Below are 72,089 nucleotides of genomic sequence, written 5' to 3' on the forward strand. Positions count from 1 at the left end.
TACCTACGTCAGAACTTAAAAAGAACATGCTAATGAAGCCATGTAAACTAAAACCTGCTGAGGCTATTTAAAGCATGCTAGTTGAGCTAATTAAACAGTGCCAATTAACGTGACGTTATTCACAAAAACTCTCAATAAAATCATTTTAAGTGACCCAACTGAAACGACGTCAGTTAGTATCCTGCTAATTGGGATTACGTTTAGTAGCTTCATACAGATCGTGGCCTCCCTAATAGCACCCGAGATAACTGTCTTTGAATTGAAGCCTTATCAATGAAGACAAGACAGCTCAGTGAATGGTAGTTAGGGCTCAGTCAATCAGTACAATGAAATGAAGACTGAGATCATGCAGTCCTCAATTCGAAGCCGACCATGCACATAAGTTGACAACCAACTTAAAAAGCTGCTAGAAGCTAGGTTACCACACGCTCCTCTATGGCTCCAACCTTGAACATGTAGTATAAGCTCACCCAATTATTTTATAGAAAAAAAGCTGCGCTTAGCGTTCACCGCATAAAACGCTTCACACTCACATCGGCACCACCATAGCCACGAGTTGAACTCGGGCCTTTTCAGGATCACCGAGTTTGTATCAGAGTCCACGCGTCAATAAGTTTAGCTGACAGACGACCGCGGTGAAGAACGTTTACGCCCACCACATTCGCTCTTTTCGAGGAGCAGTACTCATACAAGCGGCACGATTACCTATCACTTTTATCGCGGAGACTATGCACTCATGCACGCAAAAGTAAAAGTGGTATCACCGCGCGGCTAGCATGTGTGTCACACTCAATTTCACCGTGCTCACGACATATTCAATCACAGCCGCAATGGCACCATGATGCCAACGCTCCTGTGCTAGCCTGTAGTTTTATTTTTTTTATTCGTGAAATGTCCCGCAGAACTAGAAGGCGTTATAGCGGGGGGATATTTATCTGCAATATTTCGTAGAAGCGAAAGGAGCAGCACGAAAGAGCTGCTTGTGCACCCTTGCTGCCTTATTGAGTGGAAATTTCCATGCTGCGGGTGCAACAAAGGAACCTGTTCGAGAGAGTAGATGCGCTCACGAACACGCCTGAGAGTGGCGCGCGTTGAGTTGGCAAAAAGATGGCGTGACAGTCACGCTGACGTCGCTGGACTTGAAAAATGTTGACGGAGCGGGGCGCTGACGTGTTCGCACGTGATGTTTCTTTCATAACCGCCGCAATTGTCACACATGTGTTTGCAATGAAACGCGAATCCTTGTACGTAGCCTTTTTTATCAAGGCTGCTATCACGCGCTCCGCACTGTCTCTATGTTATGACCGCCGCAGAGCTAGCTTGAAGAAACTCGTCTGCCCGAGCAGCTCGGCCCATCCTGCATAGCACCCCTGGTTTAGGCTTATGTGCGCGAATTAACAGATAAAATCACGCACTCACTTGCAGATGATCACGTCAAATGCATTTTTACCTTGACTAAAATGTCAAATTGAAAAGTTCTGTTGACAACCTGTTGCGGCAATCGGCCCGCAACCAATGCCAGTGTTTTTGCAAACAGGATGCATCGTTATTCACAGTGAACACACCACGCACAATATTCTCACTTTCACAGTCGGTAAAGTTGAATCAATATTGTCGATGCCTTTGAACGCACACTACACGCCACAATCAACACTGCATATTTTCGAAGATGTCACTGTTTCTCGCGCAGGCCACCACGTGTGTGCACTTCTAAGATAAACAGCCAGTCAGCGTGGCATATATTTTATCACACAGCTTGCCACACCTAGATGTTCTTTGACAAATACCGAAGATAATGTTTTGCAAGGTTATATAGTTTGACCTTTCAAAGCAAAAAAAAACTACAAACTTGCCCCAAGCACCGCAAGACTGTACCCCATTATGCCACCAGCGGGAGTGTTTTGCGAACCACCGCCTCGCACGCGCACCGGTGAAGTCACTTTGAGATGTACCCCGCTAGAGGTTCATTGCAGATGTCTGTGCGAACAAAAGATTTTGTGTACGCTTTGGCGCTGATGCCATCGATAAATATCCCTTACATCTTTCGCCAATGTGGTGACGAGCAAATTCTTTCGGCCCTCCGAAGGAGACTTCGCACCGGAGAAAGTTTGTGGGAGGTGGGGTAATTCGAGCAGGATCAGAGTAGGGAGACTTCATGTGCCCGCGTTTTCACCTGGGACGCGCGCACATGAGGGCTCCCTAAAGTAGAGCTAGCGTTCGGTGTTGGTAGGTTTTGGGACCTCACACAACTTGAGAAAACGCTTGTGTAAAGTATACGGCCGCTCCATGGACACTTCTTTCACACTCTTTTGAATTCGAGAGCGCACAACTTTGAAAAGTATACGACCTCCCCATTTATGGCAGGCGAGATAGCGTGCGCACCCTTCAAGTAAGTGTCACAGTTGCGGCTTGACTTGTCTTTGTGAACACCTTGCTATTTTCACCCAGGGCATTTCCTCTCTCTTAGAACATTCGACAGCTGGCCTAAATGGTGCGATATCTTATCGCATGCACCTCAAAGAGGCGGAGATGGGCTGGCTTCTTCGACCTGCGCTTCAGTCGTATTTGACGCACCCGATAGCGTGCTATTACCCAAGGGACAAACGCATCCTGCATCAAGGCGTTCTATGAAGTTCGTCTCTGTACACAACATGACGGCGACAGCAAGACACCATCTAGATTTCCGTGTAATTGCTATTATATAAATCAATGCTATCAAATAAAACGTATAAAAACTGAAATTATGTTCCATTCGTCGCGAAACTACAATCAGCAAAAAAAAACTATAGACCATTTCCCCGAAGGGAACCCTGATGGGATGTGAAGCAGCAGCGGTGTGCATTGCTTTGACCTGGTTAAAGCGGGTGCCAACACAGGTGCTGGTAATATGATTCAAAGCGAAACTCAATGTAGTGCTTACTCGAGTAAACTTTTGTTTGAAACGCAGAAACACAAGAGAGGGGTTAGGTTTTGTGTAAGTTTCATCGCTTATAAACGAGCCTAAAGAGTAGACAGATCTAGTTGCGAGTCCGGAGCAGCTTTACGGACGCAGCCTGATAGCCATCTTCAATGCCTGGCCATGTCCACACGGCTGCTGCGAACGCGCAAGTAAATCTATCTAGTGTTTCCAATCGACGCGTGGTCAAGCGTTGCGGTTTACGGAGAGGATGAAGCGAAAGAGAAACTTATTGCGAGCGGGTGGAGGCGTCGGCGGCTGCTGCGGCTGAGGGAGAGAGGGATGTCATTGCGCAGCTGTGACTCGGCCTACTTTGCACCGCTCCAACACAGTCGGCGAGGTGGCTTGTGTGGCCGCGCGGAACAACGTTACACGGGATAGTGAAAGAGAACATTGCATCTAAATATCGCAGCCTCCAGCCAAATATTACCAGGATGTATCTGCATAGTGGACTGCTCTTTATTCGCTCACTGGTCAGCAGTGTATAAAAAGAATGTTAGTGACATGGGTGGCTAAACATGTATTCACTTTTGAAATATGTTTGTGTTAGGCCAGAATAAACCTTTCACAATAATAAACACATTTCTGGAACATATAAGTATGTGCAACTGCATTCAACAAAACAAACAAATTTGTTTTCAGTCTCATATGGTTTTCATACCTGTGTTTACTACACACTCAATTCTTTTTGTTTTTTTTATGTTCAGGTAGTTGACTGGACTTCATGTACAATTTCTATTTACGTTCCTCAAAAACAGCTGCTTTCGTGAGTAGGCCGAAAGCAGCTGCTTATATTCAAGAAGTGATTCTACATGTATTAAACAAGATGTTTTTAATTTTCATATACAATATATATACCCTGAGTTCATTTTCAAGCAAAGCTGCCATGTGCTGGAAAACAAGTTTCACGTTTCCAGCCTGAAATATTCTCGGTAAATCCACCAACGTGTTCTAGGCGATAGGTTGCTCGACTACTGACCTAGAGGACATAAGATGACCCGCTGTAGTGGTCTGGTAGCTAAAGTACTCGGCTGCTGACACGCAGGTCACATGATCTGATTCTGGCTGCGACGGCTGCATTTTCGATGGAGGCGAAAATGCTGTCGGCCCGTGTGCTCAGATTTGGGTGCGCGTTAAAGAACACCAGCTGGTCGAAATTTTTAGAGCCCTCCTCTACGCCATCTTTCATACTCATATGGTGGGTTTATGACGTTAAAGCCCACATATCAATCAAATCAACGAGGTCACAGGTTGGAATCCCAGCCTTGGTGGTCGATTTGTCGATGGATGCGAAAGCATGAGAAAATCGTCTACTTGGACTTCTGTGCGTGTTAAACAAGCCTGGGTGGTTTAAACTGCCGGAGTCCTTCATTACGGCGTCTCTCAAAGTCACGCGGTTGGTTTGATACATTAAACCTCAGGTGTTAATATTAAGAAATAGTCGCACCTTTGCCACAAAAACGAAGCCTTTAATGTAATAGCAACAAATTGGAAGGTCCCGTGCAAATCGGCAAGCACATCGAAAGGTGCCCTGCGTTTCTCACGCAAAAATGACGCACGAAACGTCATCATCATCATGATCAGCCTGACTACGTGTACTGCAGGACAAAGACCTCTCTCATGTTCCACCAGTTAACCCGGTAAGAAACGTACTCACAGGTATACATGAGCACGAATGGGCGTCTCAGTAGTTACTTCGCTGTGTCTGAAAAGCGTGCCCTTTTCGCAAACAGAGGCTGTCCAATGATTGCAGTGACCTTTATGCACCCCGTAACTGCAACAGAATTGTTTCAGTGCAAGACCAACACCATCCAAGACGTATGATCCTCCCAACCAGGAGAAAAGGACGCGCGGGGGATCGTCCACTACCCTACTCTCCGTAAGCCAAAGTACGTGTGAGAGATGAGAGCCGCCACGCGCTCAATGCGCCATCTTGCTGATAATGCTGAATACACGATAGCTCCCCTCCCCCCAAGATGCACACCAACAGTGGTTAGTAGTAGATATAAATAGCTTGCCGTTTAAACCTTAAAGAAGGTACCCCTCGGTAGGTCAGTCATTAACGCCTCGCTTTCACGACGCAGAAGCTCCACTTTCGATTACGCACGCCACAGTCTTTTTCTGAATTTATTTACTTTTTTGCGTTTGCATATGTATAGATATGTATACATATATGGTGCGTGCCATCGACGCCGCCGCCTACGCCGACGCCGGCGGCGAAATTCAGCCGATAATTTCATATAAATTATATCACAATAAAAACGTTTAATAAAGGAACGCAAATAACAAATAAAATAGGCCCCGTAACTGCATTTAATCTGCAACTGTCGTCGAAAGACGGTAGTCTTGTGTGTGAAGAGAGTGAACAAAACATTCATTTGATGTTGTGCTCAAGAAAATTGGTGAATGGTGTTCTGTAGGCGCTGCGTTAGAGTGCCTCGAGCGTGCAGCGGAGGTCAACGAGCGCATCAATTCACGTCACTAGTGAGATATGACCGCCATCTGGCAGTTTTTTTTCAAAAACAAAGCGCTTGACTCTGAGACGGGCGTGCGCACCTGCCTCAGAGGTGATGAAGTGTAGAACGCAAGGCGATGGGTAGGTGCCACCACCGTCCCGTTTTAGCAAAGCATTGGAAACACTAGCCTTTCCGCACAAGTGTTGAATGGTCAGCGCAGCATGTTAAGCGCTATGATCCCTAAAATTACTTGTGTATGTCTTCTCTAGTAAAAGGCGCACATGCAGAATATATACGTGTTATAATGGTGCTCCATACAGGCGCAATAATTGCTTTTTATTCGACAAATGCACAAGGATGAAAGCTGAATCTTGAGCAACATAGGTGGGCACTGCGCATGGGGTCGGCCGTTTGAAATACCCAGTGCTGTCAAGAGTGGACAGACAAATGTACAGACAGACAGACAGACAGACAGACAGACAGACAGACAGACAGACAGACAGACAGACCAAAATGTTTGCATAGAAGGTCCCCAAGAAAGGCTATCGTCTTCAAAAGTGAGCAGCATATACAGACATAGAACTGATAGGGCCCTTTAACACTTTTTGAGCATGGTGCGAAGACGCTGCCGACTAGTAATAGAGGCTCCCGAAGACGCGCGAGCCAAATATAGCGCAGCACGCGGCCTGGAATTGATTACAAATTACCGAAGTCACCTAAAATTGCCTTTTCTCCTTCCGAGAAATGAGAAAAAAACGCTCAAAATCGCACGTAACAAGCCATCCATCAGCCATTCATTCACTGATTTGAACATGGTGCACTTGGTTGTTACAGAGATTGCCATGGGAGTCCGCGACTTGTCCACGCGTACGCGAGTGATTACATAAAAAAGTAGTGCATTCGAAGAAAAGTAAGAAAAGTTCTCACGGTCACAAGGCGTGCGTGACGTATTTGCTTTACCCCTACAATCCCTGCCTGCTTAGCCTGCACTGCTTTTGCCGGAAAAAGAGAAGAGAGAAAGTGATTGCAGCGTGCGACCATTCTCTGTAACTTCGCTCGTACTAAAAGGATTCTTAAAATTTTAGCTGCGTTGACTTAGCTAGGCAATGATCCGTTTCAGTGAAGCAATTTCATGGTTACCTAAAGAAGTGTTTCAGGGCCCCTTCAAACGGTGTCGTCTATTGTTGCACTTTGCTAAGAGATTTTATGGTGCATCTGCGATGCAGAACCATTATGTTAAAATAAATCGAATATGCCAAACTTCATAAGACATGGCAGGCAGACTGTTCTGCGGCCTGTGATAAATTTTTTGTTTTATGAACACTAGCGAATCAGTGACATCAAAGGATTTTGTTTGAAAGCACTTTTGGTACTCTGGATATGGAATAGGGTCATGCCTTCGAGCATAGTGTTTCGTGTTGGCTGTGCAAACGTAGGACATGAGAAAGCTCCGTCTCATAAAAATCACGTCTTTTTTGTTTCGTAAAAGTTTGTGTATCATAATGGCGGTGAAATCGAGTGGAGTCGTCGCCTGTCGGCAGCTGGCTGAAGCGCGCCATTGTAGACATGGCCTCCGAGATGGCAGGAGCAGGCGCGTTTCTCTCCACCCGTCCTAATCGCCCAGCTCTCTAGGAAAACCAACAAGTATCGCCTTGCGCGCCTAGCTGCTACAAGAGGGTTCATTCAGTGAGGGTTCCGGTGGTGGCTGAAACATCGGAAGACAGCAGAGTGCACGGTATTTTAACGTGCGCATCAGTTTTTACCACCTACGAGAAAAAATTACCACCAGGATCTTCTAGCTCTACTGAAGGAAAGTAATTTTTTGTTACTGCTGTAATGATAAAGAGTGGCAAGGAGCTTTAGCTTTCATGCTCGACTAGCAGAGGAGGAGAAAGAGGAAGCAGAATAGAACAACCAGCCAACGATCAGGCGTGTCACAACGCCTGATCGTTTTGTTACGTTACAATGGTGAAGTCCGTCAACTTAACGATGTGGCTCAAGCCACCTGTACTGTGGGGCGTGAAACCGGCATGGCTGCAGCAGTACGCTTCACGCTGTTCCTACTGCTTATGCAGGTTAACGGCGCTTCTGCAAGACAGTGTCCCAGGAAAGCCGCAGCGTTTCTTCCACCGGAAGGAGCCACAACGCAAGGACTACGAGGAACAACCCTTAAAACCAACGTAGCACCTGATGACGACAGCGGGATGACGCCACCAGACGTTCCGGTATCCGGCGCATGTGCGATTCCTGCCAGTGAAAATCTGAGTGATTACCGGCTCGACGATAACGCTCAGCTTCATAAAGCGGGACTCTTCAGTGCGTCAGTGGGGCGTGAAACCGGCATGGCTGCAGCAGTACGCTTCACGCTGTTCCTACTGCTTATGCAGGTTAACGGCGCTTCTGCAAGACAGTGTCCCAGGAAAGCCGCAGTGTTTCTTCCACCGGAAGGAGCCACAACGCAAGGACTACGAGGAACAACCCTTAAAACCAACGTAGCACCTGATGACGACAGCGGGATGACGCCACCAGACGTTCCGGTATCCGGCGCATGTGCGATTCCTGCCAGTGAAAATCTGAGTGATTACCGGCTCGACGATAACGCTCAGCTTCATAAAGCGGGACTCTTCAGTGCGTCAGTGGGGCGTGAAACCGGCATGGCTGCAGCAGTACGCTTCACGCTGTTCCTACTGCTTATGCAGGTTAGTCATACGGAACCCCCTTTCTTGCTCCCCTTTTTCTTGCCGGTTTCACCCCAAAAGTTGTTTGACTGCATTCTGTCACATTCATGCACGCAATACCGATCGCGGAAACAGTTTCGCTTGCTGCGTCGCTTCTCTTTTTATTTTTTACTTCTGCTAATATGTGGCGACGTAGAGGTGAATCCGGGACCGTCCACCGAGGCGACACTGCAGCAGCTCTTAGCAGGTCAAAGCATAATCAAGGATAAACTAAATGCTATTGAAACCGTTCAAGCTGCAAACAAGCTCGCTATAAACAATCTAGGTGATCGTATCAAATCCCTTGAAACTAAGTTCACAAACCTTGATGAAATGAAATCGTCTTTAGCAGAGTGCGTTGTACAATGTGAGACTCAAGCACGAGTGTTGAAGTCTCTAACGTCAAAGGTTGACGACCTTGAAAACCGCAGCAGAAGGTGCAACCTCATCTTTCACGGTATACCCGACGAAGGAGCCAACGAAACAAATGCGGAGTGTGAGAAACAGATCTTGGATATCTGTTCTTCGAAGTTAGGAATACCCACTATAGGAATAGAAAGGGCACACCGGTTGGGACGTTTTCGAGCTGGGAGGAGCAGACCCATCATCGCAAAATTTTCATCTTTCAAAGAAAAACGGCATGTCCTAAGCAATGCAAGAAAGTTAAAAGGCACTACGACTAGCATTTCCGAAGATTTCTCCGAAGCAGTACGAAAGAAAAGAAAAATTTTGTGGGAATATGCAAAAGCACAAAAACAGGATGGCGCGAAAGCTATGCTTAGGTACGATTACCTTCTTTTGAACGGGCAGAAGTTTGTCTGCGATGATGCAACAATGCATGTGACCCCACAGAAGTGACCGTGCCAGTCTAGTTCTGTGAACATTAGTATTCTTCTGCTGAATTGCAGGAGCATAAAGAATAAGAGAGATGAATTTTCCGCCTTAGTAGAAACTGTTAAGCCTTCCGTGATTCTCGGTACGGAATCCTGGTTAGATCCTGACATTGGTGACCACGAGGTATTTCCAACTGGTTACACCTGCTACAGAAAAGACAGGAACGGTCATGGAGGGGGTGTGTTCATTCTCATTGATAGTAGCATTAGGTCCTCCCAGATTGACGTTGATGCTGGCGTGAGTGAAGTAGTGTTGTGCAAACTAGAACTTCCGAACCGCATCGCCTTAACAGTATGTAGCTTTTATCGTCCCCCTAATGCATCGCCGGATGTTCTCACTCGACTTCAAAGTGCGATTGATGAAGTTCACTCAGATACCGTGGTCATTGGGGGAGACTTCAATTTACCGGACTTGAAATGGGATGCATCGAACACCGCCACAGTTACTGGAATATGCAATACAGAAATGATGAACATGGTCAACCTGCATGCTCTGCATCAGCTAGTCCTCACCCCAACGCGGGGAAACAACATTTTAGACCTTCTGCTTACCAATCGACCAGAACTTGTTCAGTCAACGCTTGTGATTCCTGGCATAAGCGACCATCACGCTGTCGTGTCGACGATGTCGCTGGCCTATGTTAAAACAAAAAAACCATGCTAACAGAAAACTGTACAATTATAAAAAAGCCAATTTCGATTGTATAAATCAAGCATTACAGGCTTATTTAGTAGTGTTCGAAACGGAAGCCGAGTGTAGGAGTGTGGACGGGCTGTGGCGGTTATTTAAGCAGAAAATACTCGAATTACGTGAGCTGTTCGTCCCAACTTGGGTGTTGACGGCGAGACAGGGTAGAAGCAAGCCTTGGTTTACGAAAACCTTGCGCCAGCTCACACAAAAAAGACAACGAACTTATCGCGCTTATTGCAGAAAACCTTCAAAAGAGACAGAGAAAAAACTGAAAGAAATAACTCGTGAAGTTAAAGAAGCAACACGCATTGCCAAAGACAGTTATTCGGGAACTATTCAAACAAGACTAAAAGATAAACCGAAAGTGTTCTGGAAGCACGTGAGGCAGAATGGCAAGGATGTTGTAACTATCCCTCCACTCGTGTCTGGTGACGTCATTGTTCGCGAAGACGCTGACAAGGCAGAATGCTTTAACGCCTACTTCTGCTCCGTCTTCACTCCTGCAGTAATGCCTTCTGAAGACGTCCCACCGGTACTTGAAACGATAAGCGACATGGATGATGTTGTCATATGTACACACGGCATTGAATCGTTGCTTCGAAGGCTCGACTCTTCTAAAGCGTGTGGTCCTGACGACTTACCCAATTTCCTGCTTAAATCATGCGCTGAATCGATAGCAAAGTACTTGAAAGTTATATTTGATATGTCACTACTCGAAGCTTCTCTTCCTGATGATTGGAAAGCAGGTATTGTGGTCCCTATTCATAAGTCCGGCCCTAGAAACGACGTTTCAAACTACCGCCCGATATCGCTGACATCCGTTGCATGTAAAATAATGGAGCACATTCTATTCACGAGTATTGTAGCTCACTTGAATACTCATTCTGCGATTACGTCAGCCCAACATGGATTTCGTAAAGGTTTTTCCTGTGTTACCCAATTATTGGAATTCACAAATGATATTGCTTCTGCATTAGATAAACGGCTTGCGGTTGAATGTATTTTCCTCGATTTCAGGAAAGCTTTCGACACAGTACCCCATTCATTACTCATTGAAAAGATGCTCACATATAAAATAAATCCGGCGGTTGTCTCATGGATTAAAGAATATCTAACGTTACGCCGGCAATTCGTGGTTGTAAATGGGGTTCGGTCACGGGCACAAAGCGTTTCATCTGGTGTACCCCAGGGCTCCGTCCTGGGACCTTTGCTGTTCTTATTGTACATCAATGATATTGGCGACGGTTTGACATCGCAGTTGAGGCTGTTTGCAGATGACTGTGTGGTTTATAGGATCACTAACGGTACGGAAGACCTCAACCTGATTCAGCAAGACCTCGATCGAATCAGCACATGGTGCACTAGGTGGCGCATGCAGCTAAACCTCACGAAAACTGTCAATATGACATTCACTCGAAAGAAGAACCCTCTAAATTACTGCTACACCCTGAATAACATTGTAATTGGTAAAGTAACCGAATTTAAATACTTAGGTGTTTGGTATACCCCAGAATTATCGTGGCAGAAGCAGGTTGACTACGTAACCGGAAAGGCGGGAAAAATGCTGGGCTTCATTCGCAGGAACTCTGGTGCATTCGGTCAGTCCACACGTGAGCTACTCTACAAGACGTACGTGAGGTCCGTCCTCGAGTACGCTTGTGTAGTGTGGGACCCTACGACGGCGCGCGACGTTATTAAACTTGAAAGAGTTCAGAATCTCGGTGCGAGGTACGTGTCCCGTCAATACACAATTAATTTCAGTGCAACAAGAACTAAGGAAGAACTCAAATGGGATACCCTGGTAGAACGACGCAGAAAGCTGCGCCTGAAGCTTTTTCATTCCATTTACTATGGTACAATTAACATACAGAGAGACATATATATAATACCGCCTAACTATAGGTCCCAACGCGTGGACCATGACCGAAAAGTAAGAGAGGTTCTATGCCGCACGGAACTTTTTAAGAAATCTTTCTTTCCAAAAACAATCCACGACTGGAATAGGTTACCTGCTGACATCGTCAACGTAGTTTCGAATGAGATGTTTTTTGCCCTGCTGAAATGATTGTTTCTTTGATCTTTTTAGGACGTACTGTATGTATTACTGTTCTTATCTTTTGTTCTTCTTTCTTTTGTCCTCACACTGTATGCAGAAGGGAACTGTGGCTATACTCCGGTATCAAATCACTTATTTTTCCTGTTGAAGTGACTCAACCTTGTAGTGTTCTTGTTTCTCACATATACTGCATACTGCTGTGAATAACTTATGTTGTCGATCTGCTGTAGCTGTTGTTGTTGCTATTACCGTTTTCCACGCTTTATATATGACAAAATATTGAACTGTCCAGACTGACTGTAAACCCCTCCCCCACTGTAATGCCTCTGGCGCTGTGGGTACTAAATAAATAATAAATAATAATAAATAAATAATACTGGTCCTCGGGGATCTTCAGCAGCGCAGGTCTGTTCAACCGGGATGCCATCAACGCTTTTTCAGTTATGAGCTCCACGACCCAACTGCTTTAGCACCTACCCATCGAACCATTCGCAAGTGGTGTCAATGCCTCGTCGGTGGTTCCAGGACGCCACCTCACAGGAACATCTCTGTCGCCTGCGTCTGAGAAGGCGTACGGGCTTTATTTGTTCGAGAACTTCACGTATGCTCCCCTTCATGCGGATTTCAGCCGCAAGACTCATTCAGACAGTGAGCCTTCAACGAATGTCGTTCAGCCTGCCTTGGCGTATATCACTGCCTCTAAGACACCACGCGGCCTCTGTTGCCAGGCACCGGTTCCTACGCTTCCCACCGTGACGTCACCCCAATGCTCTATCGCCACCTCAACCGGTCAGGGGGGCTGTTCAAGCATTCTCGGCCAAGAATAGTGCCGAAGTGAGTACGCTACTGAAGGAGCACTTCATATCCTTCGACGTCACCCCTCGCTCCACTTGTGGTTTGCCTGAAAGCCCCGCCGAGCTGTCCCGAACATCACGAGACTCCGCGCTGCGATCAATGTCTTCACAGCATCGAATTTAGTGCTATTCTCTGCTACCTTGCCAGGACTGCACGTGATGGATGAGGCGTTGGCTGCAGGCACCTTGCAAGACCACAGAGGAAGTTCACCCAAGAGCCATAGAAAGATTTCATACACCCACGCAGAGCTTTTCCACCAAATCAGCTGGCTCGCGTCGACATGTTCCGCTGCTTCGTTGGCCGCAGCAACTTTGCTGGCTGCCTTCGAACTCCCACTCTTTCGCGGCTGTCAGTGTGACGCCAGCAAATGGGTTGCCACTGTCGACGTTCTCGGAGCTCGATATTCATAGACTGAAGAGCAGAAGTGGAGCATGGTCATAGATCGCCTCCAAAATGCAGCCGCAGCTGACACAGGTATGAAAGCGTGAGCCAGATGTCCTTGGCAGACTGGAACACCAAGCTCATCGCTACGTTTAGACGGATTGACTGCACCGCAAAGTCAAACCTCGCCGCAACCGAGAACAGGGCTCTAGAGAAGCACCACCTCGAGGCTGTTACTACACAATGCAGCTTATGAACGAAAACCTTTTTGCCATGCAGTCCTACAAACAATGGACTCAAGCAGTTCCCTGATGCTACGTTGGTGTCTGACAACGGACATATGAGACAAGAAGATGAGGCTTATTTTCCTCCAGAGTCGCCTGCCCCAATGTCAACTTCCCTCGCTGACATAGACTCGCCAGTTTCCCTTGTACTCTCGGCACGCTGTCTTTCCAGACGTCGGACAAAGAAAAAGCGACCACTGGTTCAGCCCACTGTCAGGAGCAATTTGTACCCCATCCACATAGCTTGTGTCATCCACCAGAGTACCTGGCATATTAACAAGACATGTGACAGCATGCTCATGACCAACCCCCACGAAACTCCCAGTGCCACCCTCCAGTGACAGTTTCAGCAGCTCTGACGCTCGCAGTCATGACCTAATGTAGCGATAGAGAGTGGCAAGGAACTATGGCCCTCGCGCTCGGCTAGAAGAGGTGCAAAAAGACAAAGCAGGTTAGAACCGGTCAATGATCTGGCGTTGTGTCTATTTGCCACGTACACTGCATTTATTTTGGTATGATTTGCGAAGAAAAACATGATAACTGCTGCATTCTTTGGCAGGTAATTGCAAAGAGGCATCAAATGGTCTGTGGCAGTATTACTCTTTTTATTACGTTCCGTATTGGCAACTTTTACGGGAGAAAGGTGGACTAATTACTGTCGTTGAATCATATTGCCTCTCCATCCTGACTCATAATTTTACTCTTTCCTTGCGTGCGAATATTTATGACGTGGTCAACCGAAGCGTAATTGCGCTCTAGATAACTAAGTGCTCTTTCTGGTCATGTCATTGAAATAAGGTATGTGTGAAGTAGTTTTGACGGAATATTGTATAAGGCTTCCATCATCCGAGTTACATCCACTCCCCTCGTCTTTCACAGTGAAAGTGCGTGAGTTTTCATCGTCTCCTTTTTCGTCATCTGGATTTTGATTGTTTTGGTAGCTCAATGGCAATAACAGTGTCCTGTGAGTTAGTTTATGGTACTCTCGAATGCATCCAAATCAAATAGTCCCACATGAAGTTGACGGCGTCTTTTTAAGGAAAGCTAAGTATTTGCAGAGATATGCTACTACAGAAACAAAAAGTGCAAATTGTCACTGCTTACGTAATACTGCAGTGCTTCATACCAGGCACATAAACTCTGAACACGTGTTGCGTACTTGTTGAACAAGCAAAACCTTTCGATGTTCATTCTTGTATTTCCCATAATATGTATCCACTGAACAACGCAAAATTCGCATTGCGAATGGGCGGCCAAATAGGCTGAAACATGCCTGTAACCTGCCCGTGGTCGTCTCAGCTAGATGTTCAGCTTAGACATAGTCTAGAGGCGTGGCGATTGCCTGCACTTCCCTCCATGTATTCTGCTTCTGCGGCTCGACGAGAGGATTTTCGAAATGGCGTTACAATGAAAAGCATTGCTAGTTCCATGAAAAGGTAGAAGAAGCAACCCCTTTATTCGAGTGGAACCCTTTAACGTAGCACGTAACGCTCTTCTGACTATGCTTGTTGATCTGGTTGTCTTTTTTTTTGCCAGTGCCCTCCATACTATACAGCCTCCTAACATTGAAGTGCAGTAGGTTTAGAGCACACGCGAGTCTCTTTCAAAGGAACCGCAAACATAACTGCTGTAATATGGGTGGCGCAAATCTACAGCAAAATAATCTCATTTGAGAGCATATACCGCCGAAAATGGGCTTTGTTTCTTTTAGCCATTGACCCGACAATCTCAAATGAGTGCAAAGGTGTATAAAAGCGCAAAACCCCTTTTTTCCCGCCCCATGCAAGCTTGGCCAACAGCGTGACAGCCTTTTCGACCCTACGAAGCAGCGCCGTGGTGCGGAGAAATGAGCGGGCCACGCTCATCTCGGAAAAGAGGTTCTTTCTGTGCGATTGAGACAGCCGGAGAGAAACCCACCACGCACCCGCCATCTCGGGGGCCATAGTATAGATTCCTACAAGCGTCGCCTGCTAGCCGTGTCATGCTTCCGTGTGCGCGTTTATCATGCACGTTCTGAAAAATTGAATTCTTCGGTTGTGTCAGCGGGAGTGTAAATTATTGTACATGTGCCCAAAACGACTTATTAAGGCACTTCGTCTTGATCGGCTGCAAAACGGATTGTAATAAAATTTACATGTGCACGAGTTCAACTTCTTTTATTTCTATTCATCGCACTCTCCATTCCCCAGAACAATTTCAAAGTGGGTGCCATTTTCTGCTTCAAGCGCATTGTATAAAGTGCACTTGACATCCTCCAAAACACGAGGACTATTACCTGAGATGTGAGTGTAGTGTTTTAGCTACTTGGTTGTAAGTAAAAACGAGGCTCTCGGCCAAGTACTTGAAGGCTTTATGTAGGTGTAAACTACGGCACTGTATTTTATTGATTATGCGATTAGCCCTAGTTGTATTTGTCTCATCAATATACCACTATATAAACTTATTACCTTTGTAAGGAGGAAGAATAACCGTACGCCGTGTTGGGCCACCTCTTTAGTCAGAAGCGCCGAGTGCGTGCTGCTGGCCCACCGCTCTGATTTTTATGTCACTTCTCACCGCCAGCCTCAAGACTCGTTACACTTTCTGTGCAAGTGCTGTCTACGCCGATAAGCACCGTTTCACTATTGCCGTGCGCAATCGCAGTTGCCGTGCGCAATCGCGTGCTTAGACATAAGAACAATTTAAACAGCCCAGACGTTCAAAATTTATTGAGGCCGCATCACCTACATTTATTGTTGTATAATTTCACTATAAAAATCTTTTTTGGGATATCTTAAGCGTTTCTGTGAAGTTTTTGTTGACCGTCGGAAGGTAGCGGTTATTTTTGTTAGAAAAAAACTAAAACATGCACATTCAATAAAAGAGCAGGCCTTTGTTGCAGCACTGTCACGCATGTGATTTGTCGATGAAAGCTTCCTGTTAAACATTTCCAAGGTTTCTGTACTTACACTGGTTCTGAAAATTGTCTATACACTTGGTAAACACAATGTAGCACAAAGCACCGTCAGCCACTAAGCTTTCTTGACTAGACCTAAATACTGGCCGACCATTAAAGGTAAACAAAAAGTGAAAATAAAACGCGTATACAGGCGAACGATGGTACTGAACTCTCGCAAAGATAAGCGGGCTTTCTAGGATTTTTTTACGATCTGATAGTTATCCTGGAAAACAGAGCGCGCGGCATGCGTGCCCGTCTCTGAGGTGATAAGGTGTAAAACGCAAAGCGACGGGTAGGTTCCACCACCGTGTAGTCTCAGCAAAGCGTCGGAAACACTTGCCTTTTCGTGCAAGCGTTGTATCGTAAGCGCAGCGTGATAACTTCTATAGTCCTTAGAATTACTTATGTATGCATTTTAAACTAAAAATACACATACATAATATGGACAGGTTGTTATGGTGCCCCAGATATGCGCGATAATTGCTTTTTAATTGACAATCGCACAAGTATGAACGCTGAATCTTGAGGAATAATGGTGGGCGCTGCGGATAGGGTGGGACGTTTGGTGAATCGTTCGGCCACTTTGGTGACGTTCAAAGTACCGTTAAGAGTGAACAGAGTACCGTTATGAGTGAACAGAAATGTACAGAGAGACCGACATACCAAAAGTTTTGCGTTGAAAGTCCCCAAGAAAGACTATCGTCTTTAAAAATTGCACCATATCTACGGAGTGAATGATGATGGGTGGAGCGAAGGTGCGGAGGGTTTTATAGATATATCGTCAATCGTCTGTCTGTCTGTCTGTCTGTCTGTCGGTCTGTCTGTTTGTCTGTGTGTCTGTGCATCCATCAATCTCTCTGATATTCCATCCATCCATCCATCCATCTGTATTTATATGTTCGTCCATCTGTCTGTCTATATATATGCCTGTCCATCCGGCAGTCCCTCAATCTCTTTTTCTGTCCGACCTTCTGCCTGTCTTTCCTGTCGTCTATCCGTCTATCTCTCTGTCCATTCGTCCGTCCGTCCGTCCGTCTCTCTGTCTTTCTGTCTGTCTGTGCATTCATCAATCTCTCGGATATTCCATCCATCCATCCATCCATCCATCCATCCATCTGTATATATATATGTTCGTCCGTCTGTCTGTCTATATATATGCCTGTCCGTCCGGCAGTTCCTCAATCTCTCTGTCCGTCCGTCCTTCTGCCTGTCTTTTCTGTCGTCTATTCGTCTATCTGTCCGTCCGTCCGTCCGTCTGTCTGTCTGTCTGTCTGTCTGTCTGTCTGTCTGTCTGTCTGTCTGTCTGTCTGTCTGTCTGTCTTTCTGTCTCTCTGTCTGTCTGTCTGTCTGTTTCTCTGGCTGTCTCTCTGTCTGTCTGTCCGTCTATCTGTCTGCCTGTTCCCTTCGGGTTTGAGTTGAAGTTTGAGTTTATTAAACCACGTGACAATTACACGAAAATACACTGTTTACGCGGTTTGGTGCGAAGGGGAGAAAGCTGCAATTCACAGCTTGACTGGCCCCTTCACCCAGAAAAAAATGTAAACAACAAATTTACAAAAAGTTACAAAAGTTACAGGCAGCGGAAAGCGACAATGCAAAAAGAAACACGCATGTGGCCCATTACAGCAAATAATAGAATCACAACTCTAAAATACACACAAAAATATTCATAACAAAGCAATGCATGAAAGAATAAAAACTGAATAACCAGTAGAGAAATCACCCAACATTCATTTACAACACAATCAGCACATCCGATTTAATATTTCAGTTTTAGACAATATACGCAGATTATCAATTGTTTGTTTCCATTTGTTCAACACACTTGGAAGGCGGTTACGTAGTGTTTCAAATCCATAGTTTGTGCGAAGACAAGGTACGTGCCAAGTCTCCGTACACCGAGTAACACGACTGGCAGGGTTTGGTTGCAAGGTGGCCAAGGTGCGTAAAAAGATACTTCCTCTGCGTATTTCTGATTTAAAAGCTGACAAAACCTGGTATTCGTAATAACAGTTAATTCCTAAAATTCTATATTTTGCAAATATTGAAGCAGTGTGTGCGTTATATGATACACCTTCAATGCACCGCAAGGACTTTTTTTGTTACACGACCAGGTTTTTTACAGATTCTTTAGAGCCTGTAGACCAGACCAGATGACAATACTGTAAATGTGAAGAAAAAAGAGCATTGTACACTAATATTTTTTTGTTTCACAGATAGTATGTTCCGGCATCAACGCAGCACACCTAGAACTTTACAAAGTTTGTGACTAATGTGTTCTGCATGGTAATTCCATGCCATGTGTTCGTGGAAATGGACGCCGAGAGTTTTAACTGTTTGACAAAGTTTAATTTCAACGTTATTAAGTATCAGTTTGTGAGACGTTCCAAATGACTTGGCTTTCGCACGGAACAGTACAGCCTTGCTTTTAGAGCAATTAATGTGTAGAGAAATTGCCACAATCCAGGCATATATTTTATTTAGTATTTCATTAGCAGAAACAATGAGGTCATTAGCCGTTTCTCCTGAAAAAATATACTCGTATCGTCCGCGTAGATTACATAATCTACAGAGCTGTCAATGCGTACAATATCGTTAATAAAAATATTAAATAATAGGGGTCCCAAAATGCTACCTTGAGGTACGCCATTCTTAACGTTCATGGATGATGATAGCTCTCGATCGATTGATACACATTGTTTCCTATTAGATATGTAGCTTCTTATTAAAGCTAAAACGGTACCGCAAAATCCATAACAGTGAAGTTTTTCTAGCAAAATATCATGGTTTATTCTATCGAAAGCTTTCGAGAAATCTAGAAATATTCCTAGGGAAAGTTTTTTTGCTTCTATATTCCTTAAAATCAATTCCTTTTGGTATAGTAAGGCACTTTCGGTTGAGAGGCCTGACTGAATACCGACCTGTGACGGCGTAATAATGTTGTGTTTATTAAAGAAATTTGATAACCGAATGAAAATAAGTTTTTCACACCCCTTAGAGAAAACTGGTGAAATCGAAATTGGTCTGTACTTTCCTCAATTGCTTTTATCCCCACCCTTATATATAACCGTTACTTTAGCGTTTTTCATTCTCTGAGGAAACAGCCCAATGGTGAACACGAGATTATAAATATGTACTAAGCAGGCGCATACAAGATCTAAAATGTATATTATAGGTTCTAATTTTAAGCCATGTATCTCCTCACTTTTACTCAATTCGAAATGCTAAAAAACGCTGATGACCTCTTGCGCGTCTGTAGGATTTGCAAACACAGAATTATTTAAAGCAGGAGGCAAATAACCTGATGAATCACAGTTATGACTACTGTCAACTAGTGAGGTAAAGTACTCGCTAATTTTGTTTGCTAGTACTGCGCCCTTGTATATTTTATTTTCAATCACCAGCTCACTAATATCATTTGACATTTGTTTGGTAGATATGATAGCATTAAGTTTGTTCCATAATTGCTTAGAATCGGTGACACCGTCAAACATCTTGAAGTGATAATCGCGTTTACCTTGTTTTTGTAGTTTAGTGTGTTTATTTCTGTATACTTTAAAAGCTTTAAATTTATCCGGGTCTCGCTTTATCGGAAACTCTTGAGACAACCTATTTTTTTTCTTTTATCATATTGAGTATTGCGGAAGAAATCGAAGATTTGCGCTCCCATTTTAGTCTCTTTAAATCTTTGTAAGTAAAATGTTTTTTTATACACTGAACATAGAGAATCAATAAAACAATCATAAGCAAGGTCAGCAGAAGAACTAGATAGAACTTTGTTCCAGTTGAGAGTTCTAATTTCCTCTCTAAAAGAAGATAGCGTTCACGAATTAATTTGTTGAAAGTGAATGGCAGGAAGGATTTGACTCCTTACACAGGTGATGTTTTTTATGACTAGATATATGGGCAATTGATCACTTATCGGGGCACGCAGGACGCCTGCTTGTAACGTATTGTTTGTAATACTTGTGATAAACAAGTCTAATAGAGTAGAAGTGGTATCAGTAATACGTGTTGGAATGGTAATTACGTTTGGGTTACGATGGGTCATTCATCCAGCCGTGTGTTTCTCTGTCTGTCGTCTGTTTTTCTGTCTATCTGTGAGTCATAGAAGTAGGTGGTCGCTCTCCGATGAAGACAAGCATGTACAGACACACGGCTTTAGGAGCTTCGCCCCTAAAAGCACGATTCAGTGCGGCAGAGCGCAGACAGTCACCCAGGGCGAGCATCCCTTCGAAAGATAGAACATGCTTTACTCGCTTTTAACGGTAACGTTTCATAGGCCCCATGCAACGATTAAGTTAAGAGGAGCATAGGTAGTATCAGTAAGCTGTAGTCAACTCATTTTATTCGCCGACAATCGGCTCATAGTGCAAGCAAGAAAGCGCCGCAAAGTGTTTTTGTAAAGGCGCCACCGACCGATTATCCACAATACTGCAGAGAGAATGCTGCCACCTATAGCCAGATTTCGCCGGGAATATCCACCAGCTTCGGCCGAAAACTCGTGGGAAATCTTTTTGCAGGGTAGTTTCTGATTAGCTGTATAAGAGCGCTGTCTGGTTCCTCTGGGGCCACGCAAGCGAACTGAGTAACATTGCGTGGTTTGTCCGGTGACTCCCCTGCTACGTTTGCAATGCACTTGGCAATTGGCTGCAATAAAGAAAATACGAGATGCTCTGTAGGACAATTCTATACACACAAGTGTAAATGGAATCAAGTCTTTTCTATTCGGATAATTTCGTATTTCAATTTTTTTCGTTTAGTTGAAAAACCTTCCAGTATAAAGAAACTTAAGGTGTTGTGCTCAGAGGATTACCGCCTCCCCAAGTAAAATTCACTGGCGTAAATTCCATTTAAAGTTACTGCAAGCAGTATTGTGTGGGAAGAAATGAAACGGTTCATAGCTGCGTCCACACAAGACAAGAACCTTTTTGCTGCCGTCGTTGCTGTTGTTGTATTTGCTCTAGCGTTGAAATCACCTTCTCATATTTCACCCGGCTAAAGAAGACCGAAAAGCATGCAATGTATTTAAAAACTTCTGTGTTTTGGCATGATAAATTACCTTTACTCCTACAATCTTCATAATTAAAATAAAACGCAAACAATTCAAGTCTTTCCTAATATTGCTTTACAGTACAGGAACACACACACTTGTGATTGAGTAACACAATCCCATATTATTTTAAACAGTTAATATTCTGGCAGAACAAAGATCTCACTGTGACTGAAAATGACGAAGGCAGGCCATTGATTGTCATTTGTTTAATTGTGGCTTGATCCGTATAACATCACTCAAACTTGACGTGCCAGTTGTCGGTTTCCTTCCGTTACGCTGTTTTTGGTAGAATACGTCATGCGCCTAACACCTAAATTCGCTTTATTGTGTATGTGTGCCAAAGGTAAAATTTGAAATATGCTGCTTTTAACAATTAACTTAATGTGGCGACGAGTAAAAAAAACTCACCAACGAATACGATAGCACCTCACGCGAAGTGTCTGTGCAGCTTGGCTTCGTGAGGTACGAAATTGCGAAAGCAGGCACATCGTTGTCAGTTGTTAAGGTATGAGGTGTTTCCTTCAACCTCATTGAGTCTCGTTGTGCAAGTTATTTTTTGTATCTGTGAAACTGCAATTTCTTCGTTAAAATATGTGATGTGCCTATTCTAAAAAAAGGCTTTATAACTGAAGTATACCAGAGACAAGATTTATAAAAAATTACTCTATGTAACGAATAAGACAGTCAAAGTTCATCTGAGGCAGTCGCAGTCAACCTTGTGCCGTGTAACAGTTCACTGTTTTGACTTTATGGACGTCAGACTCTGCCCAGGCAGCACTGCGAAAAACGCCCCAGCAGCGCACCATCGCCCAGCCAGACATAACTGGGTGGTGCAAAGAGATCTTTTCGCAAGCGGACGCGCATAGGCACTTCTCTTTTATTGGCCGTGCTGGTTTTTGAAAATCAATCACCTGACAAGCTTCTTTCTTTAATCCAACCTTGCTTCAGAAAAGTAGGAAGCTCACCAAAACGAAGTGAAGGTACAACGCAAGTTATGTTTCTGTTAATTCAGCGTGTTGTAAATGGCATTTTAAGTGCGAGCGAGCATCGCGTGACATCGAGATCGAAGCAAGCACTCCGACCTTGGTTCTGTAACATCTAATTGCGTTAAATGTAGGCAGACACGCGATGTCAAAGCGATGAAATGCATACACCAGCAATCTATTTTACGATCAGCCGTACGAAGCTCGCTTTATCCGGCACGAATGACCGGATACTTTCGCCTCTCAAGTGGCATTCCCTATCGATTTCTCACTTGCTGTACGTCGAACTGTTTTATTGCGCATGCTAGATTCTTCTGTGTGCGGCTGTCTTCTGTTTGTATATACTGCAAATGGGGACACACGCGTGTCCATTTTCTCGATGGACAACGAAAGGCGAAACCCAGGACTCCGAGATATCTCCAGCAATCGCGGCGACAAACTGCAAGAGAAGGCTCGATGTGGCCGCGATCATTTTGCGATTTACCTGTACGACGTACGTGTTCGTATTTCCTAGTAGAGCCTTCAAAGCCCCACGTACGTAATGCTGTGCGGTGGCGACAACTTCCGTATATCTGTGGTCGTGGCATGTGCAATGCTTATCGCACGCGTCACTATACTCTTGCGGGGCGTGAAACATAGTCAGAGGCTATTTCAAACTTCATAATCAAAGTTACCCTGGTTTTTCATCAAGGCTACTTAAAACAAAAGCATGAGATCTACATTGTCACATTTTACCATGCGAGCGGCTGCGGAGAACGCGAGTAATTCGCTTGCCCAACAAGATCGCAGCAGCCGGTATCTAGTGCTTTCGCTGTTCTGATTACTACGCTGAAAAGCGTTGAAGGCCCTCCTGATATTTCTGAAATTGACCCGTCTTGTCGAAAGATTGTGACATTCTAGTGGCGTGTGTTTTGGCGTCTCTCACACTCTCTGCCTCTCATTCAATTTTTCTTACTTTTCTGTTTCCGCTTTGCCAGCAGTGAAGGGTAGCAAACAAGTTACTTGCTTTCTGGTTAACCTCCCTGCCTTTCTTCACACCATATCTTTCTCTCTCGCAACGCAGCAGTAGCGCCGACCGGCGTCTTTTTTCGTAAAACGCGCAACTGATTCCTCTGCTCTTGTTTTCGCCGTCGTTCTGGTAAGTCAAACAGCAACGTGGTGGAAGGAAAAACATAGGAGAGGCAATGACGTCATATTCGTGAAGCCGCCGCATCGCAATCAGTCGCACTACCTCCTAGCAGAAAATCAGAAAAACACTTCGCTATTTCCGACAAGCAGCCGCCGCAGCAGCCTTCGATGCGGCGCCAGCTGAGTGACAGGTGTTCTCTGCCCGCAGCGAGGTAATGCACGAGTGCTGTTTCTCTTGCGTGTTTTAGGAAAGCTGTGCGATGCCCAGCTGTAGTGTATACCCGATGCGAATCGCGTGCACCGCCGGATGTACCTGGTGGCACTTTTCACGTATGTTCGCTTCACTGTTGATCAATTTGCATGTGGAGCTCTCCGCTGTACTCTACGTTGGTTCTTACTCATTGCGTCAACTGAGCCAGAACACACGCGAACATTTGTTTTTTAGTGTTGTAGGTATCATGTCGCGTTCTTAGAAGTTGTGTCTTTGATACGGAAGGACAATAAACTTGTCTTGTTATCGCACTCAATGTGTATGCATTGTACGATATGCGGTCGCTGTGTGTTAGTTTTGTGCCCGTGCCCTGGAGCCGGACACTTTACGTGCCCGATCGCATATACAATACAGCGGTGATTTCTTACCGACGTCAAGTGCGTAAACTACCAGGCTGGCTGCATGGAATAGCTGCGAAGCAAGCTCTCAAAATAGTGCGTTGCCACACTGACTATATGTCAGCAAACAACTGCTAATCGGCCAATAAAATAAGGCCTGTTGGCTAGTAGAACGCGTAAGTCACTGCCGAGTGAGTTCGAATACGACGATGCAGGGGCAGAATGATTTTGATTACTACATGTAACGGTGCTTTCTGTGCTGTTGCACAAAAACACTCCACGAAGTATTTCAGCACGCCGTGTTCGGGCCTTCCACGCATGAACAGTTTCGCAAAGGTGTGCTCGCAAAATTTTACTGCATGCAAACCATACAATACGCGTTAAGTTTATGCCGGGGCTACAAGTCGGCGCAGAAGTGAACCTGCGCTGAGAGCATGCCAGGGAGCGTCAGCTGTTTTCTTTGCCCCATACCGGTTTGTTTGCCCCATAAATCTCGCCTAACTTCCGCCACACTTCTCGCAATGCATTGGGATAGAATGGGGCCTCTCCTCAGCTTTTTCCTTCCTCCATGTCCAGCAAACACTTCATGGCGGTTCAGTGACGCACTCGACTAGCGGAGCGAAATTCGTAGCACGTCTTCAAGTGTTCAATTTGCACAAACACCTAATATTTAGCTGCATCATTGATTCGTACGCTGTAGCTGCACCTGGTGGCGCCGAAAACTATGCAAGAGAGTCAAGCTCTGCAGTATTCAATACTGCATCGACAGGTGACGCTGCGTGTCTGCAAATCTCCAGAGTTTCACATCAATGTGCGAGTGTGGTACAGTCTGCTATCCGTGCCAGCGCATTACTTTCCCTTAAGACTGAAGTGAAATTCAACATTGGTTATAATTGGAAACTGTTCTTTTACAAGCCTTGTCTTATTTTTGCTGTAATGATGAAAGCCGTCAAGCATGGAAACTTCGGCCCAGTGTTTCCGGTTTTGCCTAACTTCGCTGAAGCAAAATTCACAATTTTTTACGTAGAAATAAAGCGGTGCCGAAAACTTCACACTTATTTGCTTGGGACGAGTAGAAGTCTTCGTAGCGTAGAGTAACTGTATATGGTCCTAGTAACTGTCATCATCATCATCATCAGCCTGACTGCGTCCACTACAGGACAAAGGCCTCTCCCATGTTCCGCCAGTTAACCCGGTCCTGTGCTTGCTGCTGCCAATTTCTACCCGCAAACTTCTTAATCTCGTCTGCCCACCTAACCTTCTGTCTCCCCCTAACCCGCTTCCCTTCTCTGGGAATCCAGTTAGTTACCCTTAATGACCAGCGGTTATCCTGTCTACGCGCCACATGCCCAGCCCATGTCCATTTCATCTTGTTTATTTCAACTATGATATCCTTAACCCCCGTTTGTCCCCTAATTCACTCTGCTCTCTTCTTGTCTCTTAGGGTACACCTACCATTTTTCTTTCCATTGGTCACTGCGTTGTCCTCAATTTAAGCTGAACCCTCTTTGTAATTCTCCAGGTTTCTGCTCCGTAGCTAAGTACCGGCAAGATACAGCTGTTATATACCTTCCTCTTGAGGGATAGTGGCAATCTACCTGTCATAATTTGAGAGTGCTTGCCGAATATACTCCACCCCATTCTTATTCTTCTAGTTACTTCAATCTCGTGGTTAGGCTCTGCGGTTATTACCTGCCCTAAGTAGACATAGTATTTTACAACTTCAAGTGCACGATTACCTATCTCGAAGCGCTGCTCCTTTCCGAGGTTGTTGTACATTACTTTCGTTTTCTGCAGATTAATTTTAAGGCCCACCTTTCTGCTCTCCTTGTCTAACTCCGTAATGATGAGTTGCAATTCGTCCCCTGAGTTACTCAGCAATGCAATATCATCGGCGAAGCGCAGGTTACTAAGGTATTCTCCATTAACTCTTATTCGTAACTGTTCCCATTCTAGGCTTCTGAAAACCTCCTGTAAGCACGCGGTAAATAGCATTGGGGAGAATGTGTCCTCTGCCTTACACCCTTCTTGATTGGTATTCTGTTGCTGTAACTGTACTCTAGTTCTATCGGAACACATGCTCCCTCTAGCGTTCTGCTGGAGAAGCAAGCATTTACAGGGTACATTGCCTGTCATCCAATCGGTGGCAGCATTCGCTCGAATATATAGTTCTCTCCTGCGGCAGGAGCGCCGCCACCGCACGCCGTCTTTCCATATAGAAAGAGGTCACGTGGTGACAACGACCCCTGCATAGCTGGCTCGTGAACATGAAAAAGAAGGTATTATTCCTTTTCGCCATCTTTTTTTGAGTGATGAATATTCCAGTACGGATATTAGGGGCGAAGCTCCTAAAAGCGGCACCGTTCGCCCCTCGTCGTAGTCGTAGTGCGTAACCAGTCTTGCTTTTTAACCTGCAAGGTGGTACTGGTGGGAGCTTTCTCCTGTGGGTTGTTGGAAAATAAGAAATTCGTAGCTGCACGTGCGTTAACGAAAAGCCGCATTCTCCTGTCTCTCATTCCCAATTAGCTGCCATTGACATGTACAATGAGCACTATCTGACAAGGAATTGTTGCTAGGTTATACTCGCTTGGTGAAACCTCCTTGGTTTTAGAAAGGTTGTGTGAGCGTTAGGCCGCAGTGCCATGATTACATTGAACTAGTATATACCATGAACTCGAGGTGGTTAAAGGTGGGAAGTAGACAAGAAGCGCAAGCCGTAAGAAAGTGTACGTGTGCCACCTGTCGTTTAGTCCTTGGGATGTCCGCTAGATGGCTGTGCTTCTATATGCAGAATATATGTTCAAAAGACGCGAGATGGTGGTACTTGGAGTGTTGACTAGATGGACAAATGGACACACAGACAAATGCATGGATGGACGCAGGGGCGGATGCATAGAATAACACAGGGACGGACGCACAGATGGACGTGTGGACGCACGAACAGACGCACATATGGATTGGCGGATGAACGCATGGATGGTCCCACAGACGGACGCATACATGATGAAAAGATTCGAGATGGTGGTACTTGGAGTGTGGACTAGATGGACGAATGGACACACAGACAGATGCATGGACGGACGCGTGAATGGCTGCACGGACGGATGGACGCAGGGACGGACACAGGGACGGACGCAGGGACGGACGCAGGGATGGACGCATGGACGGGAGGAAGCAAGAATGAATGGATGGACGGAAGCTTCGCTCCACTCTCCATCATTCACCCTGTGGATATGGTGCCTTATTTTTTTATCTTCTGACTTTAACTGGAGACAGTGATGCCGTAAATGAGTAGCTCTTCCGGTGAATATTAAAACACCTCAAGTTCAAACATTTCAAGTGTCCGCCAGTGAAGACGCTTTGCGTTTTTCCGCGTATTGAAAGTTTCCACTCAGCGCCGAAGCTTCTCGAATAAAATACCCCAAGGGTGCTTTGCCTACACAAGCAAAAAATTATGTCGCATCTGTAACTGTTTTGTTTATGAGGTTCTTCAAGGACCTCGAAACACTTGAGTTTTGAGTAACCATGAAATCAATTCACTGGACAAGCGTATTACCACACAAACTGAACGCCGCAAAAATTTTAGCAATCGGTTCAGTACGAGCGGAGTTAAAGAAATTTGTCACATGCTGCAATCACATTCTCTCTTCTCTCATACCGACAAAGCACTGGAAGCTGAGCAGAGAGAGATGAAAGGGGCAAACGAGAAAAGGCACTCGTGCCTAGGGACATTGAGCATTCTTTTCTTTTTTTCGAATGCGTGGCATTCCCAGTGCGATCGCGTGCGCACGTGTGGACAAGTGACGGCCTCTCGTGGCGACCTCTGTAACAACCGAGCACGCTATGTTCAAATCAGCCAATTGCTGATAGATGGGCTTACTGGGCCTACTTTCCGTGATTTGTCGAGAGAAAAGAAAGATCTAGCTGACTCTTCAGCTGATTTCGATTATTTATTATGATTTTCAGGCTGCGTGCTGTGCTATATTATTTGGCTCGCGTGTTCTCGGGAGCCTCTACTTCCTATTTGCAGCGCTTTCCGACCATGTTCGAAAAGTGCTGCAGGGCCCCTTTATATGATAGCAGCAGGTAGCTAGTTTTCTATGTCATCATAATCATCAGCCTGACTATGTTCACTGCAGGACAAAGGCCGCTCCCATAGTCTACCAGTCAACTCGGTCCTGTGCTTGCTGCTGCCACTTATTACCCACAAACTTCTTAATCTAATCTGCCCACCTAACTTTCTGTCTCCCCCTAACCCAGTTGCCTTTTCTCGAAATCCAGTCAGTTATCCTTAATCACCAGCGGTTATCTTGCCTACGCGCTACAAGTCCGGCTCATGTCAATTTCTTCGTCTTGATTTCAACTATATTATCCCTAACCGCGGTTTGTTCTCTCATCAACTCTGCTTTCTTCTTGTCTCTTAAGGTTACACCTATCATTATCCTTTTCATCGCTCGTTGCGTCGTCCTCAATTTAAGCTAAACCCTCTTCGTAAACCTTCAGGTTTCTGCTCTGTAGGTAAGTACTGGCAACATGCAGCTGTTATATACCTTCCTCTTGAGGGATAGTGGAAATCTACTAGTCATGATTTCATAGTGCTTGCCCCATGTGAGCCACCCCATTCTTATTCAGCTAGTTACATCGAAATTGCGGGTCAGCTCCGCGGTTATTACCTGCTTTAAGATGACGTAGTTTTTTACAACTTCGAGTACCTATCTCGAAGCGCTGTTTCCTTCCGAGGTTTTTACAAATTACTTTCGTTTTCTGCCGATTGATTTGAAAACCTGCTCTTTTGCTCTCCTTGCGTAATTGAGTAATCATGACTTGCGAATCGACCCCTGAATTCTTCAGCAATGCGTCGTCATTCGCGAAGCACATGTTACTGAGGTACTCTCCATTTCTTTTATTCCTTACCCTTGCTATTCTAGGCCTCTAAAAGCCTCCTGTAAGCACGCTGTAAATAGCCTTGGGAAAATTGTACTTCTTGTCTGACACCCTTCTTGATTGGCATTCTTTTGCTTTTTTTATGCAACACAAATGTGGCAGTTGACCCTCTGTAGATTTCTTCCAGACTGTTTATATACGCTTTCATATACAGCTTTTCTGGACACATAATAGCCAGGGCCCCTAGCGGTCCCGGCTCGAAGCTAGCGCGTTTTCAATAGAATCAGTGAGTTTTTTTTTCGAATAAATAATTTCAGAGGGTGAATATGCAGAAACGCAGACAAAAGAGCGCGTCGGGGAAGCTAAACAAATGAGTAGGCTGCAGTGATCATGTTGGGTAAGCTTAAATTTTGTTCTGAGAGCAGTTAAAGATCGTACAATGGGAGTCTATGGAAACGGCAAAAAAAGTGGCCTGTTTTTCTTGACGAAAACGTTTACTGCAGAAAAACTAAGCAGGTTCTACTGAAGGTCAGTGCACAGTATGTAGTCCTGACACTCGTCATTTGGTTGAAGCCATTCTCAACGTGCTGCAATAGGTGACCGGTAAAATGGGCCATCGCAGGGAACTGTGGGATACGATGGCTTCCGGTTCGACGCTCCACACGAGTCAGCAGCGGCACGCACGCATTTTTGTACTGCTCTGTTGAAAAAAGCACCTCTACGTGCAATGTCAGTGCTTTATAGTAGTTTTTTCTTGGTAACCGTGATTATGACGATGACAAGCTGGGAAAGCCATGTACGGGTAGGAATATTTTTTATCGCACTAAAATGATCTGCAATGCTTTTAGGCTGCTCCGGAGTATTATCAGTTTGCCTAGCAGATCAGCCGATACAGAATACAGTTTTCACTGTATGATACGTTACTGCAGATAAAAAGTTGCCATTTGAAAGATCTCGGGGAATGGGGATGACTGTAGCAGTGTGCTGAGAGTTTACTTCGGGATCGCTGCTTCGGCCGACATCGTCAGTCGATCGGCATGAAGCGCAGCACGTGTTGAACGCGCTGAGATATTTTTCCTAGCCTTCAGCGCGCCATAAGATGCATTTCTTAATTGAAGCCAGCTGCTTATTTGAACGCTGATCTTGGTCAAGCTGCTCCCCACGGGGGCACATAAACAATACAGTGAGACATAAACGGTGCCGAATAATCGAAACCCTGCGCATGTTTACGCACTTCTTCTTTTAGGTGCCATCCTGGCGCACAGTTTGACTAAATTAAACCCAAATGAACTCGTCCAGCACTTCGTGTATACTTACTCAAGGGAAGCATTCGCGTTTTTTTTGTCATATATATGGGTGCAATAGCCGGCGCTAGGTAGAGTTCGCCTGGCCGTTCCCATAATATCTTTGCCAGGTGCGCCTGCACGACAATTCATTTTTCAATACAATATTCGCTGTAAATTAATGCGTAAGCTTTTTTTAGTGTAGAATACATAAGTACCTGTGATAAAATGGTTTTAACCCACTCTGGCTTCAGAGTTCCGTACTCAAAGGCTACCTGCCACTGTGGCTTTCTTCACGGCCATGGCCCCGCTCGTTTTTCTGTCTTCATTACATAGGAATCAATACCTGAGTTTGCCTCGGACGCTCGAGTGGTAGCAGCCAACGGCTGAACAACCGACCATGGTTTATCAGGACGAAGATAAATAACCAACCATGCATGCGAATCCCGAATACTCTGAGGCTTGTGGCGCATCGGTTCCCCGTCGTCTACTCTTTTCAAACCGGAAGCCGGTAGTAAAGGGTGCGTCCCGCAGTCCCTCGCTCTTTTATTGGTCACCTAGCAGCATAACATTGTTCCATAACGCGTTTTTTGCGACGTAGTCCTTCAAATGCTTGTGGCATATTGATAAACTCTTGCGTATTGCAGCTGCTGAGTGGCATTTGTGGTCGAGTACGTAATCTCATAGTTGCCGGGCGCAACGTTAGCATGCCGTCATAGGTTCGGTGCCACACATCGTAAGATTTTTTTTTCAGCCCATGAATTAGTTTTAGAGAATCCCACAAGATGTCGCCATCGAAACAAGCTTCGATTTCAGTTTCGATTTGTCCCTGTGATGTTGAGGGGTCTTGTTTTTTTTTCAATTTCATTACTTTTTAGTACATCTTTAAATACTTCACGCATATGACAGTCTCAAGATGTACATTTGTAATTCTTACTTTATTGTTTTACTCATCCTAAGGTATACAATGCTCGATAAAGTTAGGTGAACAAAGCTCCTTTTTTTTTCATACGCGTATTGTAATGTAAAAATTAGGCTAGACAAAGGTACTTCGTTTTTTCGTATGCGTATTGTAGTGTAAACTTCCTTTCCGTTTTCATGATTTCGTTATGCTGCAAAAGCGTGGCACCTTGGGCTGGTTGGTATTGCATTTTTGAAAGAAATATACTTTCTTAGTACTCCTCTCTGGTCCCTACAATTCACCGATGTAAAGAACACGAACTATGAGTAGAAAAACAAGGCACAGTATGTGTGAAAAGATACGTTTTGGCATTGTTTTTGAGTTCGAAGCGCTTCTTTGCGTAGTATCTATCTATCTATCTATCTATCTATCTATCTATCTATCTATCTATCTATCTATCTATCTATCTATCTGTCTGTCTGTCTGTCTGTCTGTCTGTCTGTCTGTCTGTCTGTCTGTCTGTCTGTCTGTCTGTCTGTCTGTCTATCTATCTATCTATCTATCTATCTATCTATCTATCAATCTATCTATCTATATATCTGTCTAACTATCTATCTATTCATCTATCTACCCAACCACGTGTGCATATATCGCCGTATACCCTATAATAATATTTGTCTGCAAGGTTAAGAGGTGATATGCGTAGTATATATCACATTTTATCGTATACTGCAATATATACTACGTGTATTGCCTCCTTATCTAAGGGCAAACCAGAATTTGTACTCAGGGGTAAGAAAGCTTGCGGAATAAGTTTTACGGGTCAAGACATAATCAACTTGCAAATCCCGTTGCGTACATAAGTCGAGAAACATTTTCTCCTCACATTTGTGGAACATACGCACATACCCCGCGTGGCGGTATGCTGGTATACGACATGGGGTATTGACAGTTTGTTGACCCTGGAGCGGTGGGAACAGACATTTGTAATTTATGTGCGATAGTGCCAAGAAAAACTGTAACGACTAGACACAATGAATCAAAATGTGAATATTAGGGTCCCAGCAGGAATTTACACCAACCATTCTGCGTGGCAATAAAGTACAGTACCATAGCGCCACATTAGGTCTCGAAACTACTTTGGAAAACTGCCATATTCCTTTGATTGATTGATTGATTGATGTGTGGGGGCTTAACGTCCCAGAACCACCATATAATTATGACAGACGCCGTAGTGGAGGGCTCCGGAAATGTTGGCCACCTCTGTGGTTTTTAACGTGCACCCAAATCTGAGCACACGGCCTTACAGCACTTTCGCCTCCATCGAAAATGCAGCCACCGAAGCCGGTATTCGATCCAGCATCCTGCGGGTCAACATCCGAGTACCTTAGCCACTAGACCACCGCGGCGGGACACGCCATATTGCTGGTGAAATGGCCATTTTGATTGCGTTGCTGGCCATTCAAATTTATAAACATCACATATGTGCTCCTATGACACAGGATTCACGTCGGCTCAGCGTCAAATATACACTTCATCGATATTCGCTGAAGTTGATCTGCGCACCACTAACCACAATTACCATCCTCGCAAGCACAAGCGCTACTTATCAGCTGACCTCTTCTTAATGGTAATGACCATGTTGCTGTTAGCATCGTTGCACAACTCTAAGCATCTGGTTATATAAAGTATACGCGCCTGTTCAACATTTATCTGAGCGACAAGATTTGTACATGTATTTAGCATAATTTCTTAATGTTTGGCTTAATTAAAAAATAAAACAAGGTCAGACTCCTTACGATTGCTTCGATTTACAATGATCCCGTTGTTACGTGGGATCTGCCAAATAAGATGACGAAAAGTTTCTCCTGTCAATGGAATCGGAACGTATGTCAATTTGTAGGGCTTCTTAGGAAAGGCTAAAAGATAACATTCCAGTAACCTATAATTTCGTGTTTTATCTCAACCGTGTGTTATTGCGATATCAACCATATGGACATTATCCACAGGTTATCGCCATCGTCGTTGCCATTTTTTTTGAAAAATTTTTTTGAAAAAGTCCCCATCGACGTGATTCCCCTGTGTACCATATGATCTACACGTGCTTAAAAGCGTGTGTACGGTGGGGTTGGAAACGGCTTATCAAACGTATCGGCCCATCTCCCTTTATCAAAGGGCACATGCGATAAGACTACCCCGCGAGTGGAGCATGACATCAAATGCTGCTGAAGCAAAGGGTAAATGCCATGCTTGCTTTGAAGGCGCATCAAAAGCACAGAGGTTAAGGTGGGAATGGAGGAGGAGCGTTCGAGCAGCGGCTTCGAACGTTGACTTTAAGGACGCGGTGGCATATGCTATATTGATAGACATCAGCGGACGACTTCTATACCCGTCTACGTTCTTTGCACTCAACGGGAAGCGACTGCGTGGATTCCCCTTTCTTACCCCAAGCGGATGTGTTCTGTTGCAGCAGCGTTTTGTAGAGTTCCGCAACACTGTATGTAAAAATATACCGTACATAGTTTGTCGCTAATTCACTGATCCCATCCCCTTTCGATGAAACTGGGATATTTTGCCATAAGTCTTCGTATCTTAAGTGCTGCGTCAATAGAAAACGACGAAGCTCTGTGCCCTCCATCGGATAAGTCTGTGTGATAAGACGCATGTAGATTAAAGCTTTCAGAAAGTTCCAGAGACTGGAGCTGTCAGAGGAAACAACAAACCGTCATCAATAGAACATATTTTACGATCACGATTCAGTCGTTTTCGTTGCTCAAATAAGCAGGGGAACCTGCGTTCATGCTCTTATTGCATTTTCATATTTTGTGAAGTTGTATGATTCTATATACATTTTTGCAAGTTTCGCTCCATTGCATCTTTTCGTTCGTGGCAATATATATATATATATATATATATATATATATATAATATGTGTGTGTGTGTGTGTGTGTGTGTATACCGCAGTCTGTGACCTCTGTGACAACGAAGAATCCGTTTCACATATCTTTTGATACTGCTGACAGAATAGTGGACAGCGACTATATCTTTGCAATGAGCTTAACAAATGAGATAATCAACGTCTGTCGAAGAAAAAATTACAATGTTAACTGAGTGAAGGCTAAACTGAAGGGAGTGGCTCCAACTCCGAGCTAACCGGAATTGAGGCACCCCCAAATTGACTGACGGCATTTCATAAACGTGAAAAGCTTTTATAAGAGCTACGAAAATATCGCTGTTCGGGGTGCACCTTTTACTAATATATGGTATTTTAGGTTGCTTATTTCTTAAAACTCACATGGTGTTTTTCTGAGGTTAATATTACTTTATTGCAGTTTATATGTCATAAATCCTTAATTGTGTGAAAAAATGTGGTCTGCTTTCTCAGTTCTCCCACATTGCTTCAAAATCGCATTCAGTGGTATGTAAAGACAAGAACACTATAACACATAGAGGATACCTTACCTGTCAGAGGGCGCGCACAAGCACAAACAAAATTAAGTTGAAATACTTCAATACAGAACTTTGTTCGTATAGCAATCCTAAAGCCTATGGTAATATACGCAAATGTGCACTTGTAACCAAATGCAAGTATATTTTACGAGGTTGTTGTCAGTGATGGAAGCGCACTCCTTTCAAGTGGTGATTCCCGGCCTCTGAAGAAGGGGTTCTATCAACATAAACCAAGTGATATTTCGTTGTGCTAAATCACTTGTCAATATATCCTGGTGGTCCTACGCCTAGGAAGCTCCTCGCTGCATATGGTTGCAAAAACTGTCTTCGCCTGTTATCCGCGAACCTTCGGTGACTCGCCGACTTTTATGGTGGGGCAGTTTTTCATAAAAGGGTCTGTCGAGCAATATCTTTCGCACCATCTTCATATAGGTACGCATGTATTGAGGAGAGGGTGCGAAGCGTAGACATGCTAGCGCTAAAAGAATTCAGTTCTGTTGTAGCTTTGAGGAAGAAAAGTCTCGACACAAGCTCTCTTTACGGATTTTCAACGCAAGCTTCCATCTAGCCCTTTCTTTGTTTTTTTTATATTTCGGATATAGTTAATAAGTACTTGGCATCGAGCGTGCCACCAAACACTTCATTCGAAAGAGTCCGAGAGATAAATCAGCCAAATTGCGTAGAGTCACAGCAAAACTATGGTGAAGGTTATATTAGCCAAATGGGTCGACCGATGCCGTAGCCATGTCGCGGCACCACACCAGGCTCGCCCTCCCCCCCTCCCCCCCCGTGTCAATGACAGCTTAGATCATGTTCATTTGATAAAAGCGGAACAAGATTATAGTGATGATTAAAAATCAGGGATCTTAAATTTTCAGTTTTAGGAGATCAACTCAATAGCGATCTTCTGTTCCTATAGTGCCTACTTCAAACATCTAATGCATGAAGCCTTTTCGAACCAGCTATGCCCCCTTTACACAGCCTTAAGAAAACAGGCGCAGTAGCGTGTGTGCGTTGCGTAGTGGGTTACCGGCTTTAACTCACGATGTCATTAGGATAATCGCATGTTCTGACGCCTAATTTCCAATGCGCACTTGTAGCACGGATTATTACTGCACTGTTTCGTGTTGCATTGTGAAGCATGCATACAGGACGCGTGTGTTTGTAAAACATGTGTCACTTTCCCTGTATTTCCAAACAGAGGAAGTCATTTTCAATAAATTCACAAGCAGACAATTGGCCGCGTAGTAGAATATCCGCTTGACACTCAAAATTTTACGCATGTTCAATTTTCACTCGGACACAAACGACCCAGGTTTGATCCCCACTTTTATCCAGGAGTTTTTGTTATTTATTCAATTTGCATTGTTATAATTACTTCGGTGTCGCATATGATGATTTCTCGCTCACAACCAACTACGCCGAAGCCGAAACCAATGCCGGAATTTCTGCAAAACGAGCTCTTTAATGCTGTTGCGTTAAAATGAGAATTGCTTGATGGATAAAGCCGAATGATGAAACATATTACACGCGTGAGTTTATTAACTTTTTAATTTATCCGAAGGCACGGAGCCCTAGTTGCAACATAGCACACATCAAAGACGAACGCTGTTGTTATCCTCGGTATTCCAGCCCCAGTGCACACCGTTAAAAAAGTCATTTTATAATCATAATTGTGTATGTCACGCTTATCCGTTGCGTGATTGGATATAGTGTCACGACAGTGTCAACATAACCAATCACACCGCGACAGAAGTGGGATAGAAAGTGGGTGCCACTGATGCATTCCCAAATATTCCTCGCCCTTGCGATCACTATGAACGAACTTACACTAATCCTTTCATCTACGCCCTTGACAGAAGTGAAAAGATTACCTGCAGGTATAAAAGCAGCATCTCTACAAAGTAGAACCTAGTTATAGACAATTCGCTGAATAATAGATGTGAAGCGGAGGTGTTTAGGTTTTGGTTTAGGCTCACTTCGCTTCCACCTTCGCTGTACTCCGCAAGGGTACCAAAGAGGCAATCGCATATGCGAACGTAGTACAGAAAACACGTAATAACATTAATGGCAAAAATCAATGACATACGGCAAATTCCCCTGTTAGAAAACGGTGGCGGTAACGATGCACATGCGCGTAGATTTGCCGCTTTGAGGTGTCAGATATGGCACGTTGCTGTGATGTACTCCTCACTTGCCAACATAGGCGTAGGCGGAGGAGGGGGTGTTTGAACTCCGTTTAAAATTTTAAAGTCTTTTAGGTGTAGACACGCACATATACAAATAAACGCACGAGCATAAATAATATAAGTACAAATTCCTCACCCTTTGCCTCTCTGACTGGCAAAAATCAACCGCGACGGCGGCGTGGGCCCGTGTGCACGGAACAGGCGGTGCAAGGGCACGCAAGCAGACGCGGAAATGCGACAAAGTGTGGCTGCACGTAGTTGCCATAGTAACGACAGCGATGTCTTCCATCGGCTTATTTGCTGCTGGCTTGCGTTTCGTTCCTTGAAGTCTGAGCGCTCACTACTTTCCTATCAAACAAGAAACGTCTCTCGGGCTTATAACATGCTTGCCATTCTTGAGGAAAAGTGGTGGAAGCGCGTCGATATTACAATCGAGAGAAATTTAAAATTTAGGACATTTTTCGTGAGGCGAAACAACACTCGTTCAGCACGCCCTTTTTTTAGTCTACTCTACTGATCTACATAATAATATCTGGGGTTTTACGTTCCAAAACCACGAGATGATTACGAAAGACGCCTCACTTGAGGGCTTCGGAAGTATTGGCCCCTGGTGTTCTTTAATGTGCACTAACATTGCACAGCTGAAGGCCCACTACGATTTCGCCTTCATCGAAATACGACCACTCCGGCTGGAATCAAACTCGCGACCTCTAGGTCAAAAGCCAACCTCCATAGACAATGCTTCAATGCGGCTGATCTCCTGATCAGCGTAATTTCATCCGGAGTATTGACCAGTGACACACTAGTTTCGTTGCCGCAATGCCACTTTAAGCCGTTCAAAGAGTAATTACTATATAAGAGGCTAAGTTTAGGCATGACCACATGCATCCCGTTATTACTTCTGGCTAAGTAGGAACAGGTACGCATGTCAGCACCATACACTAGAGTGAATGAAAAGAACTAAAACAAAAACTCAAAACAAAAAGCGGTTCTTGCTATATTGTTCTGCCTATAGATTCAATGAGTTAAGTGTATTATGCTCGCTAGACACAGTGTTCCGCACAGTACTCATGAGTCAAACCAAATAATGGTTTATCAGCTAAAAAACAGATCAAGCGCGAATTGCTTGTTTGCCTCAAGTTCGCAACTAACGTTCCGCTGGTCGCAAATCGCTTGAAAGAAAAAAAAACAAATGCGGGTGCTGCGTCGAAATCAGGGGTATCATCAGTCACAATCGCCCGTGACGGCCACTTTTTGGTCGATTTTTTTTTTCATGTCGTTGCAATTCTGCCATCGCATAACGTCCATCTTAGTCACGCAGAGCCTGTTGTAATGACCTTACTTCGTGAACAGCAATTGATGATTCCTTGAACCTATACAATTGATTGATTGACTGATATGTAGGGTTTAACGTCCCAGAACGACAATATGATTATGAGAAACGCCGTAGTGAAGGGCTCCGGAAACTTCGAACCAACACATTTGAGAACACTATAAACGCAGCGCGTTAGGCGGCAGTGATGTAATAATGTTTAGATATCGCGAAATTTAAACGAGGCTGGTGAAAATAAGCAGTGGATTTGTCTTACCGTAAAAGTAAAAATTTCATTATTTCTGTTGAAGCGCTATGACTTTCGGATTACAGATTTTTCTCTAGAGTCCGTATTACAATCTTCACGAAGGAATTTTCGTGAATTGCAAACCTTGACCGACTGAAAATATTCTGACATGCTCTATATTGCGCAGAAGCATACTTCCCTAATTGAAGGCGTGTAATGCTTTTATATACTTTTTTCCATTATATTTTCATTACTTGAAGAATGTGTAAACTATAGGGAGCACTGCACCACAATCAGACTCTATGCGCATCGAAAACAAGTTATGGGCGCGTGGTGGACACAACGGTGCAATGCGATTCACAATGGCACAAACAAATATAACCCAATGAACAAGAAACCACTCATATGTCCAATAGGATAACCGCGAGAAGCCACTTTCAACTTGTTAATAGAAATGTTTCGTGCAGTTTGTGCGTTTACTGTGAGGAGAATCCCACTTGCAATTCCATTGCCCTAAATAATTCTTCATTAATTGAATGATATGTGGGGTTTAACGCCCATGATTGATTGATTTGTGGGGTTTAACGTCCCAAAACCACCATGTGATTATGAGAGACGCCGTAGTGGAGGGCTCCGGAAATTTCGACCACCTGGGGTTCTTTAACGTGCACCCAAATCTGAGCACACGGGCCTACAACATTTCCGCCTCCATCGGAAATGCAGCTGCCGCAGCTGGGAATCGAACCCGCGACCTGCGGGTCAGTAGCCGAGTACCTTAGCCACTAGACCACCGCGGCGGGGCGGGGTTTAACGCCCCAAAACCACCATATGAATATGAGAGACACCGTAGTAGAGTGCTCCGGAAATTTCGACCACCTGGGGTTCTTTAACTTGAACCAAAATCTGAGCACACGGGCCTACAGCATTTCCGCCCCTATCGGAAATGCAGCTGCCGCTGGCGATATTTGATCCCGTGACCTGTGAGTCAGTCGCCGAGTACCTTAGCCACAAGACCACCGCGGTGGAGTTACCTTACCATATATGTAGAGGTTTCATAAAATTTTAAATGATTCTATTCTATTTTATGTTCTACTGTCTCGTATTCTTTTCCCTAAAGCAATCAATGTTGCTTTTTCTTTCCTATTTTTCATTTTTTGCTCGCGCGGGTAGGCACTACACCAGTGTGTGGAGCACACACTGATGAAAACAAAGAAACTGGTATCGCAATTATCGATTGAAGGAACTAACCTGACCAATCAGAGACATTGCCCGACATTTTAATCAGTATTTTCAATGTGTATTCAACACTTTCGATTTCAGCTGTATATCTAATGCGACAGCCTTTCTTCATGCTGATGCACTCTTTATATCTTATCTAGGTGTGGGGTCTACGCTGCTAAATTTAAAAAATAAGGCATCTTGTGGCCCTGATAACATACCGAACGTTTTCCTACGATGATATGTTCTATCTCTAGCAAAGTTTTTGGTTATTATTTTTTGTTGTTCTTTGATGTCGTTCCAGCAGCCCAGTGACTGAAGGAATGCCTGCGTTGTACCCAACTTTAAAAAAAGAGACCTCTTAGCACTAGCGAATTACCGTCCACTCTCACTAACTTCACAATATTGCAAAATTATCGAACACATCATAGCTACTAGTATGTTTGCGTTTCTCGCAGAACTCTCTATATTAACCATGTTTAACATGGTTTTCGGAATAGATTATCAACCGTAACTCCCCACGTCACCCTGTTTCACTCTCTCGCATTAAGCATCGATTGACACGGTAGAATATAAATGCTCTACTTAGATTTCTGTAAAGCCTTCAATAAAGTTCCCCATGGTAAACTCATTTCCGAACTTAGAACAATAGGTATACCAGAAATATTTCCTTGGTGGCATTCTGCATATTTAACCAGTCGAATCGTTAACACCTCCTTGTTGTACTCGGATGTAGGGACCCAATGTTCGGAATACCTTCCGGTCACATCGGGCGTAGCACAGGGCAGTGTATTAGGCACTGTGGTTTTTCTATTGTATATCATCAATATTGTTTATGTTATTTATCCTAGTTTAGCTAAAGATTATTTGCAGATGATTGTGTTTTGTTCAAAGAAATATGTTCCGCTAATGTTTACAACAATCTTAGCACTAGTCTTCGCAATATATATGAATGGTGTAACACGTGGGGAATGTGTCTCAGCGCGATCAAATGTGTTTACCTTCTAGTGACTTGCGAAAAAAGTCCACAACCATATACAGGCATATTAACGTCTTCACCACTACAACAAGTAAGTTCCTACAAATACCTTAGTGTGACACTTGACACTCACTTCCCACTTATCTTGGAATCTTCATATTGATAATGTTTCTTCATCTGCCTTTCGTAAATTATGTTTTCTTAAACGTAAATTTAGAAGTGCTCCCAAAAATATTAACTTGAGCACGTGAGCGTAGTATGGGACCCTTATACAAAAACGTCATATTACACTCTTGAGTATAATTAGAGAAAAGCTGTTAAATTTATATTCAACAAGTACTTTATGTTGGACTCACTCTCAGATTTAATGCTAGCCAACAACATTCTTTCATTGCAGACGCAAAGCCAAAAGCTTCATTAGAATTTCTTGAAAAACTTTTGAACGAAAAACTAGCTCTATACCCATCGCCGTGTTTGGCACACCTAAGTAGCCGGCCCACGTGACACCACCACTCAAAAGCCTTGATCCTATATCATACCAACCAACTAAATTTTTCCTACTTTCAAAGAACCATATGGGAATGGAACTGCCTTACATGCGATGAATGAATTGCCTTTCCAATCAACCTTCTTTGCCTTTTATTCTTTCAGTTTTGCAATTGCTATTTATTCATACTTGTATTTATTTTGCTGGTATCTGTAGGACCCGTCCTGCTTGGATCTTGCGTCTGCAGTATTGAATTATTGAATAAGTAATATTATTTTTAACATTGACTAGCTACTTTTTAGTACAACCAGAATCGAAATACGCAACAAAACATGGGCACTTTTTGACCGCGAATTTTAAGAAAAAATGAGCTGCCAAGGGGTTGGGTGGTAAGCGTGAAATGCTCCTCTTGGCGTCGGCGTCAAAGGGGCATACACGACGAGACGCAAGGGATCAAGCGACGCTTGATATTTTCGCCCAAGTCCCCACGCGTCCCAAGTCACCACGCTTTCGCCCACGTCACGGCGGTGCGGCCGCAATGACTACGAATGCCATGCCGAATAACCGCCGCTCAAAAGCCACCACCGTATACTGGGTGCAAGCACGCAAACTACTCCAAGCATTTCTAAATGCCCGCTGTGTGACCTAAAATGAGAACAACGTGGGGAACGACTCCGAATGCTATCAGCGGGACGCGGTTTCGTGTCGAGTTCGAGCGACGCCGACAAATCCAGCTAATGCCAGCCTGCTGCACGTGCATCGCGGTCTTGAGTATGATTGTCAGCCGGGCGAAAATGTCTTATGTACTACTGCAGCGTCTCGGCGTTCCTATACTTTGATCATTGGTTGTCTGTTCTAGAACGAGGGAAACATCCTTCGGAGGCTGGAAGGTTTGAACGTGAGCCTTCGCATACCGCGAAGTCAATTCAGATTGGTGTCGTCTGCATTCCGCATAGGCGTCTACCATCGAGTTTGTGTACACCAGCTCATGTGGAGAACATTATTGGAAAAAAATTTACATTAGTTCCGTCGCAACGTATACACTATGTATTACGCCCGATACATAGCGATCTATCTCATAACGTTTATTCGCTGTGCACTGATGTTTTCAACATCGGTATTCATCTCCACCAAAAACAAAACTTGCACTTGCGAACACATTTCGGTGATCTTACAACACATCTAAATAGGTGAAATGGCTGATTTCATCATGCTGAAATATTCGCTGATACCGGTGCAAAACGCCTGCGTGTGTTATTATGCTAACAACAAGCGTGCACTGGTTGGCACCACTGTGCGGTGAGTTCGTGCGGAATACCAGTGACGTTGACACATTCAGCTATCAGCGCTCTCATTTTCATTCATGTATAAAATATAAATTTGAACGTGCGCTGCTGTGGTCATCGGAAAAGAAAGTCGCAAGGTTAAGTGCTTCTCGGGTGGCCCGCTATTTGACTTCGCCAAATCCAGCACAACCTGAGCAGCACTTAAGCTTGTAACTTTCTTTTCCTATGACTTGTTCTTCACTGCTATGCTCGGTAGCACATACCTGTTTGGCAGCGCCCCATATGCAACCACAGGTACTCACGAGACCATACAGAACAATGCATGTATTACACTGTTCCTCCAGAATAATTTTGCTGAAGAAATTATTAGATAGTTTCTAACAATAAATTTTTGCATGTGTTTCCAAGGGATGTTTCATTGCTGTTCAGCTTGTACATGCGTTAACTTGCACAATGCATCCACTCAAGCATATTTCAAATATCAAGATATTTAGTTGAGCTGGGTGAAAAAAAAAACTTGGCAAAGGCTTGTATACAGTGCCATGGGACTTTTCTATAACCGACATTTGTAGCATCATAAAGTTTCAGGCATGCTCTAATATGGTATAGGGTATTTTCACTACTGACAACTTGCAAAAGTTTTTTAAGCAGTACCTGGCTGCAATCTCTAAACCAATATCTGTTGCATCAAGCAGTCTCAGATGCAAATTCTACATGCTAAAGAATAATAAAACTACCAAGAAAGTGCAAAAGTCTTTAACGCAGCACTAATATTCAATTAGAATCTAATTTTGACTCATTTTTTTGTGTTCACTCACGTGTTCAAATACAGTTTTTTTGCTCAAGTTATCGAAGACTTGAAGCATCTGCCTAGTTTTGTTCTTGAAAAAAGTGTGTCATACTTTTTGGAGGCAGTTGTATGCTACTGTTCTATTTCTCTCATTTTCATCCACCTGTAATCAGGAGGTAGTGATATTTTCTTATGTTGGCAGGCTTATTATGGTGTTACTGTCTGAATGCTTTGATTTTGTATTTATGTACAACACCCCTGCTGTAGCCCTGCATTTGGCTGCAGTATTCATAAATAAATGAAGATAATATTCCAAAGCATTGCACGCAGTGCTCGCTTTCAATCTTGTGTGAGTGATATCTCTTGCATCATGAATCGGGTGTGGTTTGCTCCATTAGCGAATGTTTTAGCTGCAGACAACGTTCAGAAGCCTTCAGCGTTTCGTTGCAATCTTATGACTGATATCTGTCTCTTTAAGAGATGTGTGGTGTGGTTTGTCACTCTAGAGAACATTTGGCCTACGGGCAACGTCCAGACGTCTTTCATTGAGGAATGAGTTGCAGTTTTATGATGAATATCTGCTACATCATGGAATTTCAGGCGCAGTTCTTCGTGTTAGAACGTAACTCGAGTGCAGACAATGCCCACGCAATAGCTGGTTCCTATCTCATAACCAATATGGGTCACGTAATGAAGAGCTAGATGTGGCTTATGGCACGAGAAGATATTTCCAACACAACTCATCCGAAAAAACTTTACAAAGGCCTCAGTTGCAGTCTTATCACATAAATCTGTCATATCATGAAGTGTCGGGCACGGTTTGTTGCATGATAGAATACTTTGGCTGCAGAAAAAGCTCAAAACTCTTTCATACAGGGTTCAGTTGCAATCTTACGACCAATAGATTTCTGACTTCATGAAGTGTTGCGTACGGTCTGTTGCTTTAGGAAACATTACAACTACAGACAACGCCCAGAGTTTTTCCACGCAGGACTCAGTTGCGGTCTTACGACCAATATTTTTCACACCATGAAGTGTCAGCCAAAGAGAGTTGTGTTAGAGCGTATCTCAATTACAGACAATGCCCAAAAAGCATTCAACACAGTACTTGTTTCCATATAGTGAACTATATCTCTTGCATCAATATGATCCAGATGAGTCTTATGGCATGAGAGGATATTTCTAACTCACAAATAACCCAAAAACCTTTCACAAAAGGCTAAATTGCAGCCTTATGACCTAATTTTCTCACATTCTGAAGTTTAGAGTGCAGTTTGTCGCTTTCGAGAATATTTTGACTACAGATGACGTCCACACTTTTTCTATGAAGTATTCAGTAGCAGTATTATGACCAATATAAGTAACATCACGAAGTGCCAAGCACAGTTAGTTGTGTTAAAACATATCTCGACTACAGACAATGCATAAACGCACTCTACACAGTGCTTCGTTCTAGTATTATGATCAATATCTGTTGCATCAAGACAAAACAAGTGTGGGTCATTGCATTAGATGACATTTCAAACACATAAATTATCAAAAAAGCCTTCTACACAGGGCTCAACTGCAGTCTTTTGACCAGAATTGGGTTACATCATGAAGTGCCGAGTGCGGTCTGTTGCGCAAAAGAATATTTTGGCTGGAAACAACATTCTAAATCTTTCATACAGCGTTCAGTTGCAATATATGACCAATATCTGCGATTTCATAAAGTGTTGGGGGGGGGGGGGTTGTTGCTTAGTGAATATTCAGATAACAGAAAGCGTCCGAAATTCCATGCAGCTAGGATTCAGTTGCAGCCTTACGACCAATATCATAAAGAGTCAGGCATGATTATTCGCGTTTGAGCGTCTTTCGAGTACTGACGATGCTCTAAAGCAGTCTACGCAGTGGTTGGTTCTAAGATTTCGGGCAATATTTCTTGCATTATTTGGAGCCAGGTGTGCTTTTCGCTATAGAGGATATTTCTAGCACAGATATGCTCTTTTTCTGGTGCATAGCACTGCAAGTGTTTTGGTCATTCCGGTATCAATTCTAAAATATTCAAAATTGTGGTAGGCAAAGCACAATCAGTAGTTTAATGAGCTCTTATACCTTCAAAAGTGTACTAACTTGCTCCAGTGAAAAACATGCTGTTATGTGCTGAAGTTGGTTAGCTTAAAGCCAATTGATCAAGCAACGCTGTGCGTCAGCCTTCGATACCGGAGGTTGCAGGGCGTTTTCCTCCATCAGCGCGAGTCGTGTTTGACGGGTAGGCGCGTGCGTACGCCTGCCATGGGCTGGCGCTTTACTCCACGGCAAGCTTTCTAGGAATATCAGGCAGTGGGGTGAAAATACTCGCCTATCTTAATATCTTTCCTTCATAAATTATTTTCGAAATAAAGAAGAAGAAATGCTTCACTTCGTTAGTTCAAGAAAAGTGGGTGGCCGATTCATTTTGTGGCACCATTTTAGCACTTTGTGGGGACAAGATAAAGGACAAAATGACAAGAGGACATTGTCTTGCCCTCCATGCAGCAGCTACAGAGCATGAACCCCTTCAGCGGTGGTGGCTACGCTTGGGACCGAATGAGAGCAAGATGCATTGATTATTCGATGTGCCGAACCCTTTGCGTTGTCATTATGACGTAATTTAACCTCAGTTTGCTGCGTACGAGTGTAGCTGATAACTTTTGCGAAGGTGCTGCGATGTGCGACGGGTAGTTTGATGCACCGCTTCGCACAACCAAAGGGTAAAGTACGACTTTTAGGATTTTCGACGTGAGTGAAACTGAATCAAAACTGCGCACGCTCTTGTAGCACAATTGCAGTGAATAGTTTGGCTACACCACTTTATATTGATTCTCACCTCCATGGTTACAGGTGTGCACCATCTTGAGTCGTATGGAACACGAGAGTTGCAATAAGTTGGGGCAATCGTGAAAATCAGCTCGAAGAACGCATCGACCTCCTCCTGGAGAAGAACACAAGCCATTAGAAGACCACATTTTGACGCAATACTGTTAAAGAGATTGTTTCACAGTAATTCTAGTGTAAGTGTCGGCGTCATTATTCGTGAGCGAAAAATCATCATCTTGTGCATGACAGAAAATTTGAGAAAGACGAAAATAAAGTAAATAAGAAAAACGCTTCATCTGACTGTGGAAAATGTGATTATCTTAACTTCATGGTTTAAAACAGCTCACCCACTACAAAAAGCACACATCTTACCGCGCCTTTTCTGATCAGGCCACGTATTGAGTGCATAGCAAGTTCAAAAAGATTTCAGGCGCACAATCACCCGTAGTTTAAAGCATGCTTCCTATTACACGATTGTAGCAGTGTGCCAAAGCTTCACAGACACAAGCCAATTTGAACAGATAGCGCACTCTGAGGACACGATATTGCTATCACGTTCAAATCCTAATGGTGAAGCTCGAGGACCTTGATTTTTTAAACGGCTTAGCCTTGAATTAACGCGTCGTGAAAAGGCGCACCCACCTAAACTCATCTATTTCTCGACGCCCACCCTCTGCGAGGGTAAGGCGGTGCCGATCGCAGCCATGGCAGTTAGTGTGGTGTCATGTTTTTGCCGGAAGGCCTCATATGTCACGCAGTTCTTGTGCGGTGTTGCAATTGACCCAAAGGTATCCCCTTATTTCAATGAAAAGGTGACTTTGGCATTTCCCGTGCACAGCATGATTGCTGATGTGAACAGGCACGCAAACACATAAAAGAACACTCTCAAAAAACTTCCTCAAAGGCGACTCTAGCCCACACTTTTCCCTCCGAAAAGAAAGTACACTGCGTACAGCGCCTGACTTTTAATTAAAACTCCCATGGTTTGTTTGATTCTACCTGGATTTAGGTTGCTTGTCAGTTGATTTACTTTTTAAACCTTTTTCTGCAAGCCAAGGGCGTGCTTGAGGTTTTAAGATTTTTTACTAAAGTGTATCTAGTGCCCGATTGTCGTTCAGGCAATTCATTCCCACGAAACATTTCCTTTCATACCCTTTCCGTTTCATCAATACGTTAGAAAAAAAAGACTTGAAATCAAAGTATTGAATCCATGGTCGGTACATCGCTGTGCACGTATGCCTTCCGTGGAGTTCTGTCTTTTTGCGCTGTTAAATAGCCGTCAGGCAGTGCAGGCAAGTAACTTTATTTTGATCCAGAGACGACGCTCACTCCGCCCTTCGGGCGCGAAATCGGCGGGCCGCACCCACGCAGGTATGGGGAGATGCATCTCCTAGGCCATGTCGTAGGATCTCTCGATAGCCCCTAAATGGTCTTCTATGTCATTGCTAGTGCGAAGAGATAGCTGGTCTTCCTCAGTTGAGGGAGACCCGAGGCTCTCACGGAGTGCCGGACATTGCCTCAGCATGAGTTCTGAAGTACAACATGAGTTACCACAGTGCGGGCAGCCTGGCTCTGCGCCATCTACGTATTTAGAACATTTAAGCGGAGAAGCGCAAACATCAGTCTGTAGTTGACCCAGTTTGATAGACCGAGCTCTGTTCAGGGCAATAATGTGCAAATTACACAGACCACAGAAATCGAACGCGGAACCGCATGAACTGAAAGCAGATAAAAACCCACTGCAATGCAGCGCCATTGCTTGAGTTGGCATGTTTGCTGCGATTTATATTAACGGAACGGTTTTGTCAATTCTCAAAAGGTCACACGTTTATCATTTTGCTTGCAACATGACAGACGACGAGTTGAGCTGAGACGATGGAGCATAATGTGCTAACGAGTTCATGATGCAGCGAAAAGTATTAACTGAATTTATGCATGCGCTGTACGCGCTGATGATGAAAGAACACAAGTTACAAGCTTCGCCACTTTTCCTAAATCATTTTGTAAACACATAACTCAAAGAAAACTTTGCGGAGCATATGGTGCATGTTTCTTTGGTGTTTGCTCGAGATGGTTGTGGTGAGTGGTTCCATTCCAGTGTTGTGTGTGATTTGCATATGAGTCTATGCATTGATGTCAGTTTTATCGTTAACCCAGCTAACATTCAACGATTTTCAGCCGTGAAACGCTGTTACAGAAAACCTTGTTATTTTTTTCGCAGCCGCTTTAGGGCCTTCTATGGACAGGATGCCTCGCCTGAGCACTGCAGGCTGTATCAACTAGACTCTTGCGAAAGCCACGTTTGGCCTATTGTGTTCCTTCCTCTGGGAACCCTCTACGGAGTCCAACATTACAGATTGCATTGAAGAGGCAGTAATTTTAAAAAAATTTCTGCCTGTGGGCATAGATTCGAATGATAATTCGGCTATACACAGTAAACATTTTCACACCTAGAAGGGTGTAAATGAGCTTGTCCCATGGACGACACCCCAAGGGTGTTAATTCAGCACCTTCCAAAAAGGGTTCTTTGTCATGCACCCTTAGAATAGGGTGTACATGTAAAGAAACTGTAGGGTGTTACAAAAACACCCTTAAAGTAGGGTGCCTTCAATGTCCTTCACTTTTTAGCACCCACTGAGGAGGGTGCGAGAAGGGTGCACGAGGGTGTTTATTGGCCATGGCAGGGGTGCCAGTATTGTTTTAGACTGCACTAATAGATATCAGCATGCACTGATTACACACTACTTGAAGAAAGTGGTGCTGATTATCAAAGGTGCACCACCTGTCGAGATCCATTCATTGCGTGTGGGCAAAAATATAAACACGTACAATCGTGTATGAACTTCTGCTGGATCTATATATACTTCACAGTATATGCATAATGCGCGTTACAGAAAACTAAGCTTTGCTGCCCTTGCATAATGCATTTATTTATTAGGCAAATAAAACTTATAAACGTTTCTCCTGCCACACAAATTTGTCACCAGGTGTGTAACATGTTCACGTATACGTACACTACACACGCAGCACCTCAAATGTTTATTGTATTTTTTAGGTTTCGCTTTATTGACAATTCTTTGAAACATACAATTACACTGGTTTCAGTTTAGTATACTGCTTCAAGTACATAGAAACTACAAATGAAATACACGCTAATATATCCCTATAATTCTTTTAAGTATCTACAATCCCAGTGGTTTCCAGTGTAATACTTCTGTATTAACACAACCGGTTAATAGGAATGAAATACAGGCAAATATATACTTATGATTCTTTCAAGTATATACAATCACCACAATTTCACTATATATACCTTCATGCACACAATCGTTCCCAAGCAGTGATGCACACGAAAATATATACCGATAATGTTTCCAAATGTATACAATCACTGTGGTTTAAGCTTTGTCTTCTTGGATGTATAACAATTGGTGAAAAGAAATGATGTACATGCAAACATATATGGGTTTCACACATATAATTTTAGCGAATACTTAAAAAACCAATACAATGATCAGAAACAGAATAAGCTAAAAACAAACACAAAACTGTATCAGGACACAAAAAACAAAAGAGGTAATGCATAATTATGGCTAATGACACAGCTGAGTCATTTTATGCCAAATGTCCCAGCCACTTTGGCAACCATCTCAATTGTATTCGAAAAACTCGTGCTGCATTGAAAATAGAGAACTTCTGGAATATTTAGGAGAAGAAAACTATTTGGTCACGTGGCTGCCTTCTGAACTTTCTGGAATACCGTCTAGGTGTTGTATGTGAAAAATGTTTTTTTTAAAGCACCGCTCTTTCTTTCTATACGAAACTCGGTCTGCGTGTTACGTAACAAGAGTTTAATTTGGGCGAGTTGGTTCATCGTGGTTCTGTGCTAGTCACAGCGCGACAACTTCAGGAAGAAACAGAAAGGACAAGAAAGAGCACCGACTGTTAACTGAATTTAATAAATGTGCTACGAGCGCTTTCATACGGAGTACAAGAACAGTGCTCATGCGCGACAACACGTGTGAGCACTACAAAATAATCTTGACTGAAAAAAAAATACTCCCTCTCGGAAAGGATAAGTGAACGTGTAGTGATGCACTGATTATTGGTCTTTCTGATAAAAAATACTTCTACAAACTTTAAATTGGCATTAAGTTAACCTATTCTCATGCCGAATGGTGGGAGATTGACTATTCCTGTTGCTGTTTAGTACACACACTTTTGCAAGCTTGCAAAGGTGGAAAACAACACGTTAATATCATAACTGCTGGCTATTTTTTTAGTTGTGAGACACGTTATGTGGTATAACATGCAAAGGTTTTGGTCATTGTTTTGTTTTGTTGGTCCTGTCTTCTTTAACTTTACTTTCTGCAGAAGGGTTTCGCAAACGGGTGTGATGATTCTGTTAGGATAATCAGCATCTTTCAGTTTTTTATTCTGGTTTTTAAGCCTGACCTCACCCTTGCGCTAACATGACTTCTGAAGGGTGGCCTGAATACATGTGGTGTCAATTCCTCTTTTTACTAATTTAGAATGCCCACTATAAAAGGCAGAACATTCTTAGCACTCCTGGGCTAATAGCACCAGCCAATACAACAACAACATCATCATCACACTCGTTTGCGAAACCCTCCTGCAGAAAGTAAAGTTAAAGAAAACAGGACCAAAAGAAAAACAAAATGACCAATGACATTTGCATGTCACATGGTAGTACGTACATAAGGTGTCTCACAAATTTAGGAAAAAAACCAGCAGATATGATATTGTTGTTTTCCACCCCTTGCAAGCTTTCAAAAGTGTATGTACTTACAGCAACAGGAATACTCAATCTTGCACCATTCGTCACTAGAATAGGTTTACTGAATGCCAATCTAATGTGTATGAGATACCGCTAACATGTGGAAAAGTAAACATAGTACAAACTGGGCAATGCTTCAATGATCGAGCGAGACAGGATGCTTTATATGTTAAGAAGGGCTTTAGTAGCCTCATGGCCGGACACCGTAAAGAATGTAGGTGCAGTCCGAGGTTTCATAAAACACGGTTTTTGAAAAAAAAAGCAAGCAGAAAAAATAAGAGATTTTAGAACTTTTTATCACGAAGGCCAAGGATCAATGCATCAGTACACCTTCACTTATGTTTTCCGAAAAAGAGTGTTCTTTTCTCGTTTAAAACTATTTTGTCATGGTTACACATGTGTTGTTGCAGATCAGCCCTGTTCTTGTGCTCAGTATAAAAACGCTCGTAGCACCTTCAATAATATTCAGTTGACAGCGATATTTCCTGGCCTTTTTGTGATGAGATTTTTTTAGATTTTTATTATAGAAAGAATTTCATTTTCTTACAATTTAGGTTTAATGATAAGTTTTTATTGTATCACAACATGGAGCAAATTGCATCTCAATACGAACAAAAATTACGATTTAGTGAAATTCGTGATATTTTCTCGTATATTTCAGCAGCTTGAGAGGCCTAAAGATATTTTTTTCTCAAAATATACTTTCTGCGGAGTAAGTACTCACCACTCAGATATTCACACAAAGTGCAATATTGCAATGAAAAATGCAAACATAAAACATTTTGCTTGATTCTTGGAAGCGAATGTGGCAGAAAATTGCACTAATATTGAGCTTCAAATACCTTACACAAGCACATTTACTTAAAATGTAGACCGGATTTGCTTTAGAAAAAACAAGCGGTAGTTGTAAATTGAAATTTTCCACAAACAGCACACAGACGGAATTACGACAGAAAGTTCAGAAGCCAGCCACATGAACAAAACTTTTTTTTCTCGCTGAAATATTCTAGCAGTACACTGTTTTCAACGCAGTAAGTCAGCACATTTTTTTTTTCAAATACATTTCAGATGGTCGCCAAAGTGGCTGGGACGTTTGGCATGAAATGGTTGAGCTATATTTAAGCAAAATAACTTACACAAATAACAATATTTGTTCATCTACTATGACCCCTCTAGAAAAAGTTGTTCAGGCATTGTGACACTAAAATTTTCAGCGTCGTACTGCCTGAACAACTTCTTTGATAAACTCCAAACTTACGCGAAGAAAAAGCCGCTCTATCACGGTGGTTGTTATAGGCCTTGCGGCCATAGACAACGTTGAAAATTAAAAAAAATCAACTCATCATTGCTGTCACTCCTTCTTCGTCATTACTGACACGAAAGATTTTTCGGTCATCCACGTGGAGGTTCAGGAACTAGGCTTGCTGTAGGCGGGGGCCGGGGTAGACTACGAAGGGCGTCAGCGGCACCCTCTCATGCTGTAATAGGAGCAAATATGACTTCTCATAAAATGATGTTCTTGCTGTTCCAGCAGCATCATATATGAAGAATGTGTAGTGTGTATCCTTTGAAATGGCGTGTAATTCACATTACACTGAATTCAAAGCATACAATCCATACATTCCAATAATTTCGTATGATAAAGATAAGATGGTTTTACAGCATACAGCAAATTCCCGAATTGAGGTGAAGTGTAAGCCTACAGCTCAAAAATGGCACTTACGAAAACCTGACCTCACCTAAGAATCAAATTACTTATGGGGTGGTGAGCCAGTGTGAAAAACAATTCTTTAAGTACAACGTTCAGAACATCTAGCATTAATCAAAACGCACAACAAACTTACCTCTTCATGTACAAACAGTGAAGGCATTTCTGCTTTCTCTTTTACATGAGAACAAAAGATCTTGGGCGTGGCACTAGCGAAAAGGCCCGCAAAAAAAGTAAAAGACTTACTTTTCTGACTGTTTCTGTAATTCTGACTGCCTCTGACTGCCTCTATAGAGGCAGTCAGAATTATAGAAATATAGTCAGTTATAGAGGCAGTCAGAATTCTGACTGCCTCTATAAGGGCTTAAAAAATGGCCAATTTTCTCGTTCTTTCTACCCTCACAACAAGCTCCGTCCATGGCATCTAATCCAAATTTGACGCTGTGCTTCCTATTTGCCTGCTTTCTAGAAGTATGGCAGCGAACATGTATTTTGTGCACCTAATCTAGCACAGAAATTCGTCATCTGTAATTCAATCATCTTAATTCATTGTAATTTGATAAGAGATGTGATACCTCGTCCAGTTTTTATAGAGTTGCGGGCCTGCACTAGGCACTGCCTAGCACGTATGAAAGTATTTCTTTTTTAAAAAATTTCTTCAAACCTTGCTTTCAGAAAAAGCGTCTGGCATATTTCGACAACCAAGCCCATCATCTGATGGCTATCAAGGGCACGCTATTAGCGATTATAGACCACGGGATTTACAAACGTAACCCGTGCCTAAATACTCTGTTAAACACAATCAAGCAAGTGGGAGCGCTCGAACGACACCAACGCTCGCGGACGCAGTCTACGTTGCAGTATCCAAGGCTTATGCTAGAGCTACCGCACATAGCTCCCGCAGTCACGTATACTCTCTCGATTCTGTTATAACGCCGAGCGTTATCGCAGATGAAAGTAAAGCACGAAAATAGCAAACAGAAACGAGGGAATACAACGCACGGCAATAGCCACAACAACGCGCCTTTTGAAGTCTACTAGATATTTCCCTGTTGCTGGTGACACGTGTAGTAAATAATTTAAAAGAGCGACGCGCACGTGCTGGGAGCATCGCGTTATATCAGCCCCTCAAACTATACCGTCTTTAAGCAAAAAAAATGGCAGCATATCCACGGAGTGAATGATGGTGAGTGGGGCGAAGAATTCGTTCGTTCATTCGTGCTTGCTTCCGTCCGTCCATACGTCCGTCAGTGTGACCGTCCATGTGTCCATCAGCCCGTCCGTGCGTGCGTCTGTTCGTACATCCCTCCCTGCGTTCATCCATGCAGCCGCCCCAGCGTCCGTTCATGCGTCCATCCATGCATCTGTCTATGTGTCCGTTCGTCCATCTATTCAACACTCCAAGTACCACCATCTCGCATTTTTCATCATATATTCCCCATATAGAAGCACCGCCATCCAGCGGACATTCCAAGGACTAAACGAGAGGTGGCACACGCACACTTTCTTACGGCTTGCGCTTCGGGTCTACTTCCCATCTTTAACCACCTCGAGTTCATGGTATATACTGGTTCACTGTATTCATGGCACTGCGGCCGAACGCTCGCTAAACCTTTCGAAAACCAAGGAGGCTACGCCCAGCGAGTATGACGTAGCAAACTTTTTCAGTCAGATAGTGCTCAATGTACATGCCAATGGCTGCTAATGGGAAATGGGAGGCGGAGAATTCGGCTTTTACTTTCTTACGGCTTGCGCTTCGTATCTACTTCTCATTTTTCACCACCTCGAGTTCATTCATGGTATATACAAGTTCATTGTATTCATGGCACTGCGGCTCAACGCTCGCTAAACCTTTCTAAACTAAGGAGGTTACACCCAGCGAGTATAACGTAGCAACCTTTTCTTGTTCGATAGTGCTCAATGTACATGCCAATGGCTGCTAATGGTAATCGCAGACTGCGCGTTAACTAAAAGCCGAATGCTCCCGTCTCTCATTCCCCATTAGCAGCCATTGACATGTACATTGAGCACTATTTTTTATTGTTCAACAACGCACAAAAGAAGTCTCTCACCAGCACCCCCCTGGAGGTCAAAATGTTATACTTGTTACATACTACTGGGGACGAACGGGTGCCACTATAAGGAGCTTCGCCCCTAAAAGCCATTTCGTACAGTGCGCCTCTGTACATAAATTTTATTTTTCTTTCTTTTTTTACGCTTACACCTACAGAAGCACGTTGCACATTTGAGTATTAATAGAAATGTTATTACGATGTAGCCTAAAGAGCATCTTGAAACAATATCAATTACTTTGAGCAGTGTAGAGATGCGATGAGCAACTAATCGCGCCCTTGTTAAGTGATCACATCACTCACTGTATGAGTGACGCAGGCACTTACACAACATCGAGCATAGCAGTGTGAACTCGTTAAGTCACACGTTTATTTAGGCATCTCCAGCAGGCCCGCGAACGTGCGCTGTTGTAAATGGCTGGCAGCCTACTTCGGCAGACCTGCTGCAGGCGCCCAGTTAGCGCTGTAAGATTACTACCACGAAAACAGTACACTCACCGTTAACAGGCCCACGCTGTCCGTGTCGGCCTCTCCATGAATATTCCTTGATCCGAGCGTCACTTTGAACACGGTGTCATGCGTGACCACCATTGAAGATGCGCCTGTTCGCTTGAACTCACACAGCGACCAAGACCCCAGACCAACCCAACGCATTTGAAAGACGAATGAGACAGAGAGAGCAACGTTGAAAGAGAGAAGGAGGAGGCACTGGCGGCGGCACCGCAGCTGTTGACGCAGGTGCTTTGTGACGCAACTATTCGCTTATCTACACCGCCATTGTGGGGGCAACGCTGGCCCGGTTGAGCGGGGTGAGCGGGAAAACCGCCAAGAGGGTGCCGAAAAGTGAACGCTATGGCGCATACGGCGGGCGGCGGTTCGACACGGAAGGCAATCGAATTGCGCTTCAAAAATGACTCCTTGTAAGTGGCAACTCTCCTTCCATCCAGCCACACGGCGGCGCAGGTTATTTACCTGCCTCGGGTTCTTTCAGTATTATCACGTATTGCGACTGCAGTGGGCGAAAAATAGTGAAGCAAAATTTGCGGAAAACAAAGTGCACCCTGGAATGGCCAGAAACAATATTTATTTCATCCTCGGTGGCCTTAGTGGGAGAGCATCGCTACACCTTTCTTCAGAGGAACTTATTTTCACATTGTCCGTGTCTGGCAATTCTGCGTATGGTGCCGAAAACACTGAATGCGTAGTCAAAGCTGGAACAAGTTAATCCACAGTCACGGATGTTTAGAAGGCTTGTCACGCACCACGAAACGTGCCCAGGTTGTCACTTTTTGCTGACCACATGATCAGCACATAATTCCTTATGGTTGCCCAATGAGCTAGCTAAGCACCTGTAGCAAAGGCAGGGCACGTTCTTGTGAAATGTTGTTAATATAAACGATGGTTGTGCATAAGTGCAGTGACAGCTTTCCATGGTAATTGGTCATAACCCACGTTTTTGAGCGTAGAAGCGCCTCAGCGTACCTAATCAGCTACCACAGCAAGTTCGTAAACAACAATGAGGTACGAGAATGTGCCGCTGTTTCCCATGTACTGAATAGTCCGTGTACAGTGCGTTCACCACCGCCATTCCTTAAGGCACCTCCCATATAGACTCCCAGTCTGAACAGGTGTGGGATCTTAAACACTAAGAAGCAGTGCCCCCCCCCGCACACACACACACACACACACACACACAAAATTCGAGGGCGCACGGGCTGATACATACGCATATTTATTCACAGGCGCACACACATACACGCATACACACATACGGCCACACACACACGCGACCATAAACGCATGCATGCATGGGCGTACACATGTGCACAGGCACGCTTAACACAAGCACGGACTCCCACATACACGCGCACGCACACATGCGTGGGTGTACGCACAATCGCGCTTATACACGAACACATGAGCAGACTCACGCACACACACCCATACTCGGGCGAACATTTTGTTCCTGTATATATTCCATAGCAAACATGTAGCTTATAAACAACGCTAGGGAAAGCTTCGTAACATGGATTGCTGTTAATTACCATTATAGATGAAACGTGATTTGCTTCTGCTGGTATTCTCTTGTACTCGGAGAGCACCTTCACACATTATAAGCCAATGAGGCCCTCAGTTAACGCAAGGTCCACATATTCGCGCAGTAGGTACGCTGCTCAGCCGCCAATCCGATGGTCACGGGTTTGATGCCGGCCTTGGCAGTTGAATAAGGACGAAGGCGAAAAGGTGGGCGCCTAAGTTATCTTTAGCCAGAGCTTAAAAATATACTGACATGCGCAGTGACGACACGACCAAATGCTTGTTGCTGAACGTTGCCGAGAGTGTGTCAGACTACTTGTTTTTAATAGGCCTGTGTACTGTGCGATATCAGCGCTCATTAAAGAATACCAAATGTTCAAAATCACTGGAGTTTTCCACAACGACGACCCTCATAATCATATCGAGGTTTTTGAGACGTAATATTTCAAATAATATAATTATGTGTTCTTCTTTCGCTGCATATACCATCTGATGAATCGTCACCTACACCCTTCTCAGGCACAAAAGCACCCATCGAGCCTATTTTAGGGTGCTATCGAGGCAAGCACCGAAACAAAAGAGTGCTTTTTTTCAATCGACCATTTATGGGTGTTAAAGGGTGTTGCAAAGGGTGCTTTCTCGTAAAAGCACCCTTTTTGCACCTTTTTGTGTAAAATTTTTCACTGTGTAGAGAAGCGTAACGGAACGCTTCTAAACAGCACGCCTGCATCCACTTCCTACCTAAAGAGAGCTGAAAAGTTCCCTTTTAGTCTGCGTGTTTCAATTGCGAGCGCTCCATGTGTTTTGGCTGCGTGAATGTGTGCGTGCACGAGTTTGTAATTTTCTCGAGCTCGATTATCTTTATAGCAAGGTCGTTTTAACGTGCACGTTTCACTCTCCCGGTGGAGTACCCTCACTCGATCACACACGGATTACTGTACCCTATGATAGCTCTCTAAAAGGCTCTAGAGAGAGCGTTTTCACGCTAAAAAAAGAAGTTCTCAGTGAGACATGCTAAGCCTCTCGCTCGCAAGGGAGTTAATGTACTCTCTTTGTGCACTTTGTGTGATTCTGAGCCCCTACAAACGGTACCTTCATTTCTGATGAAGGCCTTATTCTGCCTCAAAAACAAGATATATATATATATATATATATATATATATATATATAAATATATATATATATATATATATATATATTATAATGGGCCAAACGTACTAGGGAAAAAAATAAACACAACTTGATTGATATGTGGATTTCACGTCCCAAAACCACCACATGATTATGAGAGACGCCGTAGTGGAGGGCTCCGGAAATTGCGATCACCTGGGGTGTTTTAACGTACACCCAAATCTGAGCACACGGGCCTACATTTCCGCCCCCCTCAGAAATGCAGCCGCGGCAGTCGGAATTCGATCCCGCGACCTGCGGGTCAGCAGCCGAGTGCCTTAGCCACTAGACCACCGTGGCGGGGCAAAAATGAACACAACTTAGCGGATGTCTTAGTTTTATTACCAATGGTTTCGACCGGTGGACCGGCTTTGTCAGGGTTCGCGAATTGTTCGAAATTCTGTCGAAGCCCTCGAAAATTGAAGTTATGTCAGTAGTATGGCATCGTCAACGATGCCGTGCTACGTGCTCGCAACGTGAACCGGTATGATATTGTCACAGGTAATAGGTATGAGCCATCAACTGTAGGGTAATTCCTTGGAAGTGAAGAAAGAAGAGGGCTTTTGCGTCCTTGTCTGAGGGCACGCAAGACGTCGTTTCGTCGCTGTCTGTTATTACGTTCGCGGCACTGGTGGAGGTGCGGGGTAAATGCGCCTCGGCTGCAGATTTTCAGCCGACACAACGAGCTTCTTGGAGACAGCTACAGCTCCCACGGCAAGAAGTAGTCGCTGCCTGCGAGGACTATCTCCCGAGTGCGGTCCCCTCTCTCAAGACGAGATGGCAACTTCAACTAACAACCAGGCGAGTCAAACCAACGACGCCCATTCTTTTCTCCCGCATGTTTTTCATGCGCCGCAAACACCACGCTCATTTCATGGAGACATTTATGAAGATGTTGACGACTGGCTTGACCACTTCAATCGAGTTGCCAACATCAACGAATGGGATTAAGTTCGCAAGCTGCGGAGAGTTTACTTTGCGTTAGAAGACTCTGCCAAAACGCGGTACGAGAATCTCGAGGGTTCCTTTGCGACGTGGCATGAGTTCAGCCGACAGTTTCGTGATGCGTACCGCAGCACTGAAAGAAAAGAGAGAGCGGAGCAGGCTATCTCATCTCGGAACCAAGGATCCAACGAGAGAGTTTCGATGTTTGTCGAAAACATGCTTTGACTCTTCAAGCGTGCTGACCCTGCAATGTCTGAGAAAAAGAAGGTGCGCCATTTAATGCATGGGGTAAAAGAGCAGCTATTCGGCCGACTCGTGTGCAATTCACTGACGACTGTGGCAGAGTTCATAAATGAGGCAACCACAATGGAGCGTACTCTCCAGTAGAGGTAGTCACAGTATGAACGCCACGACGTGACCCCTGCTGCATGCTTTATCGGGGCTGACAGCGAGAGGCATGCCCTCGCTGAGTTCATAAGAAGCGTCGTGCGGGACCAGCTGCGCCAACTCCAAGCAGTGCGACCCCGACCACCCGTAAGTGCTCTCGCAGACTTAATCCGAAATGAGATCCGAATGGTGGTCACCCCACTTGCACCAACAAGGCCTGAGGCCCCTGTGCTGACTTATGCAGCGGCTCTGCGATCTCCTGCACCACATGGCCATGATCCCACCATGGGGAGAATGGATCAGGCTAGCCATCAATTCCAGGGCACCTCTTCGACTCCGCCACCCGCCTCAAGGTTTCCGAGTGCACCAACTTATCGTCCGTCTGGATCGCGGCAGAACGCCACAAAGGCCAGCGTGTGGCGTACGTGTGATAACCGTCCACTCTGCTACCACTGTGGCGAAGCGGGTCACGTCTACCGTAACTGCCAGTTCCGCCAACTTGGTCTCCGTGGCTTTCTCCCTGATGCTCGGTGCCCGCGTTACGGTGAGCGTCCCCGCGACATCGAAGCGTACCTTACAGGCCAGAAAGCTCCTCGCCTTGGTCAACGCCCCCAATCACGATTACCATCACCTCGCCGCCCCACGTCACCTAGCATTCCCTCGTCATCTTATGCTCCTTTCAGAAGTTGGTCACCGAGTCCCCACAGGGGAAAATAGAAACCGCGGCTACTGGGGGTGAAGCCGCGTCCCAACGAACTGTCAAAAAGCCTCCTTCGACGCAAAGACCCGACGAAGACCGTTCTGACTTTCAAGTCGTTTCCGAAAGGCATAAAACTGTTTCCGCCGACATCACCGTACACGTCGATAATCCCGTCGTCACTACCCTCGTCGACACCGGCGCCGATTATTCGGTTATGAGCAGCGCCCTAGCATCCCAACTGAAGAAGGTAACTACCCCTTCGCAAGGACCACCGTTGCGCACGGCAGGGGGCCACCTCGTCACGCCAACTAGAATGTGCAGAGCCCATGTTCGAGTCTGTGCTTCGACATTCACAGGGTCTTTCCTCGTATTACCTGTGTGCTCCCGCCCACTCATTCTGGGGCTGGACTTTCTTCGCGAACACGGCGCAATTATTGACCTACGAGACTTGCAGGTGTCGTTCGAGGACCCGTTTTATCCTGAACCGGAAAACGCTCGCTCATCGAAGGCTGTCCTACGTGTATCCTCTGAATCTGTTACTCTGTCTCCCCGCAGCAGCCTTTTTATCAACGTTGAATGTCACCAAGACGTCCCCGATGCTGTAATTGCAGAAGGAAATTTGTCCCTACTTTTTGCACAACAAATCTGCGTTGCCCGAGGTATTGTTCAGCCCAGTAGAAAGCAGGCTTGCCTATTAGTCACGAATTTCAGCGAGGAGTATCGCCATCTTACCAAACACACTGCGATCGCATACCTTGAGGATATTGCCGACGTCCCTGGTCCCTCAACATTATCTGCTCTTTCGTCATGCGACGATTCCGCCATGACATTTGCAAGCACTCTCGACGTAAACCAGGGTCTACCGTCTGCACAACGGGAACATCTTTTGAAGCTACTCGGCTCATTTCGGGACTGCTTCGCTACGACTTCGAAAGTTAACCAGACACCGCTTGCCAAGCATCGTATCATCACTGAGCCTACCAAGAGACCCATTCGGCAGCATGCCTACAGAGTCTTGCAAAAAGAACAAGACGTTATATGCCAACAGGTCCAGCAGGTGCTCAAGGACGATGTAATCCAGCCATCGACCAGTCTCTGGGCGTCCCCTGTTGTGTTAGTAAAGAAAAAAGATGGTACTCTGCAATTTTGTGTTGACCACCGAAAGTTGAATAAGATCACGAAGAAAGACGTGTATCCTTTACCATGAATAGACGACTCGCTGGACCGCATTCGCAATGCTCGTTACTTTTCTTCCATGGATCTACGCAGCGGCTATTGGCAAATATCTGTTGATGAGCGCGACCGAGAAAACACCGCCTTCATTACTCCTGATGGACTCTACGAGTTCAAGGTCCTTCCTTTTGGCTTATGCTCGGCGCCAGCTACTTTTCAAAGAATGATGGACACGGTTCTTTCTGGGCTAAAATGACAATCGTGTCTTGTCTACCTTGACGATGTGGTCGTCTTCTCGGACACGTTTGAGCAGCACGTCCAGCGCTTACAGGCAGTTCTTCAGGCGATTCGAACAGCTGGACTTTCTCTCAAACCTGAGAAATGCCACTTTGCATTCGAGGAACCAAAATTTCTTGGTCACGTCGTCAGACACGCCGGTATACACCCAGAACCTGAGAAAACGAAAGCTGTTGCCACATTTTCTGTCCCAACGAACAAGCGCGACCTCCGCCGATTTTTTGGACTCTGTGCATATTACAGACGCTTCGTCAAAGGCTTTTCTAAAATCGCTGAACTGCTAAATGAACTTACAAAATGATCAGCATCACGCCTTTGACACGCTACGAAACCATCTCCAAGCCCCACCTGTACTCGGTCACTTTGACGATAACGCTGCCACAGAGGTTCACACGGATGCCAGCAACGTCGGACTTGGAGCTGTACTGGTTCAATGGCGAAATGGCTTAGAGCGCGTGATTGCCTATGCAAGTCGAACACTATCATCTGCAGAGAAAAACTACTCTGCAACAGAAAAAGAATGCTTAGCCGTTGTTGGGGCTATAACAAAGTTTCGCCTTTATTTATACGGTCGACCATTCAGGGTAGTTAGCGACCACCATTCTTTATGCTGGCTCGCCAACCTCAAAGACCCTTCCGGTCATCTAGCACGCTGGAGCCATCGGCTGCAAGAATTTGACGTTACAGTCATTCACAAGTCAGGACGCAAACACACTGATGCTGACTGTCTCTCACGTGCACCAAATGGAAGTACGAACGCGGACGTTGAAGAAGACGATACACTCCTTTCCTCTGTGTCAGCAACCGACCTGGCTCAACAACAACGCAACGACATGGAGCTAAGCCCGCTGATTGACTACCTCGAGGGCCAAAAACGCAGTCTTCCTCGAAACTTCGCACGTTTGCTGGCCTCGTTTTGCATCAGGGATGGAGTCCTCTATAAGAAAAAATTCGACCATACCCAGGCTACTTACCAACTCGTTGCGCCGACCTCGCTTCGGGACGATATTTTACATGCTTGTCACGACGAACCATCATCCGGACACCTTGGCTGCACGCGCACATTGGAAAGAATTCGCCGCTCATACTAGTGGCCCCGCCTCGCGAAGACAGTCAAGCAGTACGTCCGCACATGCCGCGACTGCCAACGCCGTAAGACTCCACCTGTCCGACCAGCTGGACTACTACAGCCTATCGCCACGCCGAAGACACCATTCCATCAAATTGGCATTGACTTGCTCGGCTCATTTCCCACCTCTTCGTCTGGAAACCGGTGGATTGTGGTTGCCACCGAATATTTACCGCGTTACAGCGAAACAAAGGCCCTGCCCAAAGCTACCGCAGCAGAAATCGCACAGTTTTTTGTCACCAGCTTCGTGCTTCGTCACGGAGCGCCAGCTGTGATAATTACTGATCGTGGTACAGCTTTTACCGCAGAGATGCTTCAAGAAGTGCTGAGACAAAGTGGTACAGAACATCGGAAAAGCACGGGTCATCACCCCCAAACAAATGGACACACTGAACGGTTGAACAAGACCATTGCAGATATGCTGTCAATGAATGTGGCCGTTCATCACAAGAACTGGGATGATATACTCCCTTACGTAACTTTTGCTTACAATACAGCAGTCCAAGAGAGTACAGGTTTCACCCCATTTCGCTTAGTTCATGGTCGAGAGGTCACTACAACGCTCGACGCAATGCTCCTTCCCAACAACTTGAGCATGTTCAACACGGACGCTGCATTGCTCGCTCAACGCGCCGAGGAGGCCCGTCAACTCGCCCGATGCCGTATTCAGGCTCGCCAAACTGCCGACGCACACCGCTACAACCTTACACACCAAGAGGTTACCTTCTAACCAGGCGATGAAGTTTGGGTGTGGACTCCCATCCGACAGCGTGGTCACTCTGAGAAGTTGCTCCGGCGCTACTTCGGCCTTTACAAAGCTCTGCGCCGACTCAGTGACGTTACGTATGAAGTTCTCCCTGAGGGCGCCTCAAGACGTTCCCGTCGGTTTCCAGAAAGTGATGTGGTGCACGTGTCAAGAGTCAAGCCATATTTCTCGCGTCATCCATCGAACGTGGACTAACTTACCATGCAATGACTATTTTTTATCACTTTGGTTTTTTATTGTCTTGTGTACTTACCCCTTTCTTTATTGAGTACTTGTATGACGCCAGCCCATTTTTTTCCCTTACGACGGAGTGGTTGGGTTCCATGGTAGCATCTTTTCGTTCTCATTTTTTTTTCTCAACGCTCATTACCAGCATCGAGGCGATGCTTTTCGAGGAGAGGGAGTAATGTCACAGGTAATGTGTATGAGCCATCAACTGTAGGGGAATCCCTTGGAAGTGAAGAAAGAAGAGGGCTTTTGCGTCCTGGTCTGAGGGCAAGCAAGACGTCGTTTCGTAGCTGTCTGTTATTACGTTCGCGGCAATATATTTAAGGGGTCAAACAGAGTATCTAAAACGACTTCTCAAACGAATATTATAATAACTTATTCCTCATCAATGCCATGAATCAACAGCATACTTTCCCGCCATTTCAACATGATCAGGCAAAGCAAACTACTAACTTCAATTTTTGTGGAGCCATCTCACGTGGATTACCGCAGGGATAGAAACCTGAAGGACATTCTTGACAGAGCAAAAAGAAACCCCTCCGAAATTCAATCAGGGTGTCATCCCTGCGGTAAATTTCGATGCAAAGTATGCCCATGGAGAGTCACAACACGTGAATCAGAAGCGAACTTCTCGGATTTCAAATTCTGCATAACTGAAAGCCTTAATTGTGACTACAGTAACGTAATATACATGCTACATTCCAACATCTGTGGACAAGAATATATCGGACAAATAGACACGCTATTTCAGCTGTGGTTCGATAATCACCTGTTTCACGTCACTTCACTGCCGAAGCTACCTTTATCTAGACATCTGCACCTGCCAAACCACAGTTTTGAAAATATCAGCGTAACTCTTTTACAGCCCGGTTTCTCAAACAGGCGCGAGCGTGAACATCGTGAGGCATATATTATTTTAAAATTGAGGACATTAGTATACGGCATCAACGATGACCCCGGGAGACTCTCCTGCCTCCGAAAAATAAGCCAGAAGGAAATTGGTGAAAAAGATTCATAGCTGGGGACCATGCTTGTTTTTCTGACTGACTCGTAGGTGTACACTGTCCTTTCTTGTTGTTTTTTCCCTTTTTTTCCTTTTTCTTATATTATTTTTTCCTCACATGTACATACAGAGTGTTTACGCTCGCCTACCACTTGACGGTCATTGAGGCGAAACTGGCGAAGATGAAATGTAAAGAGCCGACCGACCCATTAGGAGAAACTCTTCCCTTACGCACGCGGTCGCGGACCCCTTCCGCCACCGCGGCGACAATCTTGGGTGGCCCGACACACGCCGAAAACTGGTCAGCACAGGATGAGAACCAGATGTGGACTTACACCGAAATTTGCATGTGCACAGTCTGGATTTGTGCTCAGCCTTCACATTTAACAGTGTTTAGTTTTTTTGTTATATATATATATATATATATATATATATATATATATATATATATATATATATATGAGAAAGAAGTGTACACTGAAGGGCACGCTTTTCCATGCCCCACCGCGGTGGTCTAGTGGCTAAGGTACTCGGCTGCTGACCCGCAGGTCGCGGGTTCGAATCCCGGCTGCAGCGACTGCATTTCCGATGGAGGCGGAAATGTTGTAGGCCCGTGTGCTCAGATATGGGTGCACGTTAAAGAATCCCAAGTGGTCGAAATTTCCGGAGCCCTCCACTGTGGCGTCTCTCGTAATATCATGGTGGTTTTTGCACGTTAATACCCACACATGAATGAAATCAAACCAATCATTGTTTTTTCATGTTTGGACACAATACTAATGAGATATAACAGACAATATAGTTAAGGAAAGTATAGGAGAAGTTATTAGAACCAATGTAACGTGTGTAAGAAGAAAGAACAGTGGGTGTAAAAGCAACTGGCGTTAGCAGGAATCATACGTACGACTTTTGAATAACGTGTTCGATGCTCTGCCGCTCAGCTACCAGGGCGCCTATCCCCCAACCGCTTTATTGGGCTTATATGTGAATTTAATCGTGAGAGTGTCAGTCAGCGCCATCTTTAGCCATGGCGGAGAGTGTGGCACACTCTCTTTATAAGCGTGTATGGCATCACGTAGCACGTGAACTTATTACGAGCTGGCAGCTGACTAATAGTTCCTCGTATACAACCTAACGGCACCAAGTATGCCAGTATGAGACCCTCGTTAATGAGTAAGGGAAAAACTTGTACACCAAAGTGCTCGTTTTTCGGGGTTTTGATACAATAATAGACATATAACAGACAATAGGTGATGTCTTCGAATCGAACCAAGTACCTCCTAGATTGTAGCTGAACGCTGTAACCGCTCGTCCAAGGAATGTATAGGGGAAGGTATTAGAACCAACGTAATGTAAATAAGAAGACAAAAAAGTGGGTGAAGAGATCACTTTCCATCAGCAGAAATCGAACCTACGACCTTAGAATAACGTGTTCGATGCCCTACCACTGAGGTATCACGGTGGCTATTCCCCCAGCCCAATAAGTGACTGCGTGTAATAGAAATGCATGTAATACAGAAGCCGATCCTAAAGTGAGAACTGTCAGGACGACCTCCTGTTAGAACAAGTACAAATGACGTAAACAAAGTTTGACGACAAGAGACTGTAAGAAGCTATTTCATTATAACAAAATAACACTTATTGAAATATTTATCAAGGTATATACATATATAGTGAGTATACAAACATTGATACAAATATATGTAAACCTATACCTATATAAATTCAAAAACACAATCAGGTGATGCGTGTGGTTAGTATAAAGTGTTTGAGTGGATCACGGAAATAATGTAGCGAAGGGCTTGATTCAATTGTTAATGAAAGCGAATTCCAGGATGAAATTGAAGTAAACAATGCTGCCATTTTACCGTAGTTTGTGTTTACTTTTCGAAGCAGGATGTTGCTATTCTCAAAGAACCGTGTGTTATTATTATTGTGAATATGTCTTGAGGAAAGTATGTTAGTTGGAATGTCACCTGTTCTGCTTCTGACTATTAAAACACAGAGTTTGAGTTTAAAAGTGGACGCGATAGGTAAAATTTGAGAGTGCTAAAGAGAAGTGCCTCTGATGCAGTGTGAGAATTATGAGTGACTATAAGGATTGCTCTTTCCTGAAGGTGATTTATGGAAGCCAGATGAGTGGTGTACGTGTTGGCCAAGAATGAAATGCAATAATTACGGTGACTGTGATTAAATGCATAGTAATGTAATTTTATAATTCGTTGCTGAAAGCGACGTCTTAAGCGAATTAGTATGCGGATGCCACAAGCAGTCTTCTTCATGACATGGTATTTATGAAAGTTAAATTTAATGTGAGGATCTAATGTTACACCTAGAAATGTAACAAAATTTGATGGTGTAATGACGCTGTTATCTATTTGTGTTCCGGATTTATGGTCACGTTTTTTGATGTCAGTGAAATAATATAAAAGTTGTTTAGGTAGGGTTGATTTTCAATTAGTTGTTATTGTACCATAATACAAGATCCCTTACATCAATCTTCATTATCATTACAATTATTCTGTGTTTCATTTGGATTGAATATTGGTGAAATCTTTGTCACCGGAAAATATTGTATCATCAGCATAAAGAATGCAGTCAGAAAAAGTACGCGATGGTGTTATTCATTATTGTAACTGAGAAATAAGAGATGTCCCAAAATTTAGCACGATGGAATTTTTTAGTTAGTTGTCATTTGAAAAGATAAAACACCGCAGCAGTTCACAACTTGGGTCCTGCTAGCAAGGTAGCTTTGTAGAAGGGCTAAAGTAGGCTCACAACTTTCGAAGGATTCAAGTTTACCAATCAAGATAGAGTGGTGATTGGTATCAAGGGCTTTAGTTCAGTGAACAAATGCCGCCCTTGCTCATAGACTTTTATCGATAAACTGTTTTAAGCTATCAGTCAGTTTTATTAGTGCTGATTCGGTTGACAGCTTAGCAAGAAAACCAAACTGTTTAGGTGACAAAAATTAAAGTTTGTTAGGTAGCTTCTAAGGCGATTAACAATGTGCTTCTCGATAACCATACTAAAGAATGGTAGGATTATTATTGGGCGATAGTTACAGAAAACTTTTTTGTCTCCCTATATAAATATAGTTGTTACGTTTCCTTGTTGGAGAATAGTAGAAAAAACGCCAAAACGAAATGCGGTGTTGAAAAGATTTGAAAGCACGGATGAGAAATTGGGGGCAACAAGTTTGATTTTGGAAGGGCAAATTGAATATAGGCCACATCCTGTTGTCTCCACACTCTTTATAATGCGTAGAACTTCATCATGTGATGTGGTTTTCAAGAAAAGTGAGTTAGACAAGCGAGGCAAAGAAGGCAAGATAGTGACTGTCGACACACAGTTGTTGCAAAATGATTCGTTAAATTAATTGGCAATAGCAATGACGGCCGTTATACCACTGGTGCCGTTCGAAATACTGTGGAAAACCCCTTTTTATTGGAATAGGAAATAAACAAAGAAATGACGTGCCAGTTTTTTCTACACTCTTTCCAATTCTCAAGCACTCTATTTTGATAGTAGGTCCGTTTAGCATTTTTAAGTTGAAGAGTAAAGGTTTGTGAGTACACTTTAAAGCGAACCCGAAGAGAAGAGTTGAATGACCTGCGCTTTACTTTTTTGTAAAGGTTATCTTTTTTTATGCTGCGCAGCAGTCCTCTCGTAATCCGTGGGTTTCTAGCGACTTAGTAGCAACGTGATACGATGGATCCAGACGTACACGAATTTATTAAACCTGGCATTGAACACCTTGCTGACGCAAAGGTCTTGTGATAAATCCCCCCCGCCGGAGCACAATACCGTATCAACGAACTTTGCAGAATCTAAAGCACACTTATTGACCATTCTGGTTTTTGCTATAATTTTGCGTATTTAATGCCAGACAAACTGTATAATGGTCTGTCAGATTGAAAATTAACATACCGGCCTTTTGAACAGATATTACGTTTCTGAGTATTTGGACAATAAGTGCGTTGCGCCTGGGAAAAATGCATCGTGTTCAAGAACTCAGGAGAGATTCTAAACCATGCCCCATGAAACAGTTGGAGTAATGAACACAAGAGGTATTGTTAATATTGTGGGCATTTTTTACTTACATCGTCCTCATTCCCGCATGATCACAATCACCATCATCCACTTGTCTCTTTGTCCTCATTGCCACTCTAAGTCATCATCATCGTCATCGTCTGTGTACTGGTTCTGCCCGTTCGTTTTGCGAGGTCTTTCCTCAATTAAACGCTGTCGCAACCAAGACTACCAAGACTCCATACGTGGTGGAGGTGGATTTTCGGTCCTCTTACCTCCCGCAGCCCGCTCTGCCCGCTGGAGCTTCGTTCAGGCCGCCGATTGCGCCCACTGTCAGGCAGCATGTGCCAGACCAAGCCTACTGGAGCTGATGTCATCGACCACGCACCAACGCAAGCTGCCCCTCCTATTTACATACACGGACATCAGCGGGAACCCCCGCTCTTCGCTGGTCTTCGTGGAGAAGACGTAGAAGACTGCCTCGACGACTACGACCGCGTAAGTGTCGCTAATTGGTGGGACGAGGCAGCCAAACTGCGTTACGTTGGTTTTTATCTAACCGGAGTCGCAAAGACATGGTATTTTAACCACGTCATTGACCTACCCGACTGGGCTACCTTCCAGCAGCAGCTGCGACACGTTTTTGGGACCCCGGACATTCGATCCGCCGTCGCGAAGAGGACACTTGATACTCGCCGACAACATCCTGGTGAATCGTACATTTCATACATCGAGGATGTCCTCGCACTGTGCCGGCGTGTCAATCAATCCATGCCGGAATCAGACAAGGTGCGCCACATATTGAAAGGCATTGGGCCTGTTGCCTTTAATGCACTTGCTGTTCAAAACTCAGCTACCATTGCTGATGTCGTGACGACATGCCAGCGCCTTGATACGCTGGACTCTCTTCGCCTCCAACCGGACATTGACGACCACCACTCTACGTCTCATGGCCACCTGCGTGACCTCATCCGGGACATTATACGTGAAAAACTGCGGTCTATGGGCTTCACACCTCCTACATCGCGTCCTACACAGTCTTCGGGAGTGCCCTAGCGTGACATCGTAAGGGAGGAACTTACATCGCTGACCGGCGTTGCGCCCATACAGCCACCTGCTTCACGCCCCATACCCACGTACCCTGAAGCTGCTGCCGTGCCTCCCAGCGACGCCTACGCGACATTGCTGCGTCCATCCTACGCATCAGTTGCTGCCGCTCCCCCGGTAAACTACCATTCCGTGCTCCCTGACCCTCCGGCCCACCTGACCGCACTATCTTCAGGTGCCCATAATGCCTTCTATTCCCCACAGTGGCGCTCGTCTCGCCCTGTATGCTACTACTGTGGCTATCGTGGCCACACATCTCGTTTCTGCCGAAAGCGCCAGCAAGAGGAGCGTCGGAACGACGTGCGCGAACAGGATTCGTACACTGGGGCGTCTTATCAAGGTCAGCGTAATTCGTCTTCCCCGCACCGGTCTCCATCTCCTCCGGCATCGACTGCACCAAGAAACAGCCGAAACACGAGACGCCGCTCGCCTTCGCCCTTCCGCCGTTCCACTTCTCCACTTCGGCCCACCTCATTCTCATCTGATATTCATTCGGGAAACTAAGTGATGCAGTTTGTGGAGGAAAAACTGCATTCGGAATTAAAATTGAAATTCCTCCATCAGGCCCGTGTAACACGCTTTCTGTGGAAGTCGAAGGAGTACGAGTCGATGCTTTGGTGGACACAGGTGCGACATTGTCTGTGATGCGTGCTGATTGGTGTGAACATTTAAGGAAAGTAATGACGCCTTACGATGGCCCCACGTTAGTTGATGCCCAGGGGAACGTCATTCGCCCTTCCGCGTTTGTACTGTGCGTGTGTTCATCAGCGGCATCCGCCATCATGTCCAGTTGGCTATCCTGTCCCGCTGCTCTCACCAACTAATTTCAGGGTGGGATTTTTCATCATCCGCTTTCGCGGCGATTTGTTGTGGACAACGTGTCGTTCACCTCGCTGACACCGACTACATGCTTGACGACGACAATCACAAGTCACTTCGTCTGGTCGCTGCGAAAGACATCGAACTGTCTCCACTACAACAGCAAATTGTCAGCATTACGTCCAATGACATCTATGACGGTGATGTATTGCACCGTCACCACTTTGCGTTCGTAAAGGTATAGTACTTCCGTCCGGTGTCGTTCGTTTTTGCAATAGCTCTGCACTTGTCACCGCTGTCAACTCTACACCGGAGAAATTCTTACTGCCACAGGGCACTACTATGGCCCGTGTTGCCAACTTCGAGCCTGTATTTGTCACGCCACTTCAGGCCATCGCATCCAAAGAACCTTCTCTCGGTGAGCATGTTTCTTCCTCCGCCTTTACCACCACTATCAGCAGCGAATTGACATATTCACAGAGGCAGCAGCTGCTCGTATTGTTACAGAAACATGCAAACTCTTTCGATTTTTGCTCGTCTAAACTGGCCCGCACTAATACTACACCACATCGAATTCAAACTGTTGGAACATCTATCGTACACAGCCGACCCTACCGCGTGTCCCTCGCTGAAGAAAAAATAATAGAAGAAAAATGTTAAGGACATGCTTAAACAGGAAGTCATCCGTCCTTCATCTATCCCTTGGTCGTCTCCTATTGTTTTGGTCCGCAAAAAAGATGGCTCTGTGCGTTTTTGCGTGGACTACCGAGCGCTCAATAAGATCACACGCAAGGGCGTGTACCCTAGGCCACGCATTGACGACGCCCTTGATTCCCTACAAGGCGCGGAATTTTTTTCAAGCATCGACTTGCGTTCTGGGTACTGGCAGATCTCCATGCATGAAGACGATATTGGGAAAACGGCGTTTGCAACCCTTGATAGACTATATGAATTCAACGTGATGCCTTTCGGGCTCTGCAACGCACCCGCGACTTTTGAGCGCATGATAGGTACAGTGCTGCGCGGCCTGAAATGGAAAAGCTGCCTTTGCTACCTGGACGACATTATTATCTTTTCGTCAACGTTTCCTGAGCACCTAGAACGACAGGATCAAGTTCTGACATGCCTTGCCGGCGCCGGGCTTCAAATAAACACTAAGAAATGCTCTTTCGCTAGCAAATCTATCAAGGTCTTAGGACATGTCGTTAGCCAAGATTGCACTCGGCCCGACCCTGACAAGACTTCTGCAGTCCTTCACTTTCCGCGTCCCGAAAAACCAAAAGAGCTACGCAGTTTCCTTGGCGTCGCCTTCTATTTTCGCCGGTTTATCCAGAACTTCGCTTCTATTGCTGCTCCGTTACACCAACTACTCGCTTCGAACGTCCTTTTTCTGTGGTCTCAAGAATGTCAAAGGGCATTCGAGCTGTTGAAGCGGGCACTCACGTCTGAACCTCTGCTCGGCCACTTTGACGAAGCCGCACCAACTATCCTTCATACCGACGCTAGCGGCCTTGGTATAGGAGCCGTTCTTATACAACGCGACAAGTCTTCCCTAGAGAAAGTTTTTGCACATGCCAGTCGCGTACTCACCCCAGCTGAAAAGAACTACACTATAACTGAGCAAGAGTGTTTGGCTGTGGTTTGGTCGGTCCAGAAGTTCCGTCCCTATCTCCACGGCCGTCACTTCACAATCGTTACGGACCACCATGACTTATGCTGGCTTTCTACACTGAAGAACTTGTCCGGACGCTTGGGTTGGTGGATACTACGCTTGCAGGAGTACGACTTTGACATAACTTACAAGTCAGACAGAAAGCATCAAGACGCCGATGCTTTATCTTGTTGTCCGCT

General features: G+C 44.6%; 1 protein-coding gene across 1 annotated transcript; it reads left to right on the forward strand.

Annotated features, from left to right (window-relative positions):
- Nucleotides 1–7,432: 7,432 nt before the first annotated feature.
- LOC119165893 (uncharacterized) lies at nucleotides 7,433–46,160 on the forward strand. The gene is made up of 2 exons (XM_075865988.1): nucleotides 7,433–8,111; nucleotides 45,892–46,160. Exons 1-2 carry the CDS (start codon nucleotides 7,443–7,445, stop codon nucleotides 45,949–45,951), a joined length of 729 nt encoding a protein of 242 aa, XP_075722103.1. The 5' UTR covers nucleotides 7,433–7,442; the 3' UTR covers nucleotides 45,952–46,160.
- The last annotated feature ends 25,929 nt before the right edge of the window (nucleotides 46,161–72,089 follow it).

The sequence above is a fragment of the Rhipicephalus microplus genome, chromosome 6 (genome assembly GCF_043290135.1).
Source record: "Rhipicephalus microplus isolate Deutch F79 chromosome 6, USDA_Rmic, whole genome shotgun sequence".
In the NCBI taxonomy this organism is placed as follows: domain Eukaryota; kingdom Metazoa; phylum Arthropoda; class Arachnida; order Ixodida; family Ixodidae; genus Rhipicephalus; species Rhipicephalus microplus.

What these genes read in the sequence shown, in the direction of transcription:
- LOC119165893 (XM_075865988.1), top strand. Translation starts at nt 7,443, where the DNA reads ATGGCTGCAGCAGTACGCTTCACGCTGTTCCTACTGCTTATGCAGGTT. An exon ending in TGTTCCTACTGCTTATGCAG is followed by an intron (nt 8,112 to 45,891) that starts GTTAGTCATACG and finishes CCATGGTTACAG; the next exon opens with GTGTGCACCATCTTGAGTCG.